The sequence below is a fragment of the Entelurus aequoreus genome, linkage group LG08 (genome assembly GCF_033978785.1).
Source record: "Entelurus aequoreus isolate RoL-2023_Sb linkage group LG08, RoL_Eaeq_v1.1, whole genome shotgun sequence".
NCBI classification, from domain to species: domain Eukaryota; kingdom Metazoa; phylum Chordata; class Actinopteri; order Syngnathiformes; family Syngnathidae; genus Entelurus; species Entelurus aequoreus.
The window spans coordinates 5,986,774-6,038,483 of record NC_084738.1 but is presented as its reverse complement, the minus strand read 5'-3'; the positions used below and the strand labels follow the sequence as shown (position 1 = coordinate 6,038,483).

The following is a 51,710-nucleotide window of genomic DNA, read 5'->3' as shown; positions in this document are numbered from 1 at the left end:
GATGCCCCGCTGGATGCATTAAACAATGTAACAAGGTTTTTCAAAATAAATCAACTCAAGTTATGTAAAAAAATGCCAACATGGCACTGCCATATTTATTATTGAAGTCACAAAGTGCATGATTTTTTTTAACATGCCTCAAAACAGCAGCTTGGAATTTGGGACATGCTCTCCCTGAGAGAGCATGAGGAGGTTGAGGTGGGCGGGGTGTGTATATTGTAGCGTCCCGGAAGAGTTAGTGCTGCAAGGGGTTCTGGGTATTTGTTCTGTTGTGTTTATGTTGTGTTACGGTGCGGATGTTCTCCCGAAATGTGTTTGTCATTCTTGTTTGGTGTGGGTTCACAGTGTGGCGCATATTTGTAACAGTGTTAAAGTTGTTTATACGGCAACCCTCAGTGTGACCTGTATGGCTGTTGACCAAGTATGCCTTGCATTCACTTGTGTGTGTGAAAAGCCGTAGATATTATGTGACTGGGCCGGCACGCAAAGGCAGTGCCTTTAAGGTTTATTGGCGCTAAATGTAAAACATTGTGTAGAAATGCACCCAATTGCAGGAAATGTAGTCTTGATTTTCAAAGTTTTATTTTGGGGCTTGCATAGCAAATGTTTAGTTTTTTCATCAATTTTTCTCTTTTTTTCTTAAAGGGTGTTCACATGACTTCTGTATGCATGTAATCTGCCAGAGAATAAGAAGTCCTAGTGTGGCCAAGTTAGCACCTGTGTCGCTATATTTAGCAAATATTCTAACTAGAGATGTCCGATAATATCGGACTGCCGATATTATCGGCCGATAAATGCTTTAAAATGTAATAACTGAAATTATCGGTATCGGTTTCGAAAAGTAAAATGTATGACTTTTTAAAAGGCCGCTGTGTACACGTACGTAGGGAGAAGTACAGAGCGCCAATAAACCTTAAAGGCACTTCCTTTGCGTGCCGGCCCAATCACATAATATCTACGGCTTTTCACACACAAGTGAATGCAAGGCATACTTGGTCAACAGCCATACAGGTCATACTGAGGGTGGCCATATAAACAACTTTAACACTGTTACAAATATGCGCCACACTGTGAACCCACACCAAACAAGAATGACAAACACATTTCGGGAGAACATCCGCACCGTAACACAACAGAACAAATACCCAGAACCCCTTGCAGCACTAACTCTTCTGGGACGCTACAATATACACCCCCCCCACCCCCCACCCACCTCAGCCTCCTCATGCTGTCTCAGGGAGAGCATGTCCCAAATTCCAAGCTGCTGTTTTGAGGCATGTTAAAAAAAATAATGCACTTTGTGACTTCAATAATAAAAATATGGCAGTGCCATGTTGGCATTTTTTTCCATTTTTCCGCTTTGAGTCACTTGAGAAAAAGCGCTATATAAATGTAATTCACTTCACTTCACTTCACTTCCATAACTTGAGTTGATTTATTTTGGAAAACCTTGTTACATCACAACAAAATTAGGCATAATAATGTGTTAATTCCACGACTGTATATATCGGTATCAGTTGATATCGGAAACGGTAATTAAGAGTTGGACAATATCGGATATCGGCAAAAAAGCCATTATCGGACATCTCTAATTCTAACCTCTCAATTCTGCTCACTAATTTGTTACTGGTCATTTTTTTTCCTGCCATTCCAATTGAAGTTTGGCTGCGTCCTGCTTGTTGCACATAACAACACGGAAGAAAGTTAATTTGTGTTTCTTTTTTTTCCGTTTTTTTTTTTTGCTACCTTTTACCAAATGGCCAATTATGTAGATGAGATTCCTGCAGTCTACATTCATGTGCGTCCTGCAACATAACTCCTCACTCGGCATAAAAGCATCCTCATGCACTATTTAAGCATGTCTGACGCTGGCACAGACTTAGGTCAGATGAGACACTTTTATTTATTTATTTTTAATCTTTGATTTTTGTTCTCTGTTGTATCGACAAAAACGTGCACTCTGCCTCTATGTCGTGTGCTATATTGATCCCACGGTCGTGTTGCAAGGTCACATGTCGCACCACAGGTGATCCCAGCTGAATTATTCCAGTCTCCCGGGTAAACACATAAATGTCACTTTGCGTTATTACTATATGGCTTTTCTCTCAAATCTGCCCTCATAGTATGTCTTATTGATTTAGCATAGCTCAAGAATCATTGAGGAACAATGCAGACTGATATTTGTGGGCTGAATCGCTTCCGTTTGCTTGTTGCAATTCTAAAAAAATCAATTCATAAATCCTTGACAGGTGGCCCAGTCAGATTTGATTTTAGAAGGTTTACACATTTAGGTTTCAATGATGTTAAAATTGCTGTTTTGCACACTAAAATAATTATTGAACAATGTATTTCCTGTTAATTTGTTGTCCTACGAAACATGCATCAAATTAAACTAAATTTTGATTAAAAAAATATTCACATAATTAAAAAAATTAGGGATGTCCGATAAAGGCTTTTTGCTGATATCCGATATTCCGATATTGTCCAACTCTTTAATTACCGATACCGATATCAACCGATATATACAGTCGTGGAACTAACACATTATTATGCCTAATTTGGACAACCAGGTATGGTGAAGATAAGGTACTTTTTAAAAAAAATTAATAAGATAAATAAATTAAAAACATTTTCTTGAATAAAAAAGAAAGGAAAATTAATTTAAAAACAGTTACATAGAAACTAGTAATGAATGAAAATGAGTAAAATGAAGTGTTAAAGGTTAGTACTATTAGTGGAGCAGCAGCACGCACAATCATGTGTGCTTACGGACTGTATCCCTTGCAGACTGTATTGATATATATTGATATATAATGTAGGAACCAGAATATTAATAACAGAAAGAAACAACCCTTTTGTGTGAATGAGTGTAAATGGGGGAGGGAGGTTTTTTGGGTTGGTGCACTAATTGTAAGTGTATCTTGTGTTTTTTATGTTGATTTAATAAAAATTATTTAAAAAAACGATACCAATATTAAAAAAAACGATACCGATAATTTCCGATATTACATTTTAAAGCATTTATCGGCCGATAATATCGGTAGGCTGATATCGGACATCCCTAGTTTCAATTATGTTAAAATTGCTGTTTTGCACACTAAAATAATTATTGAACAATGTATTTCCTGTTAATTTGTTGTCCTACGAAACATGCATCAAATTTAATTTAATTTTAATTAAAAAAAATATTCACATAAATAAAAAAAATGGATGAAAAAAGGGAAAGGGGGACTCCAAATCCAATTCTCAGCACCCAGGTTTAGCCGGGCGGCCCTGGTTGGACACTCAGTACATTACAGTGATACAAGAAAAATGTGATTAAAAAAAGATGTGCTGGGATTTTGATATGGTTCTATTCTGAAGGGTTAAAATAATTGCATTTTTTTGTAAAGAGTAAGGGTGTGCTGAACTGATATCACCAAAAAAAAAACAATAAGCGCTCCGATACAAGCAGTTTATTTGTGCAAAGATGGACAGACAGTTAACATCTAAATGTCCTCCAATAAACACACAAGGTTGGTCTTTTCCTATATTTTAGTCAAGTCATTTACAAAACTCAAAAGCAGTGAAGTTGGCACGTTGTGTAAATGGTAAATAAAAACAGAATACAATGATTTGCAAATAGTTTTCAACTTATATTTAATTGAATAGACTGCAAAGACAAGATATTTAATGTTCGAACTGAGAAACTTAATTTTTAAAGTTTGCACTGTGGCGTTTTTACCACTGTGTTGCATCTCCTTTCCTTTTGAACAGTCCGGATGGTTCTTTTCATCTTTGGTGCGGAGGACAAGACATCCACAGATTCCAAAAACAATTTGAAATGTGGACTCGTCAGACCACAGAACACTTTTCCACTCTGCATCAGTCCATCTTAGATGAGCTCAGGCCCAGCGAAGCCGGCGGCATTTCTGGGTGTTGTTGATAAATGGCTTTCGCTTTGTATAGTAGAGTTTTAGCTTGCACTTACATATGTAGCGACAAACTGTAGTTACTGACAGTAGTTTTCTGAATTGTCCCTGAGCCCATGTGGTGATATCCTTTACACACTGATGTCGGTTTTTGATGGAGTACCTCCTGAGGGATGGAAGGTCACGGGCATTCAATGTTACGTGCAGTGATTTCTCCAGAATCTCTGAACCTTTTGATGATATTACGGAGCGTAGATGGTGAAATCCCTAAATTCCTTGCAGTAGCTCGTTGAGAAATTTTGTTTTTAAACTGTTGGACAATTTGCTCACGCATTTGTTGACAAAGTGGTGACCCTCGCCCCATCCTTGTTTGTGAATGACTGAGCATTTCATGGAAGCTGCTTTTATACCCAATCATGGCACCCACCTGTTCCCAATTAGCCTGTTCACCTGTGGGATGTTCCAAATAAGTGTTTGATGAGCATTCCTCAACCATCTCAGTCTTTTTTGCCACTTGTGCCAGCTTTTTTGAAACATGTTGCAGGCATCAAATTCCAAATGAGCTAATATTTGCAAAAAATAAGAAAGTTTAGCAGTTCGAACGTTAAGTATGTTGTCTTTGCAGTCTATTCAATTGAATATAGGCTGAAAAGGATGTGCAAATCATTGTATTCTGTTTTTATTTACCATTTACACAACGTGACAACTTCATTGGTTTTGGGTTTTGTACAAAAAGTAAACATGGTAAGCTATAGGCTAGTAGAAGCTAAGCTAGGAGCTACACGACAGCTAAGCGCACAATAGCACACAAGCTAGAACGACATAAGTGGCCTTAAAGAAAAATATTTAAAAAAACAGCATATTTGTCAATATACAGTAAACAAGTGTCCAATGATCATTGTTGCATAATACTCACACGCGCAGAAGCCTATGACAAAGTATCCAGTAACAAACGTGTTCGCATTATTTAACCTACTACATCATGAGCTCGACCTGACGAATGATGTGGCCACTAAAACAATTTCGACCTCACTTTAATTTACAGCAAAAGTCCGTTCCAGATGGTTAAATAAACAAACAGGTTAGTGTTTTTCATACCCACAATTTTTCTCTGTTTCACTCATTTCATTTAATCAAGCCATTATTTAACATCCGCTGTACAAAAATAATAGGAGTATGTATGATTCCTGCTGATATCGTATCAAATCAATGTCGGCCAATACTCAAAGATGCAATATCTGTATCATATCGGAGGTGAAAGGTCGTATTGGGACACCTCTAGTAAAGTCTTCAATTTTTATTTTATTTTTTTTTTTCTAGAAAAATCACACAATATCAATGAGTCCAAGAAAATAACATATAATAATACAATTCCAACTCCAAACCAATCCCAGCCCGGCAACACTCCAAATAGCAATTCACACAGCAATTAGGAAGACACACAAACACAAAAATTAATCATACCAACAACAGTATCAATAATAATAAGAATACCAACTTAACAGTGATAAAGAACATAAACAACAAGCAGACAAATTGTTATTAATCATTTCCATTGCCATCACAGCCATTAATAAAAAAACATAGGGTCACACTTGCATTGCATCTTATTAGCTTGACAACACATTGTAACCAATATTGGCTAAAAAGTCACATTTTAGGTTATTTTAATAGTTAATACAAATGTATATCAATCAATCAAACTTTATTTATAAAGCGCTTTTCATACATACAAGAAATGCAACGCAAAGTGCTTTACAAACAATACCCCGGTGACCCATATACCCCATTATCATATACGTACGCACGGACACAGATACCAAACACAAACACACACACGCAACATACACACATGTGCAACTATATGGACAAATGATTGCATGGGGACAAGCGGTAGTAAATGGATGGAGCCGTCTGCACCAGGAGGTCATCACACCATGGCCACCAGGACGCTGACACAAAAGCGCCCCCACAAGCACGGCCGATAACCCCTGAGGCAGATGGCTCATCTCAAAATAAAAATAATAAAACTTGTAAAATAGTAAGAACCATGAGTAGTGATAAAGAATAAAATACAAGTAAGAAATATGAAAATTAATAGAAATAAAAAAAATATATATTTTAGTTTCATTTCTATTAAAATAAAAAAATTTAAAAAAAATAATGTGTATATATATATATATATATATATATATTTATTTATTTCAAGTAAGAAATATGAAAATTAATAGAAAAAATAAAATTATATATATATATTTTATTTGTATTTCTATTAAAATTAATTTAAAAAATATATATTTTATGTATTTGATTTTAATAGAAATGCAAATAATATATATATGAGTAGCGATAAAGAAAATACAAGTAAGAAATATGAAAATTAATAGAAATTATTTTAAAAAATATACATATATATATATTATTCTAATTTCAATTCAAATAAAATATATATATATATTTAATTTTAATATAATAATATTTTAATAAAATATATATATATATTTTATTTTAATAGAAATAAAAATAAAATATATATTTTATTTCTATTTTCATATTTCTTACTTGTATTTTATTTATCGCTACTCATATATATATTTTATTTGTATTTCTATTAAAATTAAATAAATAAAATATATATATTATTTATTTTATTTTAATAGAAATAAAATATATATATTTTATTTTTATTTCTATTCATTTTCATATTTCTTACTTGTATTTTATTCTTTATCGCTACTCATGGTTCTTACTATTTTACAAGTAAGAAATATGAAAATTAATAGAAATTTTAAAAATATATATACACTACCGTTCAAAAGTTTGGGGTCACCCAAACAATTTAGTGGAATAGCCTTCATTTCTAAGAACAAGAATAGACTGTGGAGTTTCAGATGAAAGTTCTCTTTTTCTGGCCATTTTGAGCGTTTAATTGACCCCACAAATGTGATGCTCCAGAAACTCAATCTGCAGAAAGGAAGGTCAGTTTTGTAGCTTCTGTAACGAGCTAAAGTGTTTTCAGATGTGTGAACATGATTGCACAAGGGTTTTCTAATCATCAATTAGCCTTCTGAGCCAATGAGCAAACACATTGTACCATTAGAACACTGGAGTGATAGTTGCTGGAAATGGGCCTCTATACACCTATGTAGATATTGCACCAAAAAGCAGCTAGAATAGTCATTTACCACATTAGCAATGTATAGAGTGTATTTCTGTAAAGTTAAGACTAGTTTAAAGTTATCTTGATTGAAAAGTACAGTGCTTTTCCTTCAAAAATAAGGACATTTACATGTGACCCCAAACTTTTTTTTATTTTAATTTTTATTTTATTTAATTTTTTTATTTTATTTATTTATTTATTTATTTTAACGGTAGTGTGTATATATATATATATATATATATATATATATATATATATATATATATATATATATATATATATATATATATATACAAAAAATGAATACACAGTAAATAAATAATAAATAAATAGAATTAAATAAAATCTTGCATAACTAATAGGATAAAAAGTTAAATACAAATGACTTCAATAAAATAATATCAGGTAAAAGCCAAATCAAAAAGGTGGGTCTTAAGCCTGCTCTTAAAAACACGAACGTTCTCCGCAGCCCTGAGGTCTGTTCCATAGACGGGGGGCCATAATAGTGGAAAGATGTCATCCCGTGACTTTGTGTCCTGACTTTTTGAATAATTAGGAGATGAGTGCCGTAGGGTCTCAGGGTTCATAGGGTAGACGCAAATCTGAAAGATAAGAAGGCCCAATACCATAAAAACATTTATAAACCATAAGAAGAACCTTAAAATGTATCCTGAAACACACGGGGAACCAATGCCGAGATTTTAAAACTGGTGTAATGTGAGCCCGCCTTCTGGTCTTTGTCAGGACATGTGCCGCTGAATTTTGGAGTAATTGCAAAGCTGTATATAGAATGGATCCCGTATCCCAAGATATGACTCATTATTATCTAATTTAAATGCAGTTCTTCTCCTGATATCATCTCCTTAGCTTGAGTATACCAGTCAGTATCAACGATTACATTTAAGAAACAAAGACGAGGAACGCATGCTGTTTTCCAGTATTCAAGCTCACCTTTAAAATGATGTTTATTAGATCAAACACTTTGCTTAGTAATCGTTTTCCTCGTTTCACATGTATTGTGCACGTATCCAGTTTATTTCCTGGGGCCTTTAATATTTCTCATCAAATCACTGTTATTGATAATGACATATTGAAATCATGACATGAATGACAGGCAAATAAAAACAATAATAATTTGGGCCATCAGTTCAGGCGGCTGGAGCGCAGGTTACTGCATTTTAAAATGACATTTGAATATTAATATCGCTCAGAGATGCCGTGTGGTGTGCCCAGATGAAAACAACATAAGGTGGCTTTACAAACACAAACACATATGATGAAAAAATCCCCTTCATCAATAAAGTGGCCTCATCTTTTCGTCGATGCAATAAAACAAAGATGACATCCCGGTAAGGTCTATTCAGGTGTACTGGAGAGGAGGCTACGCCGGATAGTCCAACCTCGGATTCAAGAGGAACAGTGTGGTTTTGGTCCTGGTGGTGGAACTGTGGACCAGGGGCCGTACTTATCAAGCTTCTTAGAATTACTCCTAAGAAGTCTGCTAAGAGTTGACTTAAGAGTAAATAAATTCTTGGCTGAAAGCTGCACTTAAAAGTTAGTTATCAAGCGTCTTACTCACACTTTCAGCGAAGTGTAGGACTGAATCTTAAGTGTCACACTCAGAGCTGAATTACGACATTACTATGTGCCGTAAACGCAATTTTAGGTGACGTCATTTCTGTGTCCATAGAAATGACCAATCACGGAAGGGAATCCGTTGTCTAAGAATAAAGAAATATCTTGGAAATATTGAAGTGGACAATGGGAGTGTATATTTTGACAATAAACTACAAAATAATACAAAACAAACTAGTCCCCGCCGGCACTCACGCTACCGCTCCCTCTCTTCTCTCGCCCACACACTCACTGACGTCACTCACCTCACATGCTGTCACCTATTAAAGGGCCACACACATACATACGCTACTCTCATAACATTGTCTTTCTAATTAATTAATTAGGCAACTAATTTGAAGCCACATGCAGAAATAAACAAGGAATCGAAAATTATTAAATCTGTGACAAAAATAATACCCGCCCTGTCTAAACGATACCGTTTGATCAGCTGCTCGTCATCAAACAAAGCCAGGACATCCTTCCGCTCCCTGAACGTTCGCACACGTCTCTCTCGCCTCAGTGCCATCCCCTGCTGGCAACTCCTAACCACTTAAGACACCTCTGAAGGTCTCTTAAATATCGTGGAGAGTAGGAGTGATTCTTAGACTTAAGAACGTTGATAAATAGCTTTTATTCTTAAGTTTGATAGTAGGACTAAATTTCGCAAATTCTCAGGACTTAAGTGTAAAATGGCACACTAAGACGCTTGATAAGTACGGCCCCAGCTCTATACTCTGGGCAGGGTCCTTGAGGGTGCATGGGAGTTTGCCCAACCAGTCTACATGTTCTTTGTGGACTTGGAGAAGGCATTCGACCGTGTACATGGGAAGTCCTGTGGGGAGTGCTCAGAGAGTATGGGGTATCGGACTGTCTGATTGTGGCGGTCCGCTCCCTGTATGATCAGTGTCAGAGTTTGGTCCGCATTGCCGGCAGTAAGTTGGACACGTTTCCAGTGAGGGTTGGACTCCGCCAAGGCTGCCCTTTGTCACCCATTCTGTTCAGAACTTTTATGGACCGAATTTCTAGGCACAGTCAAGGCGTTGAGGGGATCCGGTTTGGTGGCTGCAGGATTAGGTCTCTGCTCTTTGCAGATGATGTGGTCCTGATGGCTTCATCTGGCCAGGATCTTCAGCTCTCACTGGATCGGTTCGCAGCCGAGTGTGAAGCGACTGGGATGGGGATCAGCACCTCCAAGTCCGAGTCCATGGTTCTCGCCCGGAAAAGGGTGGAGCGCCATCTCCGGGTTGGGGAGGAGATCTTGCCCCAAGTGGAGGAGTTCAAGTACCTCAGAGTCTTTGTCACGAGTGAGGGAAGAGTGGATGGTGAGATCGACAAGCGGATCGGTGCGGCGTCTTCAGTAATGTGGACGCTGTATCGATCCGTTGTGGTGAAGAAGGAGCTGAGCCGGAAGGCAAAGCTCTCAATTTACCGGTCGATCTACGTTCCCATCCTCACCTATGGTCATGAGCTTTGGGTTATGACCGAAAGGACAAGATCACGGGTACAAGCGGCCCAAATGAGTTTCCTCCGCCGGGTGGCGGGTCTCTCCCTTAGAGATAGGGTGAGGAGCTCTGTCATCCGGGGGGAGCTCAAAGTAAAAACCGCTGCTCCTCCACATGGAGAGGAGCCAGATGAGGTGGTTCGGGCATCTGGTCAGGATGCCACCCGAACGCCTCCCTAGGGAGGTGTTTAGGGCACGTCCGACCGGTAGGAGGCCACGGGGAAGACCCAGGACACGTTGGGAAGACTATGTCTCCCGGCTGGCCTGGGAATCCCCCGGGAGGAGCTGGACGAAGTGGCTGGGGGAGAGGGAAGTCTGGGCTTCCCTGCATAGGCTGCTGCCCCCGCGACCCGACCTCGGATAAGCCGAAGAAGATGGATGGATGGATGGAATCAAAATGTAATTTTTGAAGCACATGTTTAATCCCAAATGACACAACATGATCTTTACTTAAGGAACTTTTTGGATAAATTGTACTTTTTACTTTTACTTGTGGAGAAGAAATGCTACTTTTACTCCATTTCATTGAGTTTCATTTCCATTTATTCCTATAAGGCACAGGTTTTAAACTCAAGGCCCTGGGGGCCAAATCTGGCCCCGCAAACACCTGGAAATGATATGTGTCAATTTAAAAGTACTTCGCATTTTCTCACTAAATGTAATGGATTTTTTTCATTTTGACAGAAACGATATCTGTACTGCTTGAAATTGCATACCTTTTCAACTTTAACAGCATCCAGTGTTGCAACAAATACTACAGTATATTATCATACTTTACAAACATGTTTTTGTCTAAATAAAAATACAAACTACCCATCAAATTAATAAAAAAGACAATACATTTTGCATTGTTCTTTACAGCATATTACTGTAAACTGAAAGAAAATACTGTTTTTTGCGTAAAAATTCTGTTGACTGAGCTGCCAGTTGTTTTTTTTACTGTAAATGGAAAGTCTGTACATTTGTTTTTACGGTACAAAAACTGGCAGCTAAGTTGCCAGAATAAAAAAAAGAACTTGTACTGTTTTTCCATTAACAATATACTGTTGTAAAAACCAATGTCAATTTAACACAAAAAATCTGGCAACTAAGCTGCCAGCTTTCTCCATTAACCCCCCCCCCCACCCCCAACGTTCCCTCTAAGCAATTACGCACTGCTCAAGCGTCCTCTGCGCACGGCAAATCTATGCCACGCACAAAATCAAATAAAAAACAAAAGCGCATAAAAAGTTTCGACACACGGACACGACAGAGAAAACAGTTTTCGTCATCATGGTTGAGAATTTGTTGAAAGGACGAGTTGGTACAATCCCTGCTGGGGGCTCTGCATGGCAGGGCGTCCTCCTCCCTGAGCCAGGCTTGCACCTGTTCAAATATTGTAACGGCTGTCGAGACGCTTTGAGGACATGAATTCCATCCATCACTTTACTGAGCAAAACTCTTTATTGTCGGCCATAAACACATCACCAAAACATTAGTAAAAAAAATGATATCTAGCAAAACTGGTCATTTTTCTGCAGTACAAACCAGACCAAAAGCAACTTTGTTATATCAACAGCACCCGCTCGCTCTTTCTCACTTGCGCCAACACATGCACATATGGCACTTAGCCAGTGATGCGTTTACAGACACACAAAAAGTCGGGCAACTCCAACACCACACATAAAGTGTAATACCAGGTGGTTACCCTATGATTTACTAACCAAATGTGTGCTTATTCTAGTGTCATTTATTAGGAATCTTAATTTATAAATATTAATCATGAAATGCTGTTAGTATATTAAATAAATACTAATAAAAAGATATTTTTTACAAACAGGAAGTTGCAGGAATGTACACATGATCGATCCCCTGCTTACATCTCATTGTGCAACATGTGGATGTTTTAATGGGAACTAAATGCAATGTCTGAAAGGGGTACAAATTATTTCCAAAGCAGGACCTCCACCCAGACAAACAATACAAGTACACACTTCATGAAAAACTATATTTGTTGTTATTGTCATTGTAAGTGGGCCTAAACACTTCTATTACAAATGCTGTCATTTGATTATAATAATAAGAGAATGTTGTCTGTCTATCTGTGTTGGCCCTGCGATGAGGTGGGGACTTGTCCAGGGTGTACCCCGCCTTCCGCCAGAATGCAGCTGAGATAGGCTCCAGCGACCCCGTAAGGGACAAGCGGTAGAAAATGGATGGAGATTGAAGTTGTTATTTAGTCAGGTTTGGGACAGGTGTGCTGCTGGTGTAGCCACAGTGTGCAGGGAACATTGCCCCCCCCCCAAAAAAACAGTGGTACTGACCCTCAAATGTATAAAAAAAAAAAAACACTTTCCAGTAAAATTTTGCAAATGTAAAGTTTTTACTGAAAATCGACAATCTTCTTTAAAAATATATATATAATTAATAATGAAATCCAGAGGCAAATTCATACATTATCTGCTGTTACAAGCAGGGACGTCCGATAATATCGGCCTGCCGATATTATCGGCCGATAAATGCGTTAAAATGTAATATTGGAAATTATCGGTATCGTTTTTTTTAATTATCTGTATCGTTTTTTTTTTTGTTTTTGTTTTTTTATTAAATCAACATAAAAAACACAAGATACACTTACAATTAGTGCACCAACCCAAAAAACCTCCCTCCCCCCATTTCTTTCTGTTATCAATATTCTGCTTCCTACATTATATATCAATATATATCAATACAGTCTGCAAGGGATACAGTCCGTAAGCACACATGATTGTGCGTGCTGCTGCTCCACTAATAGTACTAACCTTTAACAAGTTAATTTTACTCATTTTCATTCATTACTAGTTTCTATGTAACTGTTTTTATATTGTTTTACTTTCTGTTTTATTCAAGAAAATGTTTTTAATTTAGTTATCTTATTTTATTATTTTTTTTAAAAAGTACCTTATCTTCACCATACCTGGTTGTCCAAATTAGGCATAATAATGTGTTAATTCCACGACTGCATATATCGGTTGATATCAATATCGGTATCGGTAATTAAAGAGTTGGACAATATCGGAATATTGGATATCGGCAAAAAGCCATTATCGGACATCCCTAGTTACAAGTGTCCCTCTGATGGCAGCCATAACTGCCATGTGGCCCTCCATGAAAACCAGTTTGACATCTATATGGGGGTCTCCAACTTAACTGAACTGGGTTTCACTTCAGAATTGCGTTTTAGCCCACGTGACTGAATGTGTGAACGACGTCTACCTTCTAACCTGTAGTAGTCCTTAAGTAAGTAATGAATGTAAAAATGGTATATTATGTTTGAGTTCCCCAGGACATGGTCAGAATCATTTCCGCTTGCTTATAGGAAGTTGCTCTTTGTGTTGCCTAATTTTTTTAATTTTTTTATTTTTTGTAAAAAGAGACCTAACGGCGTGCGACAAGCAGCCCGACGATCTTCAAAACTTTGCTTACAAACTAGAAAAAAGAGCATTTATATCCTCAGCATTACATGTTAGAGATGTTGAAGTGTGATGATAATCTCTCATCTTCTTTACCAACAAAAATGAGCCGCTGCTGATGTTGGGATCCATACTTAAATATCAATACTTCCCTTACCAGATCTTTATGCTCTAATATTAATTCTCAAATCAAAATATCAATGCTTGTGATACTTTAGCTCTGGAGTGTCAAAACTTTTCCCACCAATGAAACCATATCATAATATTAATAATAATAATAATAATATTATGACTGTGTAACTGCATAACCTAGTGTGCCAAAAACTCTGCCTTTATGAAAATATGAATATTCAGTTACATATTTAACACTGTTTATTACAATTTTTTATTGTAAACTTTGTTTATATTTTAGATATGTTATTTTTATTTTGACGGCTTCTAATATTTTAGATAAGGGGTGTCTCAAAAAGCCGCATACTGAAAAGGAAAGTATGGGGGGGAAATTTTTAAATTTTCTATAAAAAAATAAAATGCAAATGTGTGTATATATATCTGTATATGTATATATATATGTGTGTATATATATATATATATATATATATATATATATATATATATATATATATATATATATATATATATATATATATGTGTGTATATATATATATATATGTGTGTGTATATATATATATATGTGTGTGTATATATATATATATATATGTGTATATATATATATATATGTGTGTATGTATATGTGTATGTGTATATATATGTATATATGTGTGTGTATATATATATATATATATGTGTGTATATACAGTATATATGTATGTATATATATATATATATATACATATACATACATATATATATATATGTGTATATATATATATATATATATATACATACATATAAATGATAAATAAATGATAAATGGGTTATACTTGTATAGCGCTTTTCTACCTTCAAGGTACTTCAAGGTATATATATGTATATATACATATGTATATATATATGTATGTATATATATATATATGTATGTATATATATATATATATATATATATATATATATATATATATTTAAAGACAAAACTTTGTGTTATAGGTGACTAAGTATATTAGTTTAAAAAATTCAGCTTTTTCTCATCACATTCCGATTTTTTTTCCATTTTTTTCACATTTTTACTGTTTTTTTTAGATATGTTATGATTTTAAAATGCAGAACTTTTACAATTTTAGCAGACAGGTTAAGTATATGTGCACAAAGTATCGGTATTGGATCATGATTGCCGATACCAGCCTGAATTTTACTTGGCATCGGATCATAAACAAAATCAGTGGTATCGCACATCACTATTAGCTGCTTCGTTTAAGTTCATTTAGCTATTTTTAATGCTTGTTAAACGCCTGATTCAGACTAATAAAAAGGCACTTCCTGGCTAAAATGGCAGTATTGGTTCTTTCAATTTTGACAGAAAAATGTTGCACATGCAATTGCACATTTGAATATGATCTGATGTACCAACCATATTTTCCGGTTATTGAAAATAAACATATCTGCTTGTCATATCATATCCATCTAAAACATATAATAATCACAAGTAGTGGCTTTTGCAAATGGTTTAACACGGCTATCATACGTTTATGTTCATATGTTCAATTGAGGCCTCACTCCAAACAAATGACACCTTTTTAGGGCGAGGAAGACACTTCCTGTTTGTCTCCTGAGAAGTCTGGGCCATCTTCTCTCATCTCCTCATAACAGTTGGAGTGTCGCACTAAACATGTTGTCGCACGGCTCTCCTGTCGAGCCACAACAAAGGCGGCCATTGTTAGCGAGGGGGGGTGCTCAAGTGGGCCGTCGTGATGCAAGATGGATGATGATGATGATGACGGAGGGTCTATCTACAAATCGAGTCAGCGGGAGATCAAAGAAGTCTGAAAGCTATTTGCTTGTTGTGAGCGTTTCAAGCTAAAAAACATATTGAACTACTCAAAAGGTCGGGTAACTAAGGCTCCTCATTCCACTCATTGGAGGAACAAGACTCAGCATAGAATGAGCAAATATATGAAATGTAGCTCATTTGATTCAACATCAACTTTTCTTTTTATTAAACAAATATTTAAAAAGACTTTTGTAACAGGACTGTACAGATATTTTATTTGTCCATGACATCACATGGCCCAAGATAAGACCTTCTGGAGGAAAGTTCCATGGTCAGATGAAACAAAAATGCAGCTGTTTGGCCACAATACCCAGCAATATGTTTGGAGGAGAAAAGGTGAGGCCTTTAATCCCAGGAACACCAATTCCTACCGTCCAGCATGGTGGTGGTAGTATTATGCTCTGGGCCTGTTTTGCTGCCAATGGAACTGCTGCTTTAAATGGGACGATACAAAAGGAGGATTAGCTCCAAATTGTTCAGGACAAGCTAAAATCATCAGCCCGGAGGTTGGGTCTTGTTGGGTGTTCCAACAGGACAATGACCCCAAACACACCTCAAAAGTGGTAAAGGAATGGCTAAATCAGGTTAGAATGAAGGTTTTAGAATGGCCTTCCCAAAGTCCTGACTTAAACGTGTGGACAATGCTGAAGAAACAAGTCCATGTCAGAGAATTAACACATTTAGCTGAACTGCACCAATTTTGTGGTCAAGTGGTCAAGCAGAAGCTTGTGGATGGCTACCAAAAGCTCCTTATTGCAGGTCAACTTGCCAAGGGACATGTAAGCAAATATTAACATTGCTGTATGAATACTTTTGACCCTCACATTTCCAGTAGAGCCATAATAAATTCATAAAAGAAGCAAACTTCATGAAGGTAGTTTTTGAGCAACAAGTATGTGCTCCAATCACTACATCACAACAACATAAGAGTTGTAGAAATGATTGGAAACAGACAGCCATGACATGATGTTCTTTACAAGTGTACGTAAACTTTTGATCGTGACTGTATATGTACTGTATACACACACATATATATATATATACACTATATATATATATATATATATATATAAATATATATATATATATACATATGTGTATATATATATACACATATATACACATATATGTATATATATATACATATATATGTAAATATATACATATATGTGTATATATATACATATATATGTATATATATATATTATATATGTATGTGTATATATATATATATGTGTATATATATATATATATATATATACATATATGTGTATATATATATGTATATATATATATATATATATATATATATATACATATATGTGTATATATATATATATATATATGTATATATATGTATATATACACATATATGTATATATATATATACACATATGTGTATGTATATATATATATATATATATATATATATATATATATATATATATATATATATATATATATATATATATACATATATATGCCTCACGTGCCATCATGGAAAGAAAAAAAATGTAAAAAGAAAAAAATTAATTAAATTGTTATATGTATCCAGTGATTATACTACAACGTTATTTTCCATTTAACTTCACCAGTTTTAGATTATTTTGATTCAAAATCGCTGAATTTTCCCATTTGCCGTTCAAATACAGAGAAGAGACTTGCCGTGAGTCACCAGCCAGTTGAGCCTCACCATGGATTGCGCAATGACTCGGCTAACTGCTGGCCTGCCGTGCAGTGACACCGTATTGCTATATGAATTATATTATACATTTCCATAGTTGAGTCAGCTGAGGTATATAATGTACAGTGTATTTTGTCAACAACTGTATGTGTGGAACCTATTTCTTGTGCTGAGCAATCATAAAACGGCTGCGAAGACGCACTGGCTGAGGCTCGCAGTAATCCCGCCTCCTGGTGGTAGAGGGCGCTAGTGATCCCAGGGATCATTTTTGCGACTACTCGGCTGCAGAAGAAGTGACAACAAGCAGCAACAGTTAGCAGTGATCGTTTATTTTTTCCTCTCGCCTGGACTTTTAACATGGAGGATTACATATCTAAAATAAAACAGTTTTCTAAACTGGACTTTCAATGGAAGCAGGAGGTAATAATTAAAAGAAGATCTCCATCGAGACAGAGAGACTTTTAAAACTGAAGAAAGATAAGGAAGACTTCTATAAACAAGTTATCGATGCTTTTGTTCAGAAGGAGTGGCGCATGGACTTCATTTATAAGTAAAGGTAAGATCATAATGTTTTTTTAATTAAATGTGCTTTTTTGTGTGCTACAGTTTGTATGTTTAAAGTTAAGTTAAAGTACCAATGATTGTCACACACACACTAGGTGTGGTGAAATTTGTCCTCTGCATTTGACCCATCCCCTTGCTCACCCTCTGGAAGGTGAGGGGAGCAGTGGGCAGTAGCGGCGCCACGCCCGGGAATAATTTTTGGTGATTTAACCCCCAATTCCAACCCTTGATGCTGAGTGCCAAGCTGGTATGAGCTTTTAAACATAACCCGTTAACTGCTGCCAATCAAATGGTGAATAAGATACTCTTTAGGGTTCATATGTTTGTAAATCTGACTGCAATGCAGTCAGTGCCTCACCAGCCATGAACCTCACCGCACGTCACTGCAATCAACCTATCCCCAGGTGCATGTCTTTGGAGGTGGGAGGGGCCTATCCCCAGGTGCATGTCTTTGGAGGTGGGAGGGGCCTATCCCCAGGTGCATGTCTTTGGAGGTGGGAGGGGCCTATCCCCAGGTGCATGTCTTTGGAGGTGGGAGGGGCCTATCCCCAGGTGCATGTCTTTGGAGGTGGGAGGGGCCTATCCCCAGGTGCATGTCTTTGGAGGTGGGAGGAAGCCGGAGTACCCGGAGGGAACCCACGCAGTCACGGGGAGAACATGCAAACTCCACACAGAAAGATCCCGAGCCCGGGATTGAACCCAGGTATTGTGAGGCACATGCACTAACCCCTGTTCCACCGTGCTGCCCTTGGTTTAAAGTCATATCCAACAATTGCAACAACGACTTTTTATTGTCAATATCGGCTGCTGAGTTTCATTTTTTAATGTTTTCTGCTGTTGGTGTGCCTCGAAAAAAAAAAGTCTTGCCTCAGAAAAGGTTGAAAAACACTGGGTTAGATATCATTTTTGAATACGATTAAAATCAAGCGTGGGAATACTAATTCAGTGTTCATATTTGAGTGGTAAAATTGTGCCGAGGAACGCCTGCACTAGGCGATGTTATTGCTCCGCACGTATTGTAAGGAAGAGCAATAAAACAGAACGGTGTCTCCTCAAAGCCCACTTGAGCAGGCAAGAAGCGAGGTGTGTCGTCTCCACCCGGGAACAAATGATGAATAAATAAAATCCCCCCCGGATTGAATGAGGGAAGCCATTTGTGAAGCTTTGACGTGCCGACGAGTACGAGCAGATTGAGGCGCCGCCACGCCGGGCGCCTCGTGTCCGCGAATTAATCACCCATGACACCTTTACCGTAAAATAATGTAACACCCCTCTGGTGCTATGAATCATCATCTGCCACTAACACCCCCCTGTGCAGGAGGCTCAAAGGTGAGGTGTCGGCCGCGGGCCCCGAGAGACTCCCCGGTGCTCCGGCCCTCGCCGAAGTGATGAGTCACGGGTGGGGAGAACGCAAGCGGATGGCGAGCGAGGATAATGGCGACGTCGGCCGAGGTTTGCCAATTTGCTGCCGACATTTTGAAGCTCTGCCATCCGGGGAGGAGCTCAAAGTAAAGCTGGTGCTCCTCCACATGGAGAGGAGCCAGATGAGGTGGTTCAGGCATCTGGTCAGGATGCCACCTGAACGCCTCCCTAGGGCACGTCCGACCGGTAGGAGGCCACGGGGAAGACCCAGGACACGTTGGGAAGACTATGTGTCAGGTTCAAACGCTGAGGGCTATATAAATAAACATTGATTGATTGATTGATGACATCTATTAAACAAGACAAGAGGCAAAGAATTAAACAGAGACAGAATTCAATTTGGACTCAATATATTGAGGAGAGTCGCCCGGACATTGTATCTTTCTACAATCTCCAGCAAGCTCTGCCCAAAGATTGCACTCTCCTCCTTTATTTCACTTTCTCCCCCCACATGACCACAGCTGCTTCCAGAGGGAAGTGGGTCGTAAACAGCGTTGCCTTTGGTTACCGAACAGTTCAAAAAGAGGTCGTAAAATAGTTCAAAAAGAGTTTGTCTGGAAATTGGGCAGATCCTGTCATCTCTCCGCTTTGAAGTCCCAGTGGAGTTTTACAAGCCTTCTTCTTGGTACATTTCAAAGACAGCCCCTGTCCTTTTGCCTGGAACTCATTTCAACACAAAGTTTTTTGTGATAACTTACAATTATTGTAACACTATGTCTCCCGGCTGGCCTGGGAACGCCTCGGGATCCCCCGGGAGGAGCTGGACCAAGTGGCTGGGGGAGAGGGAAGTCAGGTCTTGACATTCTCCCCCCACCTGACCACAGCTGCTTCCAGAGGGAAGTGGGTCGTAAACAGCGTTGCCTTTGGTTACCGAACAGTTCAAATGGAGAGGTCGTAAAATAGTTAAAAAAGAGTTCCATAAAATAATTCAAAAAGAGTTTGTCTGGAAATTGGGCAGATCCTGTCATCTCTCCGCTTTGAAGTCCCAGTGGAGTTTTACAAGCCTTCTTCTTGGTACGTTTCAAAGACAGCCTCTGTCCTTTTGCCTGGAACTCATTTCAACACAAAGTTTTTTGTGATAACTTACAATTATTCTAACACTATGTCTCCCGGCTGGCCTGGGAACGCCTCGGGATCCCCCGGGAGGAGCTGGACCAAGTGGCTGGGGGAGAGGGAAGTCAGGTCTTGACATTCTCCCCCCACCTGACCACAGCTGCTTCCAGAGGGAAGTGGGTCGTAAACAGCGTTGCCTTTGGTTACCGAACAGTTCAAATGGAGAGGTCGTAAAATAGTTAAAAAAGAGTTCCATAAAATAATTCAAAAAGAGTTTGTCTGGAAATTGGGCAGATCCTGTCATCTCTCCGCTTTGAAGTCCCAGTGGAGTTTTACAAGCCTTCTTCTTGGTACGTTTCAAAGACAGCCTCTGTCCTTTTGCCTGGAACTCATTTCAACACAAAGTTTTTTGTGATAACTTACAATTATTCTAACACTATGTCTCCCGGCTGGCCTGGGAACGCCTCGGGATCCCCCGGGAGGAGCTGGACCAAGTGGCTGTGGGAGAGGGAAGTCTGGGTTTCCCTGCTTAGGCTGCTGCCCCCGCGACCTGACCTCGGATAAGCGGAAGAAGATGGATGTATTTTGAATCCTCCTTTCACGCGGCAACAGCCGAGCCCGGGTCTAAAATGCTTCCTTCTGTGCTCTGGTCTGACTAACGAGGGTCTCGGGCGGCCTGAAAAAGCGCTCGGAAATGAATGATCTTGAAATGAAAGGTAATCAATATGGTGGCTCCCGGGGATGTGGGGGGGAAGTGAAGTGCATGGGGGTGATGAATGGTGGGTTAAAAAGGAAGAGTATTCATCAGGTGCAGGAAAGTAGACTGCGTCATGTTACGTATTGCACCTTCAAGTAGCTACACGGTCAGCAAGCACCCAATCATCCATCCATTTTCTACCGCTTGTCCCTTTCGGGGTGGGGTGTGTGCTGGAGCCTATCCCAGCTGAGCTCGGGCGGTAGGACAAGTCACCATCTATACTCACACACTAGGGCCAATTTAGTGTTGCCAATCAACTTATCCTCAGGTGCTGGTCTTTGGCGTCCATTTCTCCCGTTCTGTGGGGGTTTCTGGCCCGACTATGGTGCAAAGGCGCCCCCTAGCGAGAATAAGCTGGCACAACTCACCAAGTCATGTTTTATTCATGTAGACCAGTCATTGTCATTGAGGGCCACATTGCACACTGCAAACACTGACATCTAAGTAAGATGAAATATGTCAAATAAAGCTGATATTTGCTTATTTTCTGTCTGATAAGATAATTCTTCTCACTAAGCAGATTTTATGTTACAAACCCCGTTTCCATATGAGTTGGGAAATGGTGTTAGATGTAAATATAAACAGAATACAATGATTTGCAAATCCTTTCCAAGCCATATTCAGTTGAATATGCTACAAAGACAACATATTTCATGTTCAAACTCATCAACTTTATTTTTTTTTTTGCAAATAACTTAGAATTTCGTGGCTGCAACACGTGCCAAAGTAGTTGGGAAAGGGCATGTTCACCACTGTGTTACATGGCCTTTCCTTTTAACAACACTCAGTTTTGGTTTGGGAAGTGAGGAGACACATTTTTGAAGTGGAATTCTTTCCCATTCTTGCTTGATGTACAGCTTAAGTTGTTCAACAGTCCGGGGGTCTCCCTTCTCACATTGCAGGTGCCACACATTTTCAATGTCTGGACTACAGGCAGGCCAGTCTAGTACCTGCACTCTTTTACTAAGAAGCCACGCTGTTGTAACACGTGGCTTGGCATTGTCTTGCTGAAATAAGCAGGGGCGTCCATGATAACAACATATGTTGCTCCAAAAGCTGTATGTACCTTTCAGCATTAATGGTGCCTTCACAGATGTGTAAGTTACCCATGTCTTGGCCACTAATACACCCCCATACCATCACACATGCTGCCTTTTACACTTTGCACCTAGAACAATCCGGATGGTTCTTTTCCTCTTTGGTCCGGAGGACACGACATCCACAGTTTCCAAAAACAATTTGAAATGTGGACTCGTCAGACCACAGAACACTTTTCCACTTTGTATCAGTCCATCTTAGATGAGCTCAGGCCCAGCGAAGCCGACGGCGTTTCTGGGTGTTGTTGATAAACGGTTTTCACCTTGCATAGGAGAGTTTTAACTTGCACTTACAGATGTAGCGACCAACTGTAGTTACTGACAGTGAGTTTCTGAAGTGTTCCTGAGCCCATGTGGTGATATCCTTTACACACTGATGTGGCTTGTTGATGCAGTACCGCCTGAGGGATGGAAGGTCACGGGCTTAGCTGCTTACCTGCAGTGATTTCTCCACATTCTCTTTGATGATATTACGGAGCGTAGATGGTGAAATCCCTAAATTCCTTGCAATAGCTGCTTGAGAAAGGTTGTTCTTAAACTGTTCAACAATTTGCTCAGGCATTTGTTGACAAAGTGGTGACCCTCGCCCCATCCTTGTTTGTGAATGACTGAGCATTTCATGGAATCTACTTGTATACCCAATCATGGCACCCACCTGTTCCCAATTAGCCTGTTCACCTGTGGGATGTTCCAAATAAGTGTTGGATGAGCATTCCTCAACTTTATCAGTATTTATTGCCACCTTTCTCAACTTCTTTGTCACGTGTTGCTGCCATCAAATTATAAAGTTAATGATTATTTGCACAAAAAAAATGTTTATGAGTTTGAACATGAAATATGTTGTCTTTGTAGCATATTCAACTGAATATGGCTTGAAAAGGATTTGCAAATCATTGTATTCTGTTTATATTTACATCTAACACCATTTCCCAACTCATATGGAAACGGGGTTTGTACTTTTTTAAAGTAATAATTTCTTGTTTCAAGCATGTAAAAAAAAGTATGTCTCATAATTAAAACAGATGACAGCCAAATGGACTCTGCTGTTTTATTTCCAATGAAACAATAGAAAATACGTACCGTATTTTCCGCACTATAAGGCGCACCTCCAATTTTCTCAAAAGCTGACAGTGCACCTTATAATCCGGTGCGCCTTATATATGGACCAATATTGAGCCACAACAGGTCTCGCAACTACGGGATGCACAACGTAACCCCAGCCTCTACTGTAGCGTCTATTCTATGCACCTTATAATGCGCTGCGCCTTATATATGAACAAAGTTTTAAAACAAGGCCATTCATTGAAGGTGCGCCTTATAATCCGGTGCGCCTTATAGTGCGGAAAATACGGTACTCATATAGTAGTACACTTGTTATTAGTGAGAATATACTTATTTTAAGGTATTTTTGGGTTCATTGAAGTTAGCTAATTTGACTTGTTTTGGAAAGCCAAATTTTCTTGTTCTATTGGCAGATCATTTTGCTTAGTTCAAATAAAATACCCCAAATTTTTGTATTTTTTTTTCTTGTTTTTGAACACTGACTTTTTGCAGTAATGGCTGCTTTCAGAGGGCCGCTTTTTTACAAATTAATTAATATTATGCATGCAGGTAATAACCTGTGATTAATCATGATTCATCGAAATGCATTTGATTATTATATATTTTTTTATGTATAACTTAAACATAAATAAAGGTAACAAGCAGATATTTAACTATTTGTTTTTATCTCACAAAAATAGTTTTGCAATTCAGTATATAATAATATAATTGGCATGATCAGATAAGATTAAAGTTTTAAATATGCTTTTTTTTTTCTGTCAAAATTAAAAAGAGTAAAAATGACCAAAAAAAACAACCAAGTATTTTATTGAAAGACGATTTTTTTCCATGCTTTGGCGGGCCACATAAAATGATGTAGAAGAACTGGCCCCCGGGCCTTGAGTTTGACACTTGTGATGTAGAGCAAAGGTGTCAAAGTCATTTTAGCTCAGGGGCCGCATGGAGGAAAATCTGTGCACACGCGGGCCGGACTATTAAAATCATGGCATTCAAAGTAAAAAAATAAAGAAAAAATCAGATTATTTTCTTTGTCTTACTTTGGCTGGAAACACATTCTGAAAATATTACAATAAAAATATAGAAAAAAATACCGGCAGTGGTAAAGTTTAGATCCACGAAGAAAGTGAATGTTTATTACTGAATACATTTACATATGCATAAAAATGTGTTTACTTTTGTATTTCAAAAAAATAATGAATGAACCCTTGTGTAATGTTTATATTGTTGTTACTCAGCCAGCGTTTGTGGCTGAGTAACAACAAATTTGATTCTGTCTCTGTTTAATTCCTTGCTTCTTGTCTTGTTTAATAGCTGTCATCAGTGTTTGAACCTGGCAGTTAGATATCATTTTTGAATACGATTCAAATCAAGCGTGGGATTATTAATTCAGTGTTCATATTTGAGTGGAAAAATTGGGTCGAGGAACCCGAGGCATTAAAAGCCAAATAAATTTGGCTTTTAATGCCTCACAATCAAACACTTTTATGTTAAAATACTGAACAGATGTTTACCTTATCCCAATTACAATTTTCCCGGTCTTTATTTGTGTCCGCCTTTTGCGACGTGTGGATTTTCTCTGTGCGAGTATGATTTAAGACACTTCCTGCACGTCGCCTGTGCCTCTGCACCCTGGGGGTCCAGCCCTAACAGACTGGCTTGTTTGTCACGTGCAATGTTTGGCTGTGTTGATAACCGAGACAAAATATACCAAAAGTGAGGCGTATGGAAAAACCCAAGTGCCAAAGCTAACATGAGACAGCTCAGCATATATGACGCAACATTGTTTTATCATGTTTAATGTGTCAAAGTGACCCCCATAATCCTTCTGTTTTCTGTAAAAAAAACATTGGAGACCCAGTGTCGCCCTTTTGTTCAGTCTTTAAATGTTCCAAATAAATACCAGGAGTGCACATCTATTTACACTTGTAGGTGAGCTGCTTGCGGTGGAAGTGGATCCACGCCGGCGCCACCACCAGACCCGACAGGTAGCCAAATATGGCGCCCAGGCTGCAGGAAACTGGCCAAACCTAAACAAAACAGTACAAAAAAAAGTATTGTATACTCAGTTACCAGCACACTGCAAAAAGTGAAATCTTTTTTTTTTTTTTTTTTTTTTTTTTTTTTAATAATGTCCTGCCCAGCTTCTCGGGCAAATCATATAGTAGATGTAGATGCCCATATCGTGAAAAAGTGAAATCTAAGTAAGATGAAATATCTCAAATAAGGGTGATATTTGCTTATTTTCTGTCTGATAAGATCATTCTTCTCACTAAGCAGATTTTATGTTAGAGTGTTTTACTTCTTTTAAGGGTTTTGGTCCTAAATGATGTCAGTAAGATATTACAGCTTGTTGCTGACATTTGATGAGCTATATTGAGTAAAACATGCTTGAAACTAGAATATCAACTGTTGCAAAGCTGTGTCATCAACACTCACAAGTAGAAAACTACTTTTTTAAAGTCATCATTTCCTAATTCAAGCATGAAAAAACAAATCATGACTTTGACACAATTGTGTCTCATAATTAAAACAGATGACAGCCAAATGGACTTTGCTGTTTTATTTTCAATGAAACAATACAAAACACGTACTCATATAGTAGTACAGTTGGCACAGTACAGTAAACTGACAGTTAATATTTAAACATTTAACATTTCTAACAATTTTGAACAGAAATAGTTCATGCACATTTAGATTAATTCTTCAAAATTACAATTAAATTTTTTTGGGCCGGGCTGTATATATGCGCACTAATTGACTGAAAGAGCACGCACTTGGCGCGATGATGGGATGTTGTCGATGGAAAAATGCATTTTTAGACCATATGATTAGCCTGAGCGGCTAGGAGACCCCGAGAGTAACAAGCGCTTGCTTTGTTGCCTTTCCATTAACAACAATAAACTAGTTTTTAGTGTAAGTTTGCTGGTTTCAAGAAATGTAATGCCGAGCGCAGTGTTTCCCACACATTCATTTATTTGTGAATTACGTCCGCCACAATTAAAAAAAATTTAAACATTTATTTATTTATTTATTTATTTTTTGTCCTGTCCAGCTTCTCAGGCAAATCATATAGTTGATGTAGATGCCCATATAGGCTGTTCACATTTACTTTACAAAAGAGAAGTGTAGGATACTTCTCTTGTTGCCTTATTTGTATTTGACCACTACTGTTTTCTGTTTATTTGTTACTGACTGTGGCAGGACACCTCTGCCTCTGTTTCACTTTATGTTGCTGGTAAATAATATGCTTGTAGTAGTAGGCTAAAGTTAAATTATTCAGTATGAACTAATTAAAGGGGCAGAGCTTTAAGAGACATTTTAGCTTTTATATTTTGTAAGATATATTTTTTGTAAGAACCACAATTAATAAATATATTTCAGTGAGTAACTTATTGCGTGGTCAACGTGCAACACACACACACACACACACACACACACACACACACACACACACACACACACACACACACACAGCCAGCCGACAGCGTTGTCACTTTTCCTGAACAGCAATCTGAGACTTCAGTCAAGTGTGACGACATATCTGGAGTACACTAAAGGTGTGATGGTGTCACACATTTGTGTAGATCATTTTTCCAAGTTCATTTTCTCAGGGAACTGTCTTTCGTTTGCAGGTTTATAGGACAAGGAAATCCTAGTTTATTGTGGTAAGGAAATGATTGACTTTGCTTCAGAGGAGTGTTATAAGTTTACTTCCACAAAGAGGTTTGAAACATAACATTGTTATGAATAAATGTTTTTTTAAGCTTTTTCTACCAAGACTTTTTTTTTGAGGAATAAGAAAAGTGAAAATGTGTATATTTTTGTTTATATTTAATTTATTTTTCATATTTATGTTATTTATTTTAATTTTACTTTTATTATATATTGACCATAATGAACGTGGTATAAATGGTCTGTATTTGTCTTGTGATTTGTCTTAAATGATAACAATAGTAGGGATGTCCGATAATGGCTTTTTGCCGATATCCGATATTCCGATATTGTCCAACTCTTTAATTACCGATACCGATATCAACCGATACCGATATCAACCGATATATGCAGTCGTGGAATTAACACATTATTATGCCTAATTTGGACAACCAGGTATGGTGAAGATAAGGTACTTTTTTTAAAAATTAGTAAAATAAGATAAATAAATTAAAAACATTTTCTTGAATAAAAAAGAAAGTACAACACTATAAAAACAGTTACATAGAAACTAGTAATGAATGAAAATGAGTAAAATGAAGTGTTAAAGGTTAGTACTATTAGTGGAGCAGCAGCACGCACAATCATGTGTGCTTACGGACTGTATCCCTTGCAGACTGTATTGATATATATTGATATATAATGTAGGAAGCAGAATATTAATAACAGAAAGAAACAACCCTTTTGTGTGAATGAGTGTAAATGGGGAAGGGAGGTTTTTTGGCTTGGTGCACTAATTGTAAGTGTATCTTGTGTTTTTTATGTTGATTTAATAAAAAAAACCACCAAAAAAAAACCCGATACCGATAATAAAAAAAACGATACCGATAATTTCCGATATTACATTTTAACGTATATATCGGCCGACATCTCTAAACAATAGTAATAATATTTTTGACAGACAAAAATTGCCAATAAGAAATTAATGGTATCGGTATCGGTATCGATGAAAATGCAAGAAAAAGTATCGGTATCGTATCGAATCCTAAAAGTGTGGTATCGCCCATCCCTAGTTGGCAAGTATGTTTAAGTTTGAGAATTTTCCACCAAGCATACTTGCTTTGTTGGTGTTACAAATGGCCACATTCCTTAGAAGGAGTTCGGCCGAGTCCACCCTGAGTGCCGTTTGAGTGATTGTTTACCTGAGCCCGTGTTTAGTTTGCGACCAAATGTGACGAGTCTGCAACCGTAACTAAGGTAACGAAATATGGCACGTTTGATGTTGTGTTAATCGATACCCGGGAGCACAGACGGAATTCGGTCAGTGCCTAAAAAAGTACTGAATTCGGTACCCAGCTCTAGTTGCAGACTGACCTGCCAAGGCCTGTCCCAGTCCAGAGGAATCGGGAAAGCTCCCACCCAAGCTCCCACCACCGTAAGGGCCACAGTGATCTGGAGACAGGTGTCCCACACGGACATGGCGCTGGAGGCACAAAGCAGGACCGGTTTCAACCCACAAGTTCAACAAAAGGGATGCTTTTGAGGGCTCACCCGTGGCGACTGAACACTCGGATCCAGGCCTGGACGTTTGGTCCGAGGACGCAGAGACACCTCAGGGTGGTGAGGGAGGACAGCAGCACGGCCAGAGAGAAGGTCTCCACCGCCGACCTGGGAAGGTAGACAAAGTTTGCGTTCATGCGGTGACAAATGTTGGGAAAGAAAGTGTTGGGAGTGCAGGCGGTGTGTCTATTCCTGCACAAAGCGGGACACTCACTCGATCAGCGGGGCGCCGTAGAGAACCACGACTGTGTGGAAGAACAAGCAGGACAGGAAGAAGTACAAACAGGAACGGAACAACCTTGACAGCTGCACAAAGAACAGAACCGGTGCTAAAAACAACAATAAACAACAGGCAATGTTGGCGTCAACGCACTTTTTGTGTCTTTTTACGCATTGGAATCAGAAAGGATGCATTTCCGGAAGTCCGCGCATCCCATATTTTTTATTTTTTTTACCAACCCCGCCTTCTCTGGGTTAAAACTCCGGTTTGATTTCCGCCGGTGTTTTGTTTTGTTTATATTTGCCTGTGGAGGGAGAGTGTGATCAGCGTGCCCGCAGGAGCAAAGGTCACCGCCTCTGTCGATGGTGTTGAGGGCGGCGCACCATCGGATGTGCTGACGGCGAGACACAGCTGGCAGGTGATTAGATTTCACAGGTGGTACGCGGTAATCTAATCACCTGTTGTCTTGAACAGTGAGCAGCCGGGAGCAGAGAGGGAGAGAGGATACAGACGTGACTGAAAGGTCACGTTCTGCGAACCAAAAAGACTTTGATAAAAACATATGTGCATTAAAACGTTGTTAAGTTTGGCTCCTGTGAAGTGTCTGTCAGTGGGACCGCTAGGAAGCGACATCCACATTGCAGATGTTGTGCCAAAATGTGATTGCCTGCCAAAAATGGATTTCCTTCGCGGGAGCGCGCACCGCTCGCTAAACCTGCATTGCTTGGCTTCGTCTGTCCACAGCGGATTACTACGTGTAAGACAAACACTTTATCTTCGTGTTTATTGTAAGGCTACGTGTTCGACATTATTTAAGCCTTTATTGTGTCCGGAAAATGACAGTTTGCCTTTTCTGCTGTATTAATGACATTTAAAGGACTATTGTTAGTCCGATGTTGATGTGATAAAACCTCTTTCTTGTTTGGAAGATACATGCAATTGTAACTGTTATTTCTTTGTGCACAAAATAAATATTTGTAAAGTGTTTGGATGTATTCATTTATGTAAAATGTTCATTAAATGTAATATTTCCTGACAAAAAGTGATTCAACGTAATATTTTGATATTTACACATCGCATATTTGACTAGAATACCCTTATGAGCATTACATATATCAGAATAAAGTACCTACTGTACTGTTTACTGGTTAAAATATCCTTTACAAAGCTAAAAACTACCCAAACGACCATTTTGATGCTGCCAAAAATGTATTTCAAGTAATATTTTGATACTGACACATCTCATCTCTGCATAGTTTACTAGAATACCCTTATGAGCATTACATATATCCAAATGAAGTACCTACTGTACTGTTTACTTGTTGAAATACCCTTCAAATCTATTTTTGGCAGCAGCAAAGTGGTCATTTGGGTAGATTTGAGCTTTTTAAAGGGTATTTCAACAAGTAAACAGTACAATAGGTACTTTATTTTGATATATGTAATGCTCATAAGGGTATTCTAGTAAACCAGTGTTTCCCACACATTCATTTATTTGTGGCGGCCCACCACGAAAGAATTACGTCCGCCACAAATAAAAATATATATATATATATATTTTTTTTTTTGTCCTGTCCAGCTTCTCAGGCAAATCATATAGTTGATGTAGATGCCCATATAGGCTGTTCACATTTACTTTACAAAAGGGAAGTGTAGGATACTTCTCTTGTTGCCTTATTTGTATTTGACCACTACTGTTTTCTGTTTATTTGTTACTGACTGTGGCAGGACACCTCTGCCTCTGTTTCACTTTATGTTGCTGGTAAATAATATGGTTGTAGTAGTAGGCTAAAGTTAAATGATTTAGTATGCACTAATTAAAGGGGCAGAGCTTTAAGAGACATTTTAGCTTTTATAAGATATATTTTTTGTAAGAACCACAATTAATAAATATATTTCAGTGAATAACTTATTGTTCAAATTTGTATATAAATATGTACATAAAGTGTTATAATTATATTGTAAAATGGATGGATGGATGGACGTTTAAAACAAAACTGTTATTATTAATTAGTAAGTATACATTTTTCAAACCTTTTTAGAGAAAATCATATCATTGTAGTAAATTATGCAAATTACTCGATGATGTCATGGTGACCACGCCCGTAGCCACGCCCCCACCGCCACAGGTATCTTGGCAGTTAATGGGAAACACTGTATTATCAAATATAATGCATTGCGAGAATCGATTCTGAATCGAATCGTCACCCAAGGAATCGAATCGAAACGTTAGGTGCCCACAGATTCACAAGCTTTTAAGCCACATTTCTCCTTAGATCCTGACCTTGTATCCCAACGTGTGCTTCTTGGTCGGCGGGGAGATGCCGAGCAGCCAGAAGATGGCGACACTGACCGAGGTGACCGCCCCGGACACCGAGTAGAGCCACAGAAGGTGGGTTCCATACACCGAGAACCCCGGTACGACAGCAGCGGGCACCACGGTCGCCACGAACACCGAAGCGGCGATGATGGCGTGGGTGCTCGCCATGGCTCGGATCTCGTGGTCCCACATTGCGGTCAGCGTGAGCGTCGATTGAGAGGAAACAATAAAAAAGTACCAAAAAGTTCAATTAAGATTTACAAATGAAAAAAACAAACAAGGAATGAGCAGAGAAGTGCAGCGTCCATTGACGGTTTCACCTGACTTCCGTCAACATGGAGTCGGGTGAACTTCCTTTTTAATTTCACAATTAAAGTTCCATGTCAAAAAACAAATACAAAATACATAAATATATATAACTACCAAATACACGTATGTATTATTTTTTAACAGTAAAAGTAACACATTATTATGTTTTGCCGATTATTTCAAACGTCAAACTGAAACCGGAAGCAGCTGCTTTTATCGCCGAGGGCTGAGTGACGGATTTGTCAGCCAATCAAACACTAGAGCCTGGTCACATTGTCCCATCCGATGAGCAGATGAGATGAAACAATACAAAAGTACCAAAAAGTTAAATTAAGATTTACTAATGAAAAAAACAAAGAAGGAATGAGCAGAGAAGCGCAGCGTCCATTGACGGTTTCCCTTGACTTCCGTCAACATGGAGTCGGGCAAACTTCCTTTTTAATTTCACAATTAAAGTTCCATGTAAAAAAAAAACAAAGAAAACATAAATACATATACAACTACCAAATACACGTATTTATTATTTTTAACAGTAAAAGTAATACATTATTATGTTTTGCCGATTATTTCAAACGGCAAACTGATACCGGAAGCAGCTGCTTTTATTGCCGAGGGCTGAGTGACGGATTTGTCAGCCAATCAAACATTAGAATTTTGTCACATTGCCCAATCCGATGAGCAGATGTAATGAACAACCGGAAGTTTACAAATTACAGCACTCAAGCTAGTGACGACCTCAGGCCTCCATAGTCTGGTGATATCAATTCCACAATTTAGAGCGAACTCCTCTGCAAATAAAGAAGGAAACATGGTCTGTGAGAAGTGTAAGTTAACGACACATAAAATCCTATCTGTCGTCAAATCTTCTTTGTTTTTGCGAACGACGTATCGTCTTCGTGTGCTAAAGCTATGGTGTCTGCTAGCTTGAATTACTCAGTCCTACTTGTTATTTCACCTCATATAATTGTCTCCCTAAGTATATTGTATGTTTATCTCAGAGTGGCTCTTTTTCTCATCTTTTATTATAGGCGAGAAGAAGCTTGGGAGAGTCATAACGCCTGACACCTGGAAGGATGGAGCACGAAACACGATTGGTAAACAGTGGCTGAAATTCAGTAAAATGTAGAGATGTCCGATAATGGCTTTTTTTTGCCGATATTGCGATATTGTCCAACTCTTAATTACCGATTCCGATATCAACCGATACATACAGTCTTGGAATTAACACATTATTATGCCTAATTTTGTTGTGATGCCCCGCTGGATGCATTAAACAATGTAAAAAATAAATCAACTCAAGTTATGGAAAAAAATGCCAACATGGCACTGCCATATTTATTATTGAAGTCACAAAGTGCATTTATTTTTTTTAACATGCCTCAAAACAGCAGCTTGGAATTTGGGACATGCTCTCCCTGAGATAATCCTGATACCGACTACAACTATGGGAAGTATTATGCTTTGACTTTCACAAAGTGCATTCTTTTTTTTCTTTTTTTTAAACATGCCTCAAAACAACAGCTACAAAAACAATGAAGGCACACAGCTTCAGTCCAGAGTATACTAGAGTAATAAAGTAAACAATAACATAGTCCTCCTTTAGTGCAAGACTGCCTGGCATACTGTATAACAGGAAATTATAAACTGGGCTCAATCTGAACAGCCGATATGGGCATCTACATCAACTATATGATTTGCCTGAGAAGCTGGACAGGACAAAAAATAAAATAAATTATTTTTAAAACCGATACCGATAATTTCCGATACTACATTTTAAAGCATTTAGAGATGTCCGATAATATCGGACTGCCGATATTATCGGACATCTCTAGTAAAAAGTAGTGTTTCCCTTTACACTTGCAACGAAGAAAAACATTTGTGTTCTTATCTCACGTAAGGATTGAATGATAGGCAAATTTCCCTTTTGGTATCAGCTCGTTAGTGCAAACTGGACTAAAGTGACCACCGACCAACAAGGGTCTTTTTTCCATTTACCTGAGTACAGGTGTGAACCCTCTGTATGGAGGTTAATTTGTGTCTTACTTTTTTTTTTTACACTGAATTTATATAGTTACATTTATTGCATTTGAATTTTGTGAACTGAATTGTTTTGTATCAAATTATGCTGACAATTTGTAAACAATTTGCTACTCCGTACCCAGCAGGGACAAGACATTGATACAACGTTGATTTTACATACATGTCCTTTAAAAGTGACTTTGAAACAACTTTGCAAAATAGTTTTATATGTAAGGTGAGAGGGAGGGAAATGACCAAATGTCAATGGTCAAATCAACGTCACAACCTGACATTAAATAAACGTTGTCAAAAAGTATGTTGTTTTAATGTTGTGTTTGTATTGTAAAATGTTGGTTGGAAAATGACCAAAATTCAATGGTTAAATCAATGTCAGAACCCAACATTAATTAAATGTTGTCAAAAAGCTTCTTTTTTTTTAGCAAAACGTGTGTGTGTTTAAAAATTCAGTGTTTTCAAACTTGACACCTCATTGGCTGGTTCTGAGACAGGCTCGTTTGCTTCAGTCTAGGGTTGTACGGTATACCGGTATTAGTATAGTAACGTGATACTAATGAATCATATTCGGTACTATACCGCCATGACATTTTTTTTATGAGCAGAGGAGCATGTTCGGCAGCGCACAATCACGGAGTACTTACAAGCAGACACAGCGTGTAGACAAAAAAGGGCGAACGGACGCATTTTGTCTTAAAAACTAGAGATAAAGGTAAAGCTATAACACTGAAACACCCTCAGGAAAAGGTGCTTTAAGACATGGCTAGCTAGCTAGCGGCTAAAGTCCATCCGCAGTCTGCAGTGTTGTAGCTACTTCTGAATCACTAATCCTTGTCTCCATGGCGACAAATAAAGTACGTTTCTTACAAGTATCATCCCTGCAGGACGAGGAATAGCTAAACATGCTTCACTACACACCGTAGCTCACCGCCGTCACAATGTAAACAAACGCCATGGGTGGATCTACACCTAACATCCACTGTAATGATACCAAGTACAGGAGCGTATCTAGTCAAAACTACTATGATTACATCAATATTTTTTAGCATCACAAAATCTTTTTTTGTTTTTTTAAAATTCATAGTATGTTTATAAACTCAGGAAATATGTCCCTGGACACATGAGGACTTTGAATGTGTCCAATTAATGATCTTGTAACTACTTGGTATCGGATTGATGCCCAAATTTGTGGAATCATCCAAAACTTATGTAAAACATCCAAACAGAAGAATAAGTGATTATTACATTTTAACAGAAGTGTAGATAGAACATGTTAAAAGAGAAAGTAAGCAGATATTAACAGTAAATGAACAAGTAGGTTAATAATTAATTTTCTATCGCTTGTCCTTAATAATTTTGACAAAATAATAGAATGGAAAATGACACAATATGTTACTGCATATGTCAGCAGACTAATTAGGAGCCTTTGTTTGCTTACTTAATACTAAAAGACAAGTTGTTTTGTATGTTCACTATTTTATTTAAGGACAAACTTGCAATAAGAAACTTGTGTTTAATGTACCCTAAGATTTTTTGTTAAAATAAAGCCAATCATGCAATTTTTTGTGGTTCCCTTTATTTAGAAAAGTACCGAAAAGTATCGAAATACATTTTGGTAGCCGTACCAAAATATTGGTATCGGGACAACACTACTTCAGTCTTAATTTACCGGAAGTGAGTATTGCTTTTTGAAGCGGCAAATTTTTCTACACTGAATTTTTATGCACTGAATTTTCAAACACTTCATTTTTGAACACTGAATTTTAAAACACATTCATATAGCTGACACATTTTTTTTCCAACTAAATTGCCAGCAAGATTTGATGTAAAAAATTCAGTTCACAAAATTCAAATGCAAAAAATTAAGTGTTAAAAGAAAGCTTTCGTAATAAAGACACAAGACCTCCATACTTTGTTGTGTAAAAATTCCAAAATGACATGCTATGTACCACACCAGGAAGTTGGATCATAAAAAAAAAGGTTGTGAAACCCCTGTGCACAGTTTTCCACACTGTTATTTAGGTTCCCAACATAATATTGCAAGTGTTCTATAGATGCCGTCACGCTTAATAACAGCATTGTATGATTTCCCACCTATGTCCGTGTCCCTTTAAGGACGTACACAACACATGTCCATCCTGTTACCTGCACCACACTGATTTAATGCAACCTTACTGAGAACTCTCTGATGATGATCCTCTTCATTGCTTCCAGAGAGTGGTGGTCGCAAGAGGAATGAAAACAAGTTGCTGACTTCTAAGAAAGCCAGGTGAGTTGTCACGTTTTGATTGATTGATTGAAACTTTTATTAGTAGATTGCACAGTGCAGTACATATTCCTTACAATTGACAACTAAATGGTAACACCCAGATAAGTTTTTCAACTTGTTTAAGTCGGGGTCCATGTAAATCAATTCATGGTACAAATATATATAGGGGTGTAACGGTACGTGTATTTGTATTGAACCGTTTCGGTACGGGGGTTCCGGTTCGGTTCGGAGGTGTACCGAACAAGTCTCCACACGGACATATTAAGTAGCGTAACGCACGTTGTGTAAACAATGCACACCGAGGCACAACACACGGCATGCTAGCAGCTAACGGGCTAGGATAGACTGACCATACGTCCTCTTTTCACCGGACATGTCCTCTTTTGCGGAGCTGTCAGGGCGGAGCTTCTTAAATGCCTCAAATGTCCGGCATTTTGAGTTAGGGTTGCGTGTATTTTCAATGTACGTTCAGGGTTAAGAAGGGGTTAAAAACAAAACAAACAGCAGCATTGGTGAGGGAGGGGCAGAGACGGAGAGAGCGAGAGAGTTATGATAAACGTGCATGCGTCGCCTTTTTATCCATAGATTTATCAGATTAAATTTTTTATTATCTATAGCAGGGGTGTCAAAAGTGTGCCCTGGAGGCCATTTGCGGCCCACAGCTAATGTTTTAAAGGCCCACGGCACATTCTAAAAATAGTATTCAAATAAACAAAAACATAACAAAAGTGAAATAAAAAAACTTAAAGGTTAAATGTAATTTAGAAAAAGTTGCAATGTTGACTAATAAAACAAAGCTGTTTTTTTTTTCTTTCAAACTGTCATTGCTCAAAACATAATATTGAATCAAAATCAATGTTAATATGAATTATTGACCTATCTAAGGTTCCGATTACTTCACATCAAATATTCCACTAAGAAAAATATTTTTGGTGGAAGATTTTGCAAATTTGGTAAATAAATAACCCAAAAATTTATATTTTGTTGTTTTCTTACTGTACCGAAAATGAACCGAACCGTGACCTCTAAACCGAGGTACGTACCGAACCAAAATTTTTGTGTACCGTTACACCCCTAAATATATACTATCAGCATAATACAGTCATCGCACAAGTTAATCATCAGAGTATATACATTTAATTATTTACATTATTTACAATCCGGGGGGTGGGGTGTAGGTTTGGTTGATATCAGCACTTCAGTCATTAACAATTACAAACCCCGTTTCCATATGAGTTGGGAAATTGTGTTGGATGTAAATATAAACGGAATACAATGATTTGCAAATCCTTTTCAACCAATATTCAGTTGAATATGCTACAAAGACAACATATTTGATGTTCAAACTGATAAACTTTTTTTTTTTTGCAAATAATCATTAACTTTAGAATTTGATGGCAGCAACACGTGACAAAGAAGTTGGGAAAGGTGGCAATAAATACTGATAAAGTTGAGGAATGCTCATCAGTCACTTATTTGGAACATCCCACAGGTGTGCAGGCTAATTGGGAACAGGTGGGTGCCATGATTGGGTATAAAAACAGCTTCCCAAAAAATGCTCAGTCTTTCACAAGAAAAGATGGGGCGAAGTACACCACTTTGTCCACAACTGCGTGAGCAAATAGTCAAACAGTTTAAGAACAACGTTTCTCAAAGTGCAATTGCAAGACATTTAGGGATTTCAACATCTACGGTCCATAATATCATCAAAAGGTTCAGAGAATCTGGAGAAATCACTCCACGTAAGCGGCATGGCCGGAAACCAACATTGAATGACCGTGACCTTAGATCCCTCAGACGGCATTGTATCAAAAACCGACATCAATCTCTAAAGGATATCACCACATGGGCTCAGGAACACTTCAGAAAACCACTGTCACTAAATGCAGTTTGTCGCTACATCTGTAAGTGCAAGTTAAAGCTCTACTATGCAAAGCGAAAGCCATTTATCAACAACACCCAGAAACGCCGCCGGCTTCTCTGGGCCCGAGATCATCTAAGATGGACTCATGCAAAGTGGAAAAGTGTTCTGTGGTCTGACGAGTCCACATTTCAAATTGTTTTTGGAAATATTCGACATCGTGTCATCCGGACCAAAGGGGAAGCGAACTATCCAGACTGTTCTAGGCGCAAAGTTCAAAAGCCAGCATGTGTGATGGTATGGGGGTGCATTAGTGCCCAAGACATGGGTAACTTACACATCTGTGAAGGCACCATTAATGCTGAAAGGTACATACAGGTTTTGGAACAACATATGCTGCCATCTAAGTGCCGTCTTTTTCATGGACGCCCCTGCTTATTTCACATTCAGCACGTGTTACAACAGCGTGGCTTCGTAAAAAAAGAGTGCGGGTACTTTCCTGGCCCATCTGCAGTCCAGACCTGTCTCCCATCGAAAATGTGTGGTGCATTATTAAGCGTAAAATACGACAGCCGAGACCCCGGAATGTTGAACGACTGAAGCTCTACATAAAACAAGAATGGGAAAGAATTTCACTTTCAAAGTTTCCTCAGTTTCCAATCGTTTATTGAGTGTTGTTAAAAGAAAAGGCCATGTAACACAGTGGTGAACATGCCCTTTCCCAACTACTTTGGCACGTGTTGCAGCCATGAAATTCTAAGTTATTATTTGCAAAAAAAAAAATAAAGTTTATGAGTTTGAACATCAAATATGTTGTCTTTGTAGTGCATTCAATTGAATATGGCTTGAAAAGGATTTGCAAATCATTGTATTCCGTTTATATTTACATCTAACACAATTTCCCAACTCATATGGAAACGGGGTTTGTATATCATCTGAGAAATGGACATTGAAACAGTGTCTGTCTGACTTCGTGGGACATGTACAGCGAGCAGTGAATGTCACGTCCTATCTTGAGGATGGGCGTATAATTCTTTTTGCCTCGTTTGACCACACACACGCTTATCCCTTTCTTTGATCTGCAACTTCTCCACGGTTGCAAATGTCAATTCTTCATGCATCAAACGCATTGTTCCATCTCCGATGAGTTCAGTTCAGCAAGGCGTCTCGCTTTCAGGTTCGACCCGTATGGCAAGGCGGGCTTCGCCACATGCAGGATCTGCAAGAGCTCCGTCCATCAGTCGGGGTCCCATTACTGCCAAGGCTGCGCCTACAAGAAAGGTTGGTGTCGCTGGAGTTACAGTTGTTTAAAGCGAGGCCGTGTGGCACATGCTTTTCATTCCGTCTGGGTTGTGTTTTTGGTTTTTTTTGCCTTTGGGAAAATGGTTCTGGTCATAATGCATTAAGCACACTTGTGGGAACTTGGATAAATACAAAACAAATTTAAAACCACTGTGTTAATTTAGTTATTTCACTTAAAAGGAGCTTCCTTTCCCTCACTCAGGGACCCGTGTGAAGTTGGCCCTCCTTACCATTTAGAAAATGATTAAAATAACGCTGCCATTTGTTTGTGCTGTAAAAATTTCCAGTGTTTCCCACATATTCATTCATTTGTTGCGGCCTGCCACGAAATAATTACTTCCGCCACAAATAGATAATTTATTTATTTATTTTTTATTTTATTTATTTTATTTTTATTTTTTTGTCCTGTCCAGCTTCTCAGACAAATCATATAGTTGATGTAGATGCCCATATAAGCTGTTCACATTTACTTTACAAAAGAGAAGTGTAGGATACTTCTCTTGTTGCCTTATTTGTATTTGACCACTACTGTTTTCTGTTTATTTGTTACTGACTGGCAGGACACCTGTGCCTCTGTTTCACTTTATGTTGCTGGTAAATAATATGCTTGTAGTAGTAGGCTAAAGTTAAATTATTTAGTATGCACTAATTAAAGGGGCAGAGCTTTAAGAGACATTTTAGCTTTTATATTTTATAAGATATATTTTTTGTAAGAACCACAATTAATAAATATATTTCAGTGAATAACTTATTGTTCAAATCTGTATATATGTATATATGTACATAAAGTGTTGTAATTATATTGTAAAATGGATGGATGGATGGATGGACGTTTAAAACAAAACTGTTATTATTAATTAGTAAGTATACATTTTTTTAGCCTTTTTAGAGAAAATCATATCATTGTAGTAAATTATGCAAATTACTCGATGATGTCATGGAGACCACGCCCATATTCACGCCCCCACCGCCACAGGTATCTTGGCAGTTTATGGGAAACACTGATTTCTGTTTGTGCCGTTATAGCCTTTAAGTCACTCCGAAATACATTTTCTGACTAGAGATGTTATTCAGACCCCCAACCTTGTCTTTTTTTGTTAGTGCTACGTTTGTGCTTCAAAAATGTTTTTTTTCTTACAAAACCCAAAACCAGTGAAGTTGGCACGTTGTGTAAATGGTAAATAAAAACAAAATACAATGGTTTCCTGCTGGCCCCACTATGGACTGGACTTTCGCTGATGTGTTGGATCCACTGTGTACTGGACTTTCACAATATTATGTCAGACCCACTCGACATCCATTGCTTTCAGTCTCCCCTAGAGGGGGGGGGGGGGGGGTTACCCACATATGCGGTCCTCTCCAAGGTTTCTCATAGTCATTCACATCGACGTCCCACTGGGGTGAGTTTTTCCTTGCCCGTATGTGGGCTCTGTACCGAGGATGTCGTTGTGGCTTGTGCAGCCCTTTGAGACACTTGTGATTTAGGGCTATATAAATAAACAGTGATTGATTGATTGATTGAATACAATGATTTGCAAATCCTTTTCAACCTATATTCAATTGAATAGACTGCAAAGACAAGATATTTAATGTTCAAACTGAAAAAGTTTTTTTTTTTTGCAACTAATCATTAACTGAGAATTTAATGGCAGCAACACATTACAAAAAAGTTGTCACAGGGGCATTTTTACCACTGTGTTACATGGCCTTTCCTTTTAACAACACTCAGTAAACGTTTGGGAACTGAGGAGACACATTTTTCAAGCTTCTCAGGTGGAATTCTTTCCAATTCTCGCTTGATGTACAGCTTAAGTTGTTCAACAGTCCAGGGTCCCCATTGTGGTATTTTAGGCTTCATAATGCACCACACATTTTAAATGGGAGACATGTCTGGACTACAGGCAGGCCAGTCTAGTACCCGCACTCTTTTACTATGAAGCCACGTTGATGTAACACGTGGCTTGGCATTGTCTTGCTGAAATAAGCAGGGGCGTCCATGATAACGTTGCTTGGATGGCAACATATGTTGCTCCAAAAGCTGTATGTACCCTTCAGCATTAATGGCGCCTTCACAGATGTGTTAGTTACCCATGTCTTGGGCACTAATACACCCCCATACCATCACACATGCTGCCTTTTACACTTTGTGCCTATAACAATCCGGATGGTTCTTTTCCTCTTTGTTCCGGAGGACACGGCGGCCACAGTTTCCAAAAACAATTTGAAATGTGGACTCGTCAGACCACAGAACACTTTTCCACTTTGTATCAGTCCATCTTAGATGAGCTCAGGCCCAGCGAAGCCGGCGGCGTTTCTGGGTGTTGTTGATAAATGGCTTTCGCTTTGCATAGTAGAGTTTTAACTTGCACTTACAGATGTAGCGACAAACTGTAGTTACTGACAGTGGTTTTCTGAAGTGTTCCTGAGCCCATGTGGTGATATCCTTTACACACTGATGTCGCTTTTTGATGCAGTACCGCCTGAGGGATCGAAGGTCCGTAATATCATGGCTTACGTGCAGTGATTTCTCCACATTCTCTGAACCTTTTGATGATATTACGGAGCGTAGATGCTGAAATCCCTAAATTCCTTGCAATAGCTGCTTGAGAAATGTTGTTCTTAAACTGTTTGACAATTTGCTCAGGCATTTGTTCACAAAGTGGTGACCCTCGCCCCATCCTTGCTTGTGAATGACTGAGCATTTCATGGAAGCTGCTTTTATACCCAATCATGGCACCCACCTGTTCCCAATTAGCTTCTTCACCTGTGGGATGTTCCAAATAAGTGTTTGATGAGCAGTCCTCAACTTTCTCTGTCTTTTTTGCCACTTGTGCCAGCTTTTTTTAAACATATTGCACGCATCAAATTTCAAAAGAGCTAATATTTGCAAAAAAATAAAGTTTTCCAGTTCGAACATTAAATATCTTGTCTTTGCAGTCTATTTAATTGAATGTAAGTTGAAAAGGATTTGCAAATTATTGTATTTAGTTTTTATTTACCATTTACACAACGTGCCAACTTCACTGGTTTGTAAAATATTTATGGTAACAATTTAAAGTTTTGATGTAATTAATGTGTTATTATTCATAACCCCCCAGCCTTGTCAAAATCTCCCCAAACTTGTCCCATTTGTTTGTGCTACCTTTGCTCTGCAAAATATTTTTTTCCGTTATATTTTTTCTGTTATCAACGGTTTATAGTGTTTATGTTACTAACGGGTTATTATCCATAACCAGCCCCCCCACCTTGTTAAAATCTCCCCAAACTTCTCCCATTCGTTTGTGCCACATTTGTGCGCACCAATTTTGTCCTACTTTCTGGCTTCGCTCCGTTTTGTTGCCAAGGAAGAGAATCAACTGATGCTGTGGTCATAACACTAGTGACGTGTGTGTGTCTGTGTGTGTGTGTGTGTGTGTGTGTGTGTGTGTGTGTGTGTGTGTGTGTGTGTGTGTGTGTGTGTGTGTGTGTGTGTGTGTGTGTGTGTGTGTGTGTCTGTGTGTGAGTCTGGTCACATTGCGGTCCAACACAAATGCTGGCTTGAGTGTACGCACAACAAAACTCACATTGTCCAAACTTTCTGCAATCTTAAGATCTTCAAAAGATAAAAAAAAAAATTGTGACATTTATTTTGTCGACTCACATGTTAATCTTTTTATTCATTTATTTTTTTTAAATCCTCTGCCCCAGGAATCTGCGCAATGTGTGGCAAGAAAGTCCTGGACACCACAAACTACAAGCAGACGTCAGTGTGACGGTCACACCATGACGCTCATCCAGGCATATGTTTGTCACATGTGGTACACTTTCACTCATTTGTTTTTGTTATTAAGAGAGCGAAAGCAGGATTGTAGTCTTGTGGTCTTGTTTCATGTATTGAATGGATCTCTCAGAATGAAACTAGCATCACGTCACAGCTTTTATTTAGTTGAGCTTTTCCGTTTCTTTTGTTCCTTTTCGTGATTTGGACATGTCTGTGAATTGTGAAGTGTCTTTTATGAGTAAACTGGAACTTTTCAGTTCAAAAATGGATGAATGACCTGTCAGACGTTGGAAAATATGCAAGGTTTAACACTTCTTTCAGCTAAAAAGCAGTATGGCAGTTGTGTTCCATCATATAGTGCCAAAGTAAACCAGTTTTGCATGTGCAGAGTACCATATTTCCTCTAATAGTGGCACGGAGCCTTTATGTACTCGATTTCAGGCGTTTATTTGTGGCTTTTCCAGTTCATCGGTTGGTCAGCAGGGTAGTTTGCACTTGCTCCACGGCCGTGAAAGCATGCTTTTTTGTTATTTGCATGCTTTATCATTGGAGGGTGAAGGTGGCATAATGACGTAATTGCAGAATTTGCATATTAGGCCATGACATAATTGCAAAAAACATGAAAATCAAAACAAATATGTTAAGTGCTCCAAACAAGCTTTCTACTGTGCTCTGCAGCAACCTGGCAGTAACGTGTAGTGTAAGAGTTTTGTGATTTGCGACTGACAGGGAAACTGTGATTGTGACAGGCTGAGTCTTTACGGTGTGCGTGCGGACAAGACGGTTGCGTTAACTGATGTCATTTTGTCGCGGTTGCGGTCGACAGTAGCCTGTTTTGTTTTTTTGCAATAAAGAGATTGGTGATCCATCACTTCCTCGTCATTCTTACGTCTGGGGAGATGTTACAGTGCCACAAGATGGCGCAACATACAAATGTAGTGTAGCGTCCTGACAAAGGTAGCTACTGGCTAGCTAGCACAGCCATTCATAGCGTTTTTGATTGATTGATTGATTGATTGAGACTTTTATTAGTAGATTGCACAGTACAGTACATACACTACCGTTCAAAAGTTTGGGGTCACATGTAAATGTCCTTATTTTTGAAGGAAAAGCACTGTACTTTTCAATGAAGATAACTTTAAACTAGTCTTAACTTTAAAGAAATACACTCTATACATTGCTAATGTGGTAAATGACTATTCTAGCTGCAAATGTCTGTATAGAGGCCCATTTCCAGCAACTATCACTCCAGTGTTCTAATGGTACAATGTGTTTGCTCATTGGCTCAGAAGGCTAATTGATGATTAGAAAACCCTTGTGCAATCATGTTCACACATCTGAAAACACTTTAGCTCGTTACAGAAACTACAAAACTGACCTTCCTTTGAACAGATTGAGTTTCTGGAGCATCACATTTTTGGGGTCAATTAAACGCTCAAAATGGCCAGAAAAAGAGAACTTTCATCTGAAACTCGACAGTCTATTCTTGTTCTTAGAAATGAAGGCTATTCCACAAAATTGTTTGGGTGACCCCAAACTTTTGAACGGTAGTGTATTCCATACAATTGACCACTAAATGGTAACACCCAAATACGTTTTTCAACTTGTTTAAGTCAGGGTCCACGTTCATTCATATTTTTTTTTCATTTATTTATTTATTTCAGGCAATGACATAAAGAAGTACAAGTTGACAAAACATAGTAATATAAATTAATATAGTGCATGATTGTCCAGTTTTGCCTGAAAGGGAGTGGGAAGAAGATAACTTATTTAATCCCACCCCCAGTTCTCCGTTCAGTGATTATTCACATGAGTTTCACTGTTACTTTGTTCAAGGATTATAATACAGATGTTGTATCATAGTGGCATTACTACAGGTAACAATAATTATTACACTGTAACAATAATTTGTATCAACAATGTAGGAATAATGAATATACTAACAATGGTAAAGACAACATAGCAACAATGGTAATAGACAACATAGCAATAATGATAAGGAAACATTGAGCACATGTTAAAGGCCTACTGAAAGCCACTACTAGCGACCACGCAGTCTGATAGTTTATATATCAATGATGAAATCTTAACATTGCGACACATGCCAATACGGCCGGGTTAACTTATAAAGTGACATTTTACATTTCCCGGCAAACTTCTGGCTGAAAACGTTTCGATATGATGACGTGTGCGCGTGACGTCAACGGTTGAAGCGGAAGTATTCGGAGCCCATTGAATCCAATACAAAAAGCTCTGTTTTCATCTCAAAATTCCACAGTATTCTGGACATCTGTGTTGGTGAATCTTTTGCAATTTGTTTAATGAACAATGGAGACTGCAAAGAAGAAAGTTGTAGGTGGGATCGGTGTATTAGCGGTGGACTACAGCAACACAACCAGGAGGACTTTGAGATGGATAGCAGACGCGCTAGCCGCCGACCTCACCTTGACCTCCTCCGTCTCCGGGCCGCCGACCGCATCGGTGATCGGGTGAAGTCCTTCGTCGTACCGTCGATCGCTGGAACGCAGGTGAGCACGGGTCTTGATAAGCAAATGAGAGCTGGCGTAGGTGGAGCGCTAATGTTTTTAGCATAGCTCTGTCGAGGTTCCGTAGCTAAGTTAGCTTTAATGGCGTTGTTAGCAACAGCATTGCTAAGCTTCGCCGAGCTGGAAAGCATTAACCGTGTAGTTACATGTCCAGAGTTTGGTAGTATTGTTGATCTTCTGTCTATCCTTCCAGTCAGGGACTTATTTGTTTTGTTTCTATCTGCAGTTAAGCCCGATGCTATCACGTTAGCTTAGTAGCTAAAGTGCTTCACCGATGTATTGTCGTGGAGATAAAAGTCACTGTGAATGTCCATTTCGCGTTCTCGACTCTCATTTTCAAGAGGATATAGTATCCCAGGTGGTTTAAAATACAAATCCGTGATCCACAATAGAAAAAGGAGAGAGTGTGGAATCCAATGAGCCAGCTTGTACCTAAGTTACGGTCAGAGCGAAAAAAGATGCGTTCTGCACTGCACGCTAGTCCTTCACTTTCACGTTCCTCATCCACAAATCTTTCATCCTCGCTCAAATTAACGGGGTAATCGTTGCTTTCTCGGTCCGAATCTCTCTCGCTGCTGGTGTAAACAATAGGAAAATGTGAGCAGCCCTTCCTCCGGTGTCGTCACGCTACCTCCGGTAGGGGCAAGGCTTTTTTTTAATCAGATACCAAAAGTTGCGAACTTTATCGTCGTTGTTCTCTACTAAATCCTTTCAGCAAAAATATGGCAATATCGCGAAATGATCAAGTATGACACATAGAATGGATCTGCTATCCCCGTTTAAATAAAAACATTTCATTTCAGTAGGCCTTTAAGGAACTTCCCAATGACTTTAGCTCCAGACTTCTTCTGTTTATTTCATATTGTCGTTAGTGCCACAAGTGGTGGAAACGTGTATTACAAGTGAGTGCCGCTGCGGCCCGTACGGAACACAGCTGAGAAACCGATATTTAGTGGCACAACTATGGTTAAGAAACGCTACTTTAAAGGCCTACTGAAATTATTTTTTATTTATTTAAACGGGAATAGCAGATCCATTCTATGTGTCATACTTGATCATTTCGCGATATTGCCATATTTTTGCTGAAAGGATTTAGTAGAGAAAATCGACGATAAAGTTCGCAACTTTTGCTCGCTGATAAAAAAAAAGCCTTGCCTGTAGCGGAAGTAGCGTGACGTCACAGGAGCTAGTATTCCTCACAATTCCCCGTTGTTTACAATGGAGCGAGAGAGATTCGGAGCGACAAAGTGATGATTACCCCATTAATTTGAGCGAGGATGAAAGATTCGTGGATGAGGAACGTTACAGTGAATGACTTGAGAGGCAGCGATGGACGTATCTTTTTTCGCTCTGACCGTAACTTAGGTACAAGCTGGCTCATTGGATTCCACACTCTCTCCTTTTTCTATTGTAGATCACAGATTTGTATTTTAAACCACCTGGGATACTATATCCTCTTGAAAATGAGAGTCCAGAACGCCAAATGGACATTCAGTGCCTTTTATCTCCACAGCAATACATCGGCGAAATGCTTTAGTTACGAGCTAACGTGATAGCATCTTGCTTTAACTGCATATAGAAACAAAAGAAATAAACCCCTGACTGGAAGTATAGATAGAAAATCAACAATACTATTAAACCGTGGACATGTAAATACACGGTTAATGCTTTCCAGGCTGGCGAAGGTTAACAATGCTGTGCTAACGACGCCATTGAAGCTAACTTAGCAACCGGACTGCACAGAGCTATGCTAAAAACATTAGCTCTCCACCTACGCCAGCCAGCCCTCATTTGCTCATCAACACCCGTGCTCACCTGCGTTCCAGCGATCGGCAGAAGGATGAAGGACTTCACCCGATCCGTTTGGCGGCCCGGAGATGTAGGAAGTCAAGGTGAGGTCGGCGGCTAGCGCGGCTAGCGCTCCAACAAAGTCCTCCTGGTTGTGTTGCTGTAGTCCGCTGCTAATACACCGATCCCACCTACAACTGTCTTCTTTGCAGCCTTCATTGTTCATTAAAAAAATTGCAAAAGATGTCCAGAATACTGTGGAATTATGAAATGAAAACAGAGCTTTTTGTATAGGATTCTACGGGGTACCATAACTTCCGTTACTCGGACTTCGTCACGCGCATACGTCATCATACCGCGATGTTTCAGCCGGATATTTCCCGGGAAGTTTTAAATGTCACTTTATAAGTTAACCCGGCCGTATTGGCATGTGTTGCAATGTTAAGATTTCATCATTGATATATAAACTATCAGACTGCGTGGTCGCTAGTAGTGGCTTTCAGTAGGCCTTTAATACATCTCTAAATTTGTACGTACTGTGTTTTCTGGATTTGAGCGCACAGCATTTTTTTTAGTAGGAAATCTCAATACAACTCTTAATACATGAGCTATGAGCAATGTCTTATTTGTGGCGGTCCAAATCAGTGTTTTCCACACATTCATTTATTTGTGGCGGCCCGCCACGAAAGAATTAAGGCCGCCACAAATAGATTTTTTTTTTAATTGTATTTTTTATTTTTTGTTGTCCTGTCCAGTTTCTCAGGCAAATCATATAGTTGATGTAGATGCCCATATAGGCTGTTCACATTTACTTTACAAAAGAGAAGTGTAGGATCAAGATTTTTGGAGCTCTTTGTTCAGTGGATTAGATGTTTGATGAAGCTTTGTGTCTATCTACAACCACTACTGTTTTCTGTTTATTTGTTACTGACTGTGGCAGGACACCTCTGCCTCTGTTTCACTTTATGTTGCTGGTAAATAATATGGTTGTAGTAGTAGTCTATCCATCCATCCATCCGTTTTCTACCGCTTATTTCCTTCGGGGTCGCGGGGGGCGCTGGAGCCTATCTCAGCTACAATCGGGCGGAAGGCGGGGTACACCCTGGACAAGTCGCCACCTCATCGCAGGGCAGTAGTAGTCTAAAGTTAAATGATTTAGTATGCACTAATTAAAGGGGCAGAGCTTTAAGAGACATTTTAGCTTTTATATTTTTATAAGATATATTTTTTGTAAGAACCACAATTAATAAATATATTTCAGTGAATAACTTATTGTTCAAATCTGTATATAAATATGTACATAAAGTGTTGTAATTATATTGTAAAATGGATGGATGGATGGATGTTTAAAAAAAACTGTTATTAATTAGTAAGTATACATTTTTTGAGCCTTTTTAGAGAAAATCAAATAATTGTAGTAAATTATGCAAATTACTCGATGATGTCATGATGGCCACGCCCATAGCCACGCCCCCACCGCCACAGGTATCTTGGCAGTTTATGGGAAACACTGCAAATGTATGCCTGGCGAGCCGAAAACGGATGGGTTTAGTGTCATTTCTCATGAGTGATCAACTTTCACCACTTTCATTTGTATGCCTTTTATTTAAGTAATTACACTTCAAAATACATGCTGCAGATTTTGTAAAAGCAAAATAACCTGTCAGTACCGCCATCTTTTTTTCTCTACTGCTATGGACCGACAGGGGGAAAAACGTGTATTTTACAATGTACTATATTACAAATATGTGGATATGTGGTTCAAATCTGAATACAGTAATAATAATAAAAAAGGAAGACAGTACCACTTTGTGAAAGCACCAATGTCAATGGAAGAAAGAAAGAAAAGAAGCTAAAGTCTTAAGCTGTACAATGTTACTTGGGGGGGGAAACAAAAAAGCAGATTCTCTTGAATTCACAGTGATTTGTCTTTCAAGCTTTGCTGTATTTGCTTCTTGTTTTGTTTTGAAATACACGTCAGGACCATCCCATCAGTGCTTGGTGAGGTAAAGGAACTCCTCCCTGGTTTTGGGGTCGTCCAGGTAGATGCCCAGCATGGAGCTGGTCACCGTGCGGCTGTTCATCTTCTGCACGCCTCGCATCACCATGCACATGTGCCTTGACACATACACACATTAGACCCGGTCATTAGGAGCTGTGTGTGTGTGTGTGTGTGTGTGTGTGTGTGTGTGTGTGTGTGTGTGTGTGTGTGTGTGTGTGTGTGTGTGTGTGTGTGTGTGTGTGTGTGTGTGTGTGTGTGTGTGTGTGTGTGTGTGTGTGTGTGTGTGTGTGTGTGTGTGTGTGTGTGTGTGTGTGTGTGTGTGTGTGTGTACTTACGATGCCTCGATGACCACGGCGACACCTTTCGGCTGCAGGGCCTCAGATAGCCCCATGGCGATTTGCTTGGTGAGACGCTCTTGAACTGCGGAGAAGGCAAAGCATTACTGAACACGCCTGAACTGGAATATACGTCCTTGAGGAAAAGGGCTGAGGGAAGCTCACCTTGAAGCCTCCGACTGAAGATCTCCACGATCCTGCAAAGGACAGACGTTTTCATGCGGCGAAACAACACAACAACCACAAGCACAACCACAGACCACAGGGTATGTAGCACTTCTACATGTGGGCCACAATTTGTTTAGGGGACGCCTCTGGTATGAGGGGGAAAACACATTTTAATCTTAATACTGTATTTGATCTAATACGTTTTTGCCTTGGGCTTAAAAATGTGTATATAATATGTATATTAATGTGTGTATATATATTAATATGTATGTATATATATATATATTAATGTGTATGTATATATATATGTATATATGTTTGTATATATATATGTATGTGTATATATGTATATACATATATATATGTATGCATATATATATATATATATATATATATATATAAATTTATATATACATATGTATATTATGTATAAATAAATATGTATATACATACAGTATATGTATACATAAATATATATGTATTTATGTATATATACATGTGTTTGTATATATGTACATATGTGTACGTGTATATATATATGTATGTGTATGTATGTATATACATATATATATGTATGCATATATATATATATATATATATAAATGTATATATACATATGTATATTATGTATAAATAAATATGTATATACATACAGTATATGTATACATAAATATATATGTATTTATGTATATATACATGTGTTTGTATATATGTACATATGTGTATGTATATATATATATATATGTATATATGTTTGTATATATATATGTATGTGTATATATGTATATACATATATATATGTATGCATACATATATATATATATATAAATGTATAGATACATATGTATATTATGTATAAATAAATATGTATATACATACAGTATATGTATACATAAATATATATGTATTCATGTATATATACATGTGTTTGTATATATGTACATATGTGTATTTATGTATATATGATTATATATGTGTATATATACATATATATATATACACATATATGTATGTATATATACATATATTAAAGTTAAAGTACCACTGATAGTCACACACTGGGTGTGGTGAAATTACTCTCTGTGTTTGACCCATCCCCTTGTTTCACCCCCTGGGAGGTGAGGGGAGCAGTGAGCAGCAGCGGTGGCTGTGCTCGGGGAATATTCGTTGGTGATTCAACCCCCAATTCCAAACTTTGATGCTGAGTGCCAAGCAGGGAGGTAATGGGTCCCATTTTTATAGTCTTTGGCATGACTACATATATGTATGTATACATACATTTATGTATGTATATATACATTTATGTACACATATATATATATATATATATATATATATACATATATGTATGTATACATTTATGTACACATATATATATATATATATATATACATATATGTATGTATATATATATATACAATGTATGTATGTGTATATATACACACATGTATGTATATATACATATATGTATATATACATACATGTATATAATACATATATGTGTATATATACATATATGTATATATATACATATATGTATTTATACACATATATGTATATATATATATACATATATGTATTCATACACGTGTGTGTGTATACATATATGTGTATATATACCTGTATATATACTGTACATATATGTATAAATACATATATGTATATACATATACATATATGTATATATACATATTTATATATGTATATATACATATATGTATGTGTATATACATGTATATATACATATTTATATATGTATATATACATATATGTATGTGTATATACATGTATATATACATATTTATATATGTATATATACATATATAAATATGTATGTACATGTATATATACATGTATGTATATATACATATGTGTATATACATATATATGTATATATACATATATGTATATATGATTATATATGCCTTTATGTATGCATGTACATATACTGTATATATACATGTACATATATACATACATATATTATTTTAATGATATATAACTAATGATTAATATAATTGGATATATTAACAGTATGTAATATATATATATACATATATACATACATACATATATTATTTTAATGATATATAACTAATGATTAATATAATTGGATATATTAACAGTATGTAAAGGTTTGACTCCTACCTTGTTTACTTTTGTAATCAATCAGAAAAATCAAGCGGCTAAAATGCGCCAAAGTGCTTTAAACGGGTGTAATTTTGAATTTTGCATAGTGATTTGACGTTTGTTATAATATGTACAAGGTTCAGTGAGCAGGTTGTGTAATGTGTGACCATGTGTGTTGACTTATTGACTACGGAAGACGCACTTGGCTCGCGGGCCGTACTTTGGACACCCCTGATAATACATCGAAA

The 51,710-nt window shown here is 38.0% G+C and overlaps 3 protein-coding genes across 3 annotated transcripts in view; 1 reads left to right on the top strand and 2 right to left on the bottom strand.

Annotated features, from left to right (window-relative positions):
- Nucleotides 1–23,920: 23,920 nt before the first annotated feature.
- On the bottom strand, nucleotides 23,921–31,759 carry pigf (phosphatidylinositol glycan anchor biosynthesis, class F). Its single transcript, XM_062054819.1, has 5 exons — nucleotides 30,923–31,759; nucleotides 28,633–28,724; nucleotides 28,410–28,526; nucleotides 28,233–28,341; nucleotides 23,921–25,234 (listed from the first exon to the last, which is right to left on the bottom strand). The coding sequence occupies exons 1-5, from the start codon at nucleotides 31,148–31,150 to the stop codon at nucleotides 25,121–25,123; spliced, it is 660 nt and encodes a 219-aa protein (XP_061910803.1). The 5' UTR covers nucleotides 31,151–31,759; the 3' UTR covers nucleotides 23,921–25,120.
- A 206-nt stretch (nucleotides 31,760–31,965) lies between these two features.
- On the top strand, nucleotides 31,966–43,364 carry cript (cysteine-rich PDZ-binding protein). Its single transcript, XM_062054817.1, has 5 exons — nucleotides 31,966–32,091; nucleotides 32,296–32,361; nucleotides 35,516–35,570; nucleotides 38,609–38,712; nucleotides 42,421–43,364. The coding sequence occupies exons 1-5, from the start codon at nucleotides 32,076–32,078 to the stop codon at nucleotides 42,483–42,485; spliced, it is 306 nt and encodes a 101-aa protein (XP_061910801.1). The 5' UTR covers nucleotides 31,966–32,075; the 3' UTR covers nucleotides 42,486–43,364.
- Nucleotides 43,365–48,418: 5,054 nt separating this feature from the next.
- gch2 (GTP cyclohydrolase 2) overlaps nucleotides 48,419–51,710 on the bottom strand; it is a 7,286-nt gene continuing 3,994 nt past the window's right edge. The window contains exons 4-6 of the mRNA XM_062054816.1: nucleotides 49,330–49,361; nucleotides 49,165–49,249; nucleotides 48,419–48,945 (exon numbers count right to left, since the gene is read on the bottom strand). Of these exons, the coding sequence (XP_061910800.1) occupies nucleotides 48,819–48,945; nucleotides 49,165–49,249; nucleotides 49,330–49,361 (244 nt within the window). The 3' untranslated portion in view covers nucleotides 48,419–48,818. The remainder of the gene's footprint in view (nucleotides 48,946–49,164; nucleotides 49,250–49,329; nucleotides 49,362–51,710) is intronic.

Coding starts and splice junctions, on each gene's coding strand:
- pigf (XM_062054819.1), bottom strand. CDS start 31,150: ATGTGGGACCACGAGATCCGAGCCATGGCGAGCACCCACGCCATCATC. Junction 28,527..28,632: donor TACGGCGCCCCGCTGATCGA/GTGAGTGTCCCG, acceptor CTACCTTCCCAG/GTCGGCGGTGGAGACCTTCT. Junction 25,235..28,232: donor ACTGGGACAGGCCTTGGCAG/GTCAGTCTGCAA, acceptor TGTTTTGTTTAG/GTTTGGCCAGTTTCCTGCAG.
- cript (XM_062054817.1), top strand. Junction 32,362..35,515: donor TGGAGCACGAAACACGATTG/GTAAACAGTGGC, acceptor CATTGCTTCCAG/AGAGTGGTGGTCGCAAGAGG. Junction 38,713..42,420: donor AGGCTGCGCCTACAAGAAAG/GTTGGTGTCGCT, acceptor CCTCTGCCCCAG/GAATCTGCGCAATGTGTGGC.